The 72,089-nt window shown below is 44.0% G+C and overlaps 1 protein-coding gene and 1 pseudogene across 1 annotated transcript; both read left to right on the forward strand.

Annotated features, from left to right (window-relative positions):
* The first annotated feature begins 10,282 nt into the window (after positions 1-10,282).
* LOC123409582 lies at positions 10,283-17,307 on the forward strand (annotated as a pseudogene).
* An 11,836-nt stretch (positions 17,308-29,143) lies between these two features.
* LOC123411438 (heme oxygenase 1, chloroplastic-like) lies at positions 29,144-31,293 on the forward strand. Its single transcript, XM_045104379.1, has 4 exons — positions 29,144-29,591; positions 30,181-30,404; positions 30,815-30,922; positions 31,009-31,293. Exons 1-4 carry the CDS (start codon positions 29,192-29,194, stop codon positions 31,105-31,107), a joined length of 831 nt encoding a protein of 276 aa, XP_044960314.1. The 5' UTR covers positions 29,144-29,191; the 3' UTR covers positions 31,108-31,293.
* Positions 31,294-72,089: the final 40,796 nt, after the last annotated feature.

Genomic DNA, 72,089 nt, shown 5'->3' on the forward strand with positions numbered 1-72,089 from the left:
ACTCAGACCTTCCGTTGAGATTGTGGATGGAGGCGCTTAAAACCGCCATTCACATTCTCAATAGAGTTCCAAGCAAGCCGGTGCCCAAAACACCGCACGAGCTCTGGACAGGAAGAGTTCCATCCCTACAACACTTAAGAGTGTGGGTGTTGGGGAACGTCGCATGGGAAACAAAAAATTTCCTACGCGCACGAAGACCTATCATGGTGATGTCCATCTACGAGAGGGGATGAGTGATCTACGTACCCTTGTAGATCGTACAGCAGAAGCGTTTAGAGAACGCGGTTGATGTAGTGGAACGTCCTCACGTCCCTCGATCCGCCCCGCGAACAATCCCGCGATCAGTCCCACGATCTAGTACCGAACGGACGGCACCTCCGCGTTCAGCACACGTACAACTCGATGATGATCTCGGCCTTCTTGATCCAGCAAGAGAGACGGAGAGGTAGAAGAGTTCTCCGGCAGCGTGACGGCGCTCCGGAGGTTGGTGATGATCTTGTCTCAGCAGGGCTCCGCCCGAGCTCCGCAGAAACACGATCTAGAGGAAAAACAATGGAGGTATGTGGTCGGGCAGCCGTGAGAAAGTCGTCTCAAATCTGCCCTAAAAGCCCCATATATATAGGAGGAGGGAGGGGGACCTTGCCTTGGGATCCAAGGGAACCCCAAGGGGTCGGCCGAGCCAGGGGGGAGGACTCTCCCCCCCCCCCAAACCGAGTCCTACTTGGTTTGGTGGGAGGGAGTCCTTCCCCCTTCCCACTTCTTCCTCCTTTTTTTTTTCTTCCTTTGATTTTTCTTCCTTGGCGCATAGGATTTGGTGGGCTGTCCCACCAGCCCACTAAGGGCTGGTGTGACCCCCACAAATACCTATGGGCTTCCCCGGAGTGGGTTGCCCCCTTCCGGTGAACCCCCGGAACCCATTCGTCATTCCCGGTACATTCCCTAAGGGCTGGTATGTATGATCATTGTTTACTCTAAGGGCTGGTATGAGATGATCATTGTTTACTCTAACTCTTTTGGTCTCAATGTTATGTATATGCGTATCTCTATCAAGATTCAATATGAACAATCCTCTCACATTCGGTGCATGACCATAAAAGATGTTACTCATAGAAATAGAACAACCATTATTCTCAGATTTAAAAGAGTAACCGTCTCGCAATAAACAAGATCCAGATATAATGTTCATGCTCAACGCAGGCACTAAATAACAATGATTTAAGTTCATCACTAATCCCGATGGTAGTTGAAGTGACACTGTGCCGACGGCTATTGCATCAACCTTGGAACCGTTTCCTACGCGCATCGTCACTTCGTCTTTCGCCAGCCTTCGTCTATTCCGCAGTTCCTGCTTCGAGTTGCAAATGTGAGCAACAGAACCGGTATCGAATACCCAGGCACTACTACGAGAGCTGGTTAAGTACACATCAATAACATGTATATCAAATATACCTGATTTTTCTTTGCCCGCCTTCTTATCTGCCAGATACTTGGGGCAATTGCGCTTCCAGTGACCCATACCCTTGCAATAGAAGCACTCTGTTTCAGGCTTAGGTCCAGCCTTGGGTTTCTTCGGCGGATTGGCAACAGGCTTGCCGCTCTTCTTCGAATTGCCCTTCTTGCCTTTGACGTTTCTCTTGAAACTAGTGGTCTTGCTCACCATCAACACTTGATGCTCTTTACGGAGTTCAGACTCTGCGACTTTCAGCATCGCAAACAACTCGCCGGGAGACTTGTTCATCCCTTGCATGTTGTAGTTCAACACAAAGCCTTTGTAGCTTGGCGGCAGTGATTGAAGGATTCTGTCAGTGATAGCTTCTTGCGGGAGTTCAATCCCCAGTTCAGCCAGACGGTTTGAGTATCCAGACATTTTGAGCACATGTTCACTGACAGACGAGTTTTCCTCCATCTTGCAAGCATAGAATTTATCGGAGGTCTCATACCTCTCGATCCGGGCGTTCTTCTGAAAGATAAACTTCAACTCCTGGAACATCTCAAATGCTCCATGACGCTCAAAGCGACGTTGAAGTCCCGGTTCTAAGCCATACAAGACTGCACATTGAACTATTGAGTAGTCCTCCTTACGTGCTAACCAAGCGTTCTTAACATCCTGATCAGCCGTAGCGGGTGGTTCATCTCCTGGCGCAGCATTAAGGACATAATCCTTCTTTCCAGCTTGTAAGATTAGCTTAAGATTACGAGCCCAGTCTACAAAGTTGCTTCCATCATCTTTCAACTTAGCTTTCTCTAGGAACGTATTAAAATTGAGGATGACACTTGCGTGAGCCATGATCTACAACACAAATATATTCAAAGTGGACTTTAGACTATGTTCAAGATAATTAGAGTTCAACTTAATCAAATTATATGCTAAACTCCCACTCAAAAAGTACATCTCTCTAGTCATTTGAGTGGTTCATGATCCACTTACACTATCCCAAGTCCGATCATCACGTGAGTCGAGAGTAGTTTCAGTGGTAAGCATCCCTATGCTAATCATATCAACTATATGATTCATGATCGACCTTTCGGTCTCATGTGTTCCGAGGCCATGTCTGCACATGCTAGGCTCGTCAAGCTTAACCCGAGTGTTCCGCGTGCGCAACTGTTTTGCACCCGTTGTATGTGAACGTTGAGTCTATCACACCCGATCATCACGTGGTGTCTCGAAACGACGGACTGTAGCAACGGTGCACAGTCGGGGAGAACACAATTTCGTCTTGAAATTTTAGTGAGAGATCACCTCATAATGCTACCGCCGTTCTAAGCAAAATAAGGTGCATAAAAGGATTAACATCACATGCAATTCATAAGTGACATGATATGGCCATCATCACGTGCTTCTTGATCTCCATCACCAAAGCACCGGCACGATCTTCTTGTCACCGGCGCCACACCATGATCTCCATCATCATGATCTCCATCAACGTGTCGCCATCGGGGTTGTCATGCTACTTATGCTATCACTACTAAAGCTACATCCTAGCAAAATAGTAAACGCATCTGCAAGCACATATGTTAGTATAAAGACAACCCTATGGCTCCTGCCGGTTGCCGTACCATCGACATGCAAGTCGATATTTCTATTACAACATGATCATCTCATACATCCAATATATCACATCACATCGTTTGGCCATATCACATCACAATCATACCCTGCAAAAACAAGTTAGACGTCCTCTAATTTTGTTGTTGCATGTTTTACGTGGTGACCAAGGGTATCTAGTAGGATCGCATCTTACTTACGCAAACACCACAACGGAGATATATGAGTTGCTATTTAACCTCATCCAAGGACCTCCTCGGTCAAATCCGATTCAACTAAAGTTGGAGAAACCGTCACTTGCCAGTCATCTTTGAGCAAAGGGGGTTACTCGTAACGATGAAACCAGTCTCTCGTAAGCGTACGAGTAATGTCGGTCCAAGCCGCTTCAATCCAACAATACCGCGGAATCAAGAAAAGACTAAGGAGGGCAGCAAAACGCACATCACCGCCCACAAAACCTTTTGTGTTCTACTCGAGAAGACATCTACGCATGAACCTAGCTCATGATGCCACTGTTGGGGAACGTCGCATGGGAAACAAAAATTTTCCTACGCGCACGAAGACCTATCATGGTGATGTCCATCTACGAGAGGGGATGAGTGATCTACGTACCCTTGTAGATCGTACAGCAGAAGCGTTTAGAGAACGCGGTTGATGTAGTGGAACGTCCTCACGTCCCTCGATCCGCCCCGCGAACAATCCCGCGATCAGTCCCACGATCTAGTACCGAACGGACGGCACCTCCGCGTTCAGCACACGTACAGCTCGACGATGATCTCGGCCTTCTTGATCCAGCAAGAGAGACGGAGAGGTTGAAGAGTTCTCCGGCAGCGTGACGGCGCTCCGGAGGTTGGTGATGATCTTGTCTCAGCAGGGCTCCGCCCGAGCTCCGCAGAAACACGATCTAGAGGAAAAACTATGGAGGTATGTGGTCGGGCAGCCGTGAGAAAGTCGTCTCAAATCTGCCCTAAAAGCCCCATATATATAGGAGGAGGGAGGGGGACCTTGCCTTGGGGTCCAAGGGAACCCCAAGGGGTCGGCCGAGCCAGGGGGGAGGACTCTCCCCCCCAAACCGAGTCCTACTTGGTTTGGTGGGAGGGAGTCCTTCCCCCTTCCCACTTCTTCCTCCTTTTTTTTTCTTCCTTTGATTTTTCTTCCTTGGCGCATAGGATTTGGTGGGCTGTCCCACCAGCCCACTAAGGGCTGGTGTGACCCCCACAAATACCTATGGGCTTCCCCGGAGTGGGTTGCCCCCTTCCGGTGAACCCCCGGAACCCATTCGTCATTCCCGGTACATTCCCGGTAACTCCGAAAACCTTCCGGTAATCAAATGAGGTCATCCTATATATCAATCTTCGTTTCCGGACCATTCCGGAAACCCTCGTGACGTCCGTGATCTCATCCGGGACTCCGAACAACATTCGGTAACCAACCATATAACTCAAATACGCATAAAACAACGTCGAACCTTAAGTGTGCAGACCCTGCGGGTTCGAGAACTATGTAGACATGACCCGAGAGACTCCTCGGTCAATATCCAATAGCGGGACCTGGATGCCCATATTGGATCCTACATATTCTACGAAGATCTTATCGTTTGAACCTCAGTGCCAAGGATTCGTATAATCCCGTATGTCATTCCCTTTGTCCTTCGGTATGTTACTTGCCCGAGATTCGATCGTCAGTATCCGCATACCTATTTCAATCTCGTTTACCGGCAAGTCTCTTTACTCGTTCCGTAATACAAGATCCCGCAACTTACACTAAGTTACATTGCTTGCAAGGCTTGTGTGTGATGTTGTATTACCGAGTGGGCCCCGAGATACCTCTCCGTCACACGGAGTGACAAATCCCAGTCTTGATCCATACTAACTCAACTAACACCTTCGGAGATACCTGTAGAGCATCTTTATAGTCACCCAGTTACGTTGCGACGTTTGATACACACAAAGCATTCCTCCGGTGTCAGTGAGTTATATGATCTCATGGTCATAGGAATAAATACTTGACACGCAGAAAACAGTAGCAACAAAATGACATGATCAACATGCTACGTCTATTAGTTTGGGTCTAGTCCATCACGTGATTCTCCCAATGACGTGATCCAGTCATCAAGCAACAACACCTTGTTCATAATCAGAAGACACTGACTATCATCGATCAACTGGCTAGCCAACTAGAGGCATGCTAGGGACGGTGTTTCGTTTATGTATCCACACATGTAAATGAGTCTTCATTCAATACAATTATAGCATGGATAATAAACTATTATCTTGATACAGGAATTATAATAATAACTATACATTTATTATTGCCTCTAGGGCATAATTCCAACAGTGGGGATGCCCTGCGGAGGCCAAAATGTTTAATCCAAATCTTGGAAAGTTAGACCCGAAGACAGTGAGTTGCCATTTCATTGGCTACCCTGATAGGTCAAAAGGTTTTCGTTTCTACTGTCCAGAAAGATACACAAAGTTTGTGGAAACGAGACATGCTGTCTTCTTAGAGGACGAGATGATGAGGGGGAGCCGGGTAGCTCGGACAATTGATCTTGAGGAGAAAAGGGTGCATGCACCCATTCCGATGATTCAAGAGCCATTTTTCTCACTACCCGATGTAACTCCAACCATGACAACTGCGGGAGAAGACCCGGAACCTGTCCTTCAGGATCCGACTGAACCCGTTGTTGATCATGAATTGGAAGTGCAGCAAGAAATAGTAGAAAGTGTGCCCGACAATGAGGCACTTAGAAGGTCTAATAGAACAAGAAGACCCGCTATTTCTACTGATTATAAAGTATACAATATAGAAATGGCCCACATGAAAGGTGATCCCACCACATATGAGGAGGCCATTAAAAGCCCTCACTCATCAAAATGGATAGAGGCAATGGAAGATGAGATGAAATCGATGAGTTCCAATCATGTTTGGGACTTAGAGATTATTCCTAAAGGAGCAAAGACAGTAGGTTGCAAATGGGTCTACAAAACAAAGTATGACTCTAATGGGAATGTAGACAAGTATAAAGCCCGACTTGTGGCAAAAGGATTTACACAAAGAGAAGGGATAGATTACAACGAGACCTTTTCTCCGGTCTCTTGTAAGGATTCCTTCAGAATCATAATGGCACTAGTTTCTCATTTTGATTTAGAGCTGCATCAAATGGATGTAAAGACGGCGTTTCTAAACGGTGATTTAGAAGAAGATGTCTACATGAAACAACCCAAGGGTTTTATCATGGAAGGCAAGGAAGATCTAGGTTGCCGTCTAAAGAAATCCATTTATGGGCTAAGGCAAGCCTCTAGACAGTGGTACATCAAGTTCAATAATACCATTAAAAGATTTGGATTTCAAGAAAATGTTGAGGATAATTGCATTTATGCTAAGTTTAAACATGGGAAATATATTTTCCTAATCTTGTATGTGGATGATATCTTGCTTGCAAGCAATGGTATTGGTCTACTACAAGAGACAAAGAAGTTCTTATCCTCACATTTCGACATGAAATACCTTGGTGAAGCTTCATATGTTTTGGGCATTGAAATTCACCGAGACAGGAAGAATGGAGTCTTAGGACTCTCATAGAAAGCATATTTAAAGAAAGTTCTCCAAAAGTATAATATGCATAAGAGCAAAGCCACACCTGCTCCCATAGTCAAGGGCGATAGTTTTGGGAAATATCAATGTCCCAAGAACGAGTATGAGCTCAATTAAATGAAATCAGTACCGTATACTTCGGCTGTTGGAAGTTTACAGTACGCACAAGTGTGCACACGCCCTGACTTATCTTTTATCACCGGAGTACTCGGTAGATATCAAGCAAATCCAGGCCAAGAGCACTGGAGGATGGCAAAGAAAGCTTTGCGTTATGTGCAAGGCACAAAGGAAATCATGCTGACATATAGGCGATCTGATTCCCTAGAGATAAAAGGGTACTCCGACGTCGATTTTGCGGGAGATAGAGATGACAGAAAATCCACGTCTGGGTACATGTTCACTCTCGCAGGGGGAGCTATTTCATGGAAAAGCTCTAAACAGACCATAGTTGCATCGTCTACGATGCAAGCAGAGTTCATAGCATGTTTTGAAGCCACCGGGCAGGTGATATGGCTAAAGAAATTTATACCTGACTTGAAAGTGGTAGATTGTATCCACAAGCCACTAAAGATATACTGCGACAACCAGCCCGCAGTATTCTATGCTCACAACAACAAGTCCAGCAATGCTGCCAAGACAATAGATATAAAGTATTATGTTGTGAAAGATAAAATCCAGGATCAAACTATAAGTCTCGAGCATATAAGTACGAAGTATATGCTTGCGGATCCGCTAACGAAAGGCTTACCACCCAGTGTGTTCAAGGAACACTTAGCCGGCATGGGTTTGACGGAAAGCCTATGATCCCTGGATAATAAGAGGCCCAGAAGTAAATGAATTTGTTTCAAAACAAAAGGTGTGTTGTGGCTGTATGATTCTATCGGCAATCAAGCTGTGACAATGAGACATGCTCTACACGCCTATATGTGATGGAATAAATAAAAGTATAAAGTCAAAGTGAAAGTTGAGATCAAGGTGGAGAATGTTAGGTTGATCTCTTCCGAGTGGGCCCAACGGCCCACCGGGCCCTTGATCTATGCGCCCTGATCGGGGGCGCCCAACCCGTTATGGTTGGTGGGCCCCTGTGACCTGCGCTATATATAAAGTGATGGGGGCTGGGGCGCACGGTACGAGGTTCACCCCGCCGCCAGACTCCCCACCTAAATCCCCTTCCGATCTAGGGTTTGCGCAGTGCTCACGGGAAGCACCACCCACGACCACACCTCCCCCCTCACGCCACCAACGACTACACCGGCACCGATGGCCGGAGCAGGGAGTTCATCACGCTCGGGATTAGGTGAGTACATGGTAACTCCGGATCTATCTATGCCTAGTCGATCTATGGCTTCAACAGCAACAACTTGGGAAACTTTGGAGAGATTCAAACTCCATTGTAGTAACAACACTAATTATACTCCAAGTAAAATCATGGTAGTCAAGAGTCAGCTTGCAATGGGTCGGTCATATAGTAGCAACAACTTGGAAAACTTTGGAGAGACTTGATTCCATTGTAATAACAAGACTAATTATACTCCAAATAAAATCGTGGTAGTCAAGGGTCAACTCACAATGGGTCGGCCATATAGTAGCAACAACTCGGAAAACTTTGGAGAGACTCGATCGATTCCATTGTAGTAACAACACTAATTAAACTGCAAGTAAAATCATGGTAACGATGGAACGAAGCAGCTGCATGCTCACTTGCTCAGTCGCTAATCCAACTGCAGGAAGCATCAGACTGATTTTGGCCCCATTAGTTTTTCTACAGTTTCACTATAATACTAGTATCATTTTGCAGGTACGGATACGCACTACTAACGCACTAACCATTAGCAAAATCATGTAGATGTAAGCATTAGCCACCTACCACATTGCTAATTCGCATGCAGATAAAGCATGCATCTAGTAGGAGATGATGACAATGGATCGCCACGATAGTTGCAGTTTCTGACGAGATCATGCATGCAGTCTAAAACAAGATAAACTATCGAGATCGACATAGATATATATCTCACAGGAAACAAAAAGATAAAATTTGTCTTTGTACATGAATATATCTCCTTCATGCTCTTCATTCCAGATACTTTTAGTAAAACGATTTGATACCTCCCATTGTTAAAAAGCACGCCTAAAGCAAGGAGATCAAGATAAAATAGAGAGGGCGGGCGTACATTTGCATTGACAGGATACCAAAATTTTAGAACCTGGTCGATCCAGCTCACATGCATTATTGTTTAGTAAATACGCCTCAAAGTTGGAGGCTGCCACTGGAACCGGCCGTATCAATTCTATTTATTTTGTCGGCATGTACTATATACACACATGACTGCATTTGGTTAGTTGAGCTGTAATATCCTAAGAATGTATACAATCGATCTGTCACCTCAAAAATGAAATAAGATAAATAGAAGGCCGTGGTTATCCATCTCCACGGATCACAGAGTTGACAAGGAGGTTAACCCTAGACACGCAAGCACTCGATCGAATGAAGACATATGTAATAGTTAAGATGCTAACTAATTAAAGTGAAGTGATCGACGGTTAGCCATCGTCTGTGATGGATTGATCCAATATGAACGACATTTCCTTGGGAGGCACCAATCGCTCTCACTTTAAAAGGTGTAAAGTACTCCCTCCGTTCGTAAAGAAATATTCCCTCTGCCCTAAAATAAATGTCTCAAATATAACTTTATATTAGAACTATTATAAAATTCAGCCACTTATTTTAGAACGGAAGTAGTATAAGGGCATGTACAATGGTTGATAAGATAGTTTTATCTTAAATTTTGCATGTAATTTAGAGATGACAAAAATAAGAGTCTACAATGAGTCATCTCTTAGCCTTATCTTGTATAATTAGTTATTCCTAAAAACATGGTGAGACATATTGTGCTAAGAGATCACCTCTTGTCTTCTCTTAAATAAGAGAAGGCAAAGCCTTTTTTTTCTAGTTCTCTCTCCTCCACCTCATCATTTATCCTACGTGGCACTCTTAAGATAGCACCATTGTACATGTCCTAAGATATTTCGTTACAGAGAGAGTAGTCCGGATCCATTCGTATATATTGTACCTATACGACGGGAGACCCTAAACTTGCTACCTTTATGATTGGCTACCGGGTTGATCTGATCATATATGTCGATCAACCAAACATGCACAGTTGGTGGGCTTATTTAGGACAGTATAACCGCACCTAATCCGAGCTCTCTCAGGCGTTTGAGGATTTTGACCGTTAGATCTAAGATCTGGCTTGTCCTGGCCGTGTGATCTTAATCTTCTCGCTAACTGGGCCGCTGTCCTAAGGGGTTGCTACTCCCGAAGAAAAAACCGAGCACTCTGGTGACTTGGGCCGTTTCTCCAACCCATTTGGCCAATCTCCCAACCCGAAAGGAGACCAATCGATCGCTACCTCCCTCTACCTCTGGCTGCACATCCCTTCCATTTCGCCTTCTCCCTCGCCCCCTCCCGAACCGTAAGTTTGATCGAGCTACAACGATGCTGGTGATGTGGCCAGATCTGCTCTGCAGCTTCATCAGTTTTGCTCCCCTTTCCGTTTCCCTGCAACAAGTGATGGCAGATCCAAAACGTACAATTTGGCAGTGGCGACAAAGAGGGGGAGGCTGCTCCGGCGAAGACGTATGGTGGCTGTGGCGGTGGTGTGCGTGAGGAGAACGAGCCCACGAGTGACGAGTCTAGCACAAGGAGTTCCTTCAACGCTCTCCCTTCGCCGCTCGCACCGCCGCCGCCACACCATGCCATCCTCTGTTTGTCGGTTCCCCCTGCTTCTATTTGTTTTCTTTGATTGTTTTGGTTAGGTTCGGCTCTTTCTGTTGTTGCACGACTACGAAATGGCGCTTGCCGTTGGTGATATGTTGATTTGATTTTGTAGGGCCTGGTGATGGTGATGATATTTTGTTTGATTTAATTATAAGGCATGTGATGGCTGGATCAGCTAACCGCGTGATGATTTTGTTCCGATTATCGGTCCTTCTTTCACCCCCTTTTCCCTAATTCTTCCTCCATTTCTAGAATTTGTTTCTATTGATATTGTTCTTTGTGCTAAAAAAATGCAGGTTCTGTACGGACTTCAGCCTGATTCTGTTGGATTAGAAGGTGATGTCGGTTTGTGTGTGGGGAGCTGTATACTATGGTTGTGACGCCTTTTTTAGTTCCTGGTGATTTGGCTACCCAATTTATTTCTGTAGTCAGAATGACACAAATATAACCTTGGCTTAACCAAGGGATTATAGGTATACCACGAGCCAGTGTTCTTTGGTTCATAAGTTTTATTTTTGCTATGTTTGATGTCCCTTGTGATAGGATATGAGTGGAAAATAAATGACGACCCTGATCAAACAATACATCACATGTTTCTTAGTTGTTACTATCTTTGTTTACACAGGGAGTACATGCTTAGTCAACCGTATTAGAGAAAATTGTGACTTTCAGTGTTGCTGCTCCACAAATTTTCATATTCACAAGTAAATTTTTTTTTGCTTGCTTATAGTAGTCAAGTGTATGCTGCTCATGCTCCCTTCTTACTACTTGTATTTCTTGTAACTGGACATTTGGTGCTATATTTTTTCCTATCAGATATCAAATTCCTATGTGGTTTGAGTTATATAAATGATCAACATGTTGCAAACTCCACTCCACGTTGACTGCCAAATCAGGTGAAGGAAGAGGCAAGAAGGTCAGGATCCCCCATTGAAGCAAGTTCTGAAATTATTATCACTATATTAGTGGTCAAGAACTCAGAAGCTGGTGCAGGTTGGCTAAAAGTTCTAGAATCATACTAGCTCTCACTCACACTTATGGGTTCAGTCCTCACAGTAACATGTTCACGGTGCAGGTTAGCTACAGGCTCTAGAATCATACTAGGTCTCACTCACACTTATGGGCTCGGTCCTTCTACAGTAACATGTTCATGGTGCATGTTAGCTACAGGTTCTAGAATCATACTAGGTTTCACTCACACTTATGGGTTCAGTCCTTCAGCAGTAACATGCATATCTAATCAATGAATTGCGCCTCAAGGGGAAAACACTGAATGTGTTAATTGTAGTGCCATTTAGGACAGTATAACCACACTTAATGCCAGCCCTCTTAAGTCGTTGTTTGCATAGCAATGACAAGATCCCAGTTCCTAATTCCTAAATTGGATTTTTTTTACCCTGATGCCATGTTATACCATGTACCACTCTGTTATCTGTCTAATTTATAATTTGAAATGATCGCAGGTTCTCTACAAGGACGAATTTGAGCTACGTACTGTTGGATTTCTTTCTTTCTTCCAGTTTAATATGTGGGTCGGTGGCGTGCAACAAGTGGAGGAATTCACCCATCAATCATAACGATTGTTTATCTTCGCGTCCTCCTACTCGACGATGTTATGTGGTGGTATCTAGCTGCCACACCTTCACTCCAGCCTGCTGCCCTGTGCCTCCACCTCGAGTCATGCAATCACTCTGAGTCCATAACACATGAACTCAAGTTAATGTCGTGTTGATGTATTGTCAGTATTAAGGTGCATTGTTTACACACTTGGCTATTCTGAGCAAGGTAATTGGTACATGAGGTCACACCTTTCTAAGCATCCCACAAGTAGGGTGATTTCTTTAGGTTGCGACTAGGTCGGCGAAGCTGCATGTATCCATGTATGATAATCGCCATAGGTAGAGCTTTCGGCTCCTCCTAGCTGAAACAATGATGATCTCGCAAGCTATATTTACTACAGAAAGATAATGTATGCAGAGAACGAAAAGAGTACTGATTTGTGTATTTGTTGCCCTTTATTGCTCAGTTAAGTTAGTTCCTCCAATTACATGTAAAGTGGCACAACAAATTTTAAGCCGGACTGGAAAAAAATTGTAGTGCCATCGGAATTTGTATAAAGAATTATTTTTTTTGGCAAAATTACATTCTTGTGTTAGAAGATATTATTATCGATCTCTGTTAGCACGAAAGATATGATATGTAAGCATGTAGTGACTTCCTTTTGATGTGGTAATCAAGATTCTTAATTTCCTTAGATAATATACGATTATGTTTCTCATGTCCTCTGCTCTATCTCATGTATCCATAATTATATATAAGGTTTGGTGTTTCTGGTGCCTATTTGAGGTCTGCATCCCTCTCCAGTTCACTCTATGGCTCTATGCTGTCATAAAATATACTTCCCTCTCTAAAGAAATATAAGATCTTTTAGTTCACTTATTTTCGAAGTATTGTGTATATTGTCATGCTGCCATCTTCCATCATTTTTCATTGCCATTTTACATTGTGTTTAATTCCATGTTTGTTTGCAACTGCAAACAAGCTTGTATGCTTCAGCCAAACTATGCATAGCCATCCATTTTTTATCGTCTTGTCTTATGGTGCTTCCAACATTTATAAATAAGCTTATGTGCACATGAAAGTTGTAATGTTTCCCCAACTGAAGATGAGTTACATACTAAGAGATGTTGAAACAATCAACTTCCTCTCTTTAGTTACATAATACTATTATTTTGAAAAGTCAGAAAGCATAATATTTAAATCAATGGAAGAAAATGTATACAAAGTTACAAACTAAATTATATCCTGAATAAATAAGAGCCAAAATAGAAGGGTGCGGCAACGCGCGCCATCAATGATCTAGTAATACCATGTAGTCCCGCGATGCAAGTTGTTTAGGGAGATGCTTGTAAAAATAAATACATTTTCTCTTAAGTACTGTTGCTTGTTTATATAACAGAGATGCCTAATTGAACATATGTGCTATACAAATAAATATACCTGCAACATGACATCACCTTAATAGCATTAGTAGAGGACCAATTAGTTGTCATACACGCCTGTACTCTACTACTCTGTAGACAATTAAGCTGCAATTGCAGTAGACGAGAAATCCAAACTTTGTCGTGAGAGGCGTGATTCAGGACCATGGTTCAGCCGAACCTATACTCCACATCGTACAATTTAACATCTTTTTACATGTGGATTCTCGTCATGCATGTTAAATTCAGCCAACACTTCATGTCATGCATTGTTTAACACGTAAATATTTTCTGCCGTGCATTTTTAATCAACCATGCACCGACCCTTATGAACAGAGTTCAAAAATCAATGATGTCGAGCGTAGGTTCAGCTAAACCATGGTTCAATAAAATATTTTCGCTTTGTCACCACTCCTAAGTTTTATTTCCTTTTTTTCTTGTGTATAGCCAACAAGAAAGCACCTTTTCTTGGGAATAGTGCTCGGATCCATATGGGCCATGGCCCTAAGATACGTATTTCTTTGACAAATGACCATGCAAAAAATTTAGTGTGGCCATAGCATTTAGTTTTGGTATCGGCCCTTGCATGTTTGTAGAACTCAAAGCAAGAATGAAATCTAACTTGAAACATCAAGAACAGATGGGATTTGTCTTGAAGATAAAATTACTCCATAAAATTGACCAACGTGCATCATCACTTTCCCTTTCTTTGCACACATGATGACTGCAAAATTAAGTTCCCACGTCAATGGTCGTGCACTACAGGATAAATAATTCACTCCAAAAGTATGCAGGCCAGCAGATCGGTGAACATCATTATGAAATTATTAGCGGTCAAAACTTGCAATTAGTCGTTAAGTTTTCGAGCCGTCAGCATGCATGGTTTTCACTTGCTCTGCACGTGATACGTGTAGACGGATGTGACCAGTCAAAAAAATTAAACCGCGTGGCGACATGCAACGCACACATGTGGAGTATGAAACGGGGTACTTACTAGCTGCTCAGTTGCATGAATCATGGGATTAAATTGCCACAGAAGATAATCATGGCAGTATCACATTTTATTACTTATCTTTTACCAACTTAACCACATATCCATACGATAGTAGTGCTTAGGCTGGACATAATGGGAGTAACTTAGATAGTATAATATACTTGGGACTAGCAAACATGCTGATGTGGCAAACAATTAATGAAGAAAGAGAGGGTTAGAGCAACATAGGATCTATGATACGGAGGTAGTATATAAATGAGGTCATCTATGATACGGAGATAGTATCATACAATAATATCATATACATCATATTACTATATGATACTCCCTACTATGGCCAGCCTTATGAGTAGTAGTGCTCAGCGATGCACTAACCCACTACTTAAACTCATGAGAAATCTTCTTTTCTGATAAATGGTAGATTTCTTGGGTCAAAACAGGCATTAAGAAGATACAAACCTAATGAACAGGCACCCGACCTCTACACTCTAGGATGCACACTGACACGGCCAATGAGACACCCACTGCATTTTTCTTTTAGCCCATGCATAAAGCAAGGAGAGCAAGATAAGATGGAGATGTGGACATATAGACTAACAATTTGTTTAAACTTGTTACTAATATACTCCACGCCGATCAATCCAGCCCTGCATTATCCTCTTTTTTGTACATATCTACACCTCAAAAGGTGGAGGCTGCCGCTGAAACCGTATGATCATTTTGTATAGTTCGAGCTCTCGGCTGCTAGCTCTACAATGATACTGTACTATACACACATGATGGCGTGTACATGTTAGTTGTGCTGTACCGTCCTAAGAATGTATAGAGTCGACCTGTCATCCGGAACGAAACAACAAACACTAGAACGTGTGGTCATCATCTCCTCCCCCATAAAACGTATAAAGGAAAATGTATACCCACCTCATATTGTACACTATAGACCGTCATACGTATGCTATACGAGGTGAATATACGTACGGCGGCTTATAGTGTACAATACGAGATGGATATATATTCTCCTTTATACGTTTTGTGGGGAAGGGGTTGTACCGAAGCAAAAGTGTTCTTGAGAGTATACAAGAAGATCTCGACGGAAGATATCGGTGGTGCCGGCGATGTTCGTGCTGGGGGATTCGACGCTGGATGTGGGCAACAACAACCACCTCCCGGGAAAGGACGTGCCCAGGGCCAACGAGCCCTTCTACGGCATCGACTTCCCAGGCGGCGCAAGGGCCAACGGGCGGTTCAGCAACGGCTACAACATCGCTGATTTCGTCGGTATGTATTACACAAATTCACAACTATATTTACCATGCATGTGTTCGTGTGTTAACCTGATGGATGGGTGGTGCAGCGATGCATCTGGGGTTCGAGAGGAGCCCTCTGGCTTACCTGGTGCTGAAATCACGCAACTATCTCATCCCAAGCGCTCCGACAAGAGGAGTGAGCTATGCTTCCGCGGGCGCCGGTATCCTCGACTCCACTGTAAGTCACTTTAATTTGATTACATTAGCTACAAATATGGTTGGTTTGTTTTTGTTCTTCATAGAATTGTTTGGTTAGTTACATATGTACTAGATCAGCCATGCACCAGTCCGTGTACGTTTAGCATCCATTTATTTTAGAGGATTTGTTGTGTACTCCCTCCGTAAACTAATATAAAAACGTTTAGATTACTAAACTAGTGTTTTAAATGCTCTTATATTAGTTTACGGAGGGAGTATAATATATTTGTAGTAGTACAATATAATGTTTTGGTATATATGGCATTGCATGAGGAACGGAGGCACATCGATCGATCATGTCGGCACGTTACCTAGCTACAGAAACTAGTAAGAATAATCTAATAACTAAGTTGTCTTATGGTTACGCAGTCATGACATGCTCACAACAGTAATCATCAAAATGCACCATCAGTAATTAATCTTCTCCACTTCTAGTACGAGAGCCACGTTTGTCTGTCAATTAACTGCAAGTGTTGCTCTGAAGTGTCCTTGTGGTTTGTAATTCAAACTGAGTTTAATAATTTTAAATAAAAAATTAACGGCGGTAACTCCATGTCACAAGAGTTGCAGGTTATGTAGAGTTGCAGGTTATATAGAGCAAATATATTGTTACTACTAATGAACCGAGCGCAGCTGTTTGAACTCTAATAACTAGCCCAACCTACTAATTGTATCGTATGTGTTGTGCGTGCAGAACGCGGGAAAGAACATCCCGCTGTCAAAGCAGGTGAGCTACATGGAGTCGACGAAGGCCGAGATGGAGGCCGTGGGGGCAGCCACAAAGTCTCCAAGCACCTCGCCAGCTCCTTCTTCCTCCTGGGCTTCGGCAGCAACGACCTCTTCCAGAGCATACCAACGTCCCAAGCCGATGTGGCCGCACTCTATGCCACGCTCGTCTCGAACTACTCCGCCGCCATCACTGACCTGTATGGGATGGGCGCGAGGAAGTTCGGGATCATCAGCCCTGGACCAGTGGGGTGCGTGCCCCGGGTGCGTCTGTTGAACGCGACGGGCGCCTGCAGCGATGGCATGAACCGCCTTGGCGCCGGGCTCGCCGCGGCGTTCAAGTCTGGCCTCGCCACCGCCCTCGCTCCGACGAGGCTCCCGGGCCTCACGTACTTCCTCGCCGACTCCTTCGCCGGCACGCGGGCCAACTTCGACGACCCCCAAGCGGCCGGGTTCGTGAACGCCGATAGCGCGTGCTGCGGGAGCGGTAGGCTGGGCGCGGAGGGTGAGTGCTTGCGGAACGCGACGCTGTGCGGTGACCGCGATGCGTATGCTTTTTCTTTGACAGCGTGCATCCCAGCCAGCGGGCTGCCGAGCTTGGTGCGCAGGCGCTCTTCGTCGACGGCCCGACACAGGTCACCGCACCCATCAGCTTCAAGGAGCTGGCTCACAAGAGATGATTGATTGATTCCTTGAAAATTAATACAATACGTCGTAATTGATTGTGTTGAGTTTTAGTGATCTTGTATGTTATTGTATTTCTTTTGAAAACTCCATATATTGCCAAATAATGTTCATGCAACCTGCAGGGTAAACATTAGGCGTCATGCAGGATGGCAGGCCTCCCACAACACAGCGTCAGACTTAATACTAAGTTAATACAAAGTCAGTACAAAGTTAACACTAAATTTAGGATGAGTTACTGTGTTTGCCTCCCTTTTATATTCTACTCGTATAAAGTTAGTACAAAGTCGATTCATTTATTTTAAAGCAGAGGGAGTATTAACTTTAGACCATGGGATCTTTTGCAGCAGTTTCATTTGGATCGAGTGATCATGTGATTTGCGAAATTAACCAAAGTCATCTCCCATGGAAAAGCGACACGCCTAATTTGTGAATTAACCTGTTGTCTTATATGCAAGTAAACAAAATCACTAGACTACTGGATTGAAATCGACCAACATAATACAAACTAGTACTACCTCTGTGAACTAATATAAAAGCTTTTAGATCTTTATTCTATCAATTTAAATGCTCTTATATTAATTTACGGAGGAAGTACTTAATACATACCTTTAGATACAAGAAAAGATACGCCGATATAGTACAGCGTTCCACGGACTGAAATACTCTATGTGGCACCGCACTGCTGTCAACGTAGGATCAATAGAGACATTGTAAGTTAATAGAATCGATCTGAGCGGCAATGGATTGACGCTAAGTCTTCAAACATACAAAAGAAACTGACAATTTATCATGGTGGCCTAAATACATGAAATCGCTAATTAAGAATTACTCCTTTCAAAGATCACTCTCATCTTTTTATTTTGAGAAAAATGACGCACTGCATGTGTGCCACTTATAGTAACATGAGAGTTTTTTTTTCATAGATCAGTATTTTCAAAATGTTTTATCTCTTAAACCATGTGTCTAAATCTCAAACCGTTTTTACCATTGGGTTCCTCACATCGAGATCTTCAAAACTAGATCTCTTGTTGATAAGTTTTGATGAACTTTTTTCACGAAAATACCGGACAGAAAAACCATGCCTCTTGCGAAAGGAAAAAATAAAAAACATATTTTTTTTCGTTTCCGAGAGGCATGGCCGTGCCTCTCCCGAAATCAAAAGTTTGCCTCTCGCGAAAGCAAAACCTTGCCTCAAGCGAAACCAAAAAACAAAAAATGCATTTTTTTTTCATTTCCGAGACGCACGGCCGTTGCTCTCGCGGAAGCAACACCGTGTCTGTCAGGAAAGTAAAACAGTGTCTCTCGCAAAAAACACAAAAAACACGTTTTTTTCGTTTCCGAAAGGAACGGCCGTGCCTCTCGCGGAAGCAAAATCGTGTCCCTCCTGAAAAAAATTTAGAAAACCTTTACTTCATTTCCGAGAGGCACGGTTTTTGAAAAAAAAAACAGAAAATGCATTCTATCATGAAAAAAACATTTTTTTAATCATTGGAAAGCTAGGAAAGACAGATGTAAAACTGAAACAATAAAAAGATCAGAAAAAATCAATATAAAAAGCCGAAAACACGTGTAAAAATAATAAAATAATAAAATTCAAAGGAAACACAGGGGACACGACATGTGGCGAAAGGAAACACAGGGGACACGACATGTGGCGATCGCTGGAGGCTCCTGGAGAAGTGTTCTTTAACTATTTGCTCTCCTAAATAGAGGATAATGGACGTGGGCTCTTTTGGGCTTCAGTACACAACACATCAAGGTAATTGTGGCTGGGCCTAAACTAATTATATCTCCACGTAGAGTACACCACAACCGTATCCTGAAATCACTAATTAAGGAATCTAATATCGAAGCAGATATTCTCGCTAAGCATACTTTAGAGCTTTCTTTTGCGCGCTATGTGTGCTCCTTAAAACTCCCATCCTAAATTGTATCCCAATGTATTTCGACTATGATAAATAAATAAAGTATGTTTAGACTAAAAATAAACAAAATTAGTAGTACTCTTTGAGAGATCACTCCCAGCTTTCAGGTCGGCACACTGCATGTGTGCCATTTGTCGTATTCTAGATGTTTTTCTTTTTTTTCTTGTTTTGTATTTTCAACAACAAATTATCTCTTAAAACGTATGTACAAATCTGAACCGTTTTCATCGTTGGATTCCTTGCGACGATAACTTCAAAAGTAAATCCCATGTTGATAGGTTTTTACGAACTTTTCTTTCACGGAAAAACCGGACGAAAAGACCGTACTTCTCTTGAAAGAAACAAAATAAGAAATGTGTTTTAATGTTCCCGAGAGGCCTCTCGCGGAAGCCAAAAAATGTGTTTTTTCGTTTTCACCGTGCCTCTCACGGAAGAAATACCGTGCCTTTCGCGAAAAAACAGAATTTTTTTTCTATCCGAATGCCTCTCACGAAAGCAAAGTCGTGCCTCTCACGAAACAAAAGAGAATAGAAAATGCGTTGTTTTTCCGATTCCGAGAGGCACGGCCATGCCTCTTGCGAAAGCAATTCTTTGCCTCTCGGGGAAGCAAAACCATGCCTCTTGAGGAAGGAAAAATACGTTTTTTTCGTTTTCGAGAGGAGCAGACGTGTGTCTCACGGAAGCAAATCGGTGCCTCTCGTGCAAAAAAAAGTGCTTTTCTGGGTAAAAAATTGTGTTTCCTTGCGAAAGAAAATAATTTTTTCTTCAAAAGCTAAGAAAGATTGGTGGAGAACAGGAACACTGAAAAAGCCCTAGAAAAAGCCCATCTAAAAACCGAAAACATGTGCGGAAAAATTAAAAAAATAAATTCCAAAGGTAACGCTCAGGGTACGATATGAGGCGGCGACTGAGAACGCGTCGAGTAATCATTGGGAGGCTTTCGGAAGAGCGCTCGCCAACTAGTTACTCCCACCGTATCCTAGCGCTACCTGAATCAAATCTTAGCACCCTGAATCTTTTGAGGGTGGCGATCGTTGGCCGGCTCGAAATACCCTATTTGACACATTTTGCGTTAAACTGTCGAGCTTTCCCATAGTCTGGCGATGCAGCGAGGAAGTTGGGTCGGCCTGTTAATGTGTAGCAGCGTTTTCGGTTTTAGGAACGTTCCAAAGATTAGAACCGGGTTTTCTTTTTCTTTCTTTGTTATTTTTTTGTCCATCTTTTTCCATTTAATTTTATTTTTACTTTCTGGTTTTGATTTCTTTTTTATTTTGTTATTTTCTGTTTTTTGATTTGTAAATTTCAAATATTTTTCAAAAGTTTAAAATATATTCTCGTCTTAAATTATTGTTTACTATTTAGAAATATATTCATACCTGAAGAAATCTTCAGTAATTTCAAAGACAATTCTCCTAATCAAAATTTATTCAAATTTTGAAAAATGTTCTCGTGTTTGTTCACTTTTGAGAAAAATATTCATGTTTAAAATATATTCGCGGTTTCATCAATTTGTTTGCAGTTCAAAAAGTATTCCCTTGTTTCAGTTTTTGTTAGCATTTCCACAAAAGCATATAATACAAGTTTTGTTTGCAATGGAAAATGTTATATTTTAACTTATGTGTTCTGAATTAAAAAAAATCATGTTTCCCTTTTTTATTCAGAACTTAAAATATGTTCATGATCTTAGAAAATATTCAGAAAACTTTTTGAAAAATTTCAACAATTACAAAATATGTTCGAGAACTTCAGATATGTTCCTACTTTGAAAATTTTAAAAGAAACCATGTTTTTAAATTTCTCCAGAAATTCAAACAATGTTGGAAAAGTTTAGTAAATGTTCCCACTTTCAAATAAAAATCACAAATTTAGAAGTATTCATTTTGAAATTTTGTTCCTAAGTTCAAATAATGTTTTGTGAATTAACAAAGATTTGCATGCAAAAAATGTTTGGGCAATTTAAAAGTTCAAAAAATATTATGTTTCCAAATTTTGTTCGTGAATGCAAAAAATGTTTGGGCAATTAAAAATTGTGCATACTTTGAAAATTGTGCTTTTATTTTTGAATAAAATTGTCTTTTCAAATTTTGTTCCTGTTTTTCGGAAAACTCTTTCTAAAAATTGGTCGTGATTTAAAAATTGATATTGTTTTCAGTTTTCTTCCTTTTTTTTAGAAAAATGGTGGGGAATACCCAAAAATAGTCACATTTTCGGGAAATGTTCAAGGTTTTAGACAAAGATTCCTAGGAACTAAGGTCACCCTTACTTGTACTTTAGTTTGTGGGTTTTTTTTTTTTGCGAATGTTTAACATTTTACCATTTTAGTTTAGTTCTTTTAACTTTGCATTGCAAGTTTAGCACAAATGCTAAACTGTCGCAACGGCTAGCGCATCATGCCTGCGTGGACGTGGCTTATGCCCATCGAAAACTGCTGCATCCATGGAATTACTAGCTTCATGTATATACGTTGATTTAATATTTAATTGAATGATAGGTTCATGCACGCAAGTTTACTTGTCGAGTACTAGTATAATCTTGCACTCACGACTTCGACGTGAGTTTAGTAGTCATGTACACAACAAGGATAAAAATTTTCTACATGAAGATCTGCATCTTAGGTAGGACTTTTCATGGGTTGACGCAGCCATGGGCGCTACCAATATACTTCATCCGTTCTTTAATACAGTATAAGTTTTTTTTAGAGATTTTACTAAAAGAGTACATACAGATGTATATAGGCATATTTTGAAGTGTATATTCACTCACTTTGCTCCATATGTAGTTCCTAGTGGAATATCTAAAAAAAACTTATATTGAGGAACCGAGGGAGTATAAGACTGGTGCTGGAGGACTACAACAAAACTAACATTGATGTTTTATTGTTAAATACGGCTTTGTTATTAACAAGAAACGATTCACCATGTCATCATGTTTGGCCACCGTTTCTCCGTACGCCTGCAAAATCAGAGGCTCTAGGACATTTTTTTCTACATGATGATACTGGACATTAGGTAGGACTTTTGATGGGTTGATGCACAAGTTCTTGACGGCTGCCGTGAGCACTACCAATATATAAAACAGGTGCTGGAGGACTACAACAAAACCTACATCTTGTCGTTTTCTTGTTAAACACGGCTTCGTTATTCACAAAATATGATCCGTCGCCATCACAAGGTCACCATCTTGTTTCTGCCTGAGCCTGCAAAATCAGCGACTATAGGACATTTTTTAGAAGTTCTTGTTGACAGCCATAGCCACTACCAATATATAAAACTGGTGCTGGAGAACTACAACAAAACCAACATTGACCGGTTTTGTTGTCAAACATGGCGCTGTTATTAACAATAAACGATCCATCTCCATCACAAGATCACCATATTTGGCCACATATTTTGTATGCGACATGACATTTTTTTCTACATGATGATATTGGACATTAGGTATGACTTTTGATGGATTAATGCACAAGTTCTTGATGGCAACCGGACCAATACCATTATATAAAAGAGATGCTAGAGGATTACAACAAAACCAACATCGACGGTGGTTTTCTTGTTAAAAATAGCTGTGTTATTAGCAATAAACGATCCATCGCCATCACAAGGTCATAATTTTTGGCCACCCCTTTTGCATGAGCCTGCAAAATCAAAGGCTATATGACATTTTTAGAAGTTCTGGCTTGCACCCATGGCTATTACCAATATATAAATCATGTGTTAGAAGACTACAACAAAAACAAAATTGACAGTTGTTTTCTTTTTAAACACGGCTCTATTATTAGCAATAAACGATTCATCGCCATCACAGGGTCACCATGTTTGGGCACCATTTCTGTATGAACCTGCAAAATTATAGGCTATAGGGCATTTTTTTCTACATGATGATACCAGACGTTAGGTAGGAATTTTGATGGATTAATGCACAAGTGCTTGATGACATCCCTGGCCACTGCCACAATATAATACAAGTGGTGGAGGACTACAACAAAACAAACATTGACTATGGTTTTCTTGCTAAACATGGCTCTGTTATTAACAATAGACAATCCATCGCCATCACAAGGTTACCATATTGGGCCACCGTGTTTTGTGTGCGCCTGCAAAATCAGAGGCTATAGGTATATGATTGTGTTAGACATTAGGGATTTTGATAGGTTGATGCAGAAATTCTTGACGGCAGTTGTGGCCACTATCAATAACACATGTGCCGGAGGACTACAAAAAATCATCATTGCCAATGCTTTCCTCGTTAAATACGTCTCTGTTATTAAGAGTAAACGATCCATCGCCATCACAAGGTCATCATGTTTGGCCACTATCCCTACATGTGCCTGCAAAATCAGATGCTATAGGACATTTATTTCTACATCATGATATTAGACATTGTGAATTTTGGTGGGTTGATGCACAAATTTCTGATGACAGCCGTGGCCACTTCCAATAAAAGAGGTGTTGGAGGACTACGACAAAATAAACATTTGCCCGTGTTTTCCTTGTTAAACACGACTCTATTACTAACAATAAACGATGCATCTATAGGAGATATGCCCAAGAGGCAATAATAACAGTTGTGATTTATCTCCAACTTTGTAATTAAAGTTTCTGTTCTATGCTATAACTGCAATGGTCCTTGAGCCCGTATATCCATAAGGATCCGATAAAATCCCATGGGCTTGTTTGGAATAATAAACGGTAAAATATATTCCTAGTGATGCCTCTAAGACAAGGTCAATTGTTGCATGATGGGCACGTTTTCTAGATCATAGGCATGACTATGTGACAAATTCGAGGACACAATGATAAAAGAACACTAATGTTGTACCGACCCAAATTGACGTTATGCTATGAGATACATTCATCACAAGTGAATTGTACATTACACAGGGAAGGTTAACGTTTCACATAATTCTATAGACCATGTGAGTATCGAGATCCTTCATGCAAGCTTCATGAACTTCAGGGTTTGTTAAACATCATCTGTAATAGGGCGGCTATTACAGCATCATACTGGTTCATGGATAACTATGACAAGGGACTTGGTAGCTCAAGATTGGAAATTGCTCCTCCATCGTTGGAAATAAATTATCAGGGCCCTCTCTGTATTACGTTATCCATCATCTTTTGACCAGACATAGTGTGTGATTTGATCACAGGGATGCCAGAACGTGCGAACGCGAAAAGAGAACAAAACCAGAAACGAGGTAACCGGCATACTGAACAAGTTGTTAATTCATTAGTATGCCATTAAATCTCATCTTGGGTATTTGTAACATATCGTGAAGCAGCAGAAATAGTATTCAGTAACTACATATGCACTAGAGTATTCATTTATGTGCATATGGGGATCAATATGGATGTCCATGGTTCAGTTGTTTATTATTGATCAAAAAAGAGTTTGGGTCATGTCTATACTTCACCGAACCTACAAGATCACACACTTAAGGATCATCTATCTGCTGAGTAATAGACAGGAAGTTCAAGAAAAACACTACTTGGAAAATTCTTATAGGTGAACTCAAATAAGTGAAGGGAGCGAATAGGGAAAGTAGCAGTGGCGGGTGACATATTACAACCACGAGAGTTATAGACAGAACAGTGGAGCGGGCGAAGTCTCATACCCGCCACAATAAGCACTTTTGAGTATGTTGATGTGAGGAATGCTAATGATATCGGGTGGTAAATCGGACCCTTCACTGGTCTGCAAGGCAATATTGGTCGGCATGTCACAAGCCCCGTCACTGATAAGTGGCTACAACCGGTGCCCAAAAAAACTATCCAGATATTAGCTATGGCGAGAACAAGTTTGTTTCCTCCACACATAAGTTAGATGTGATCTTTCGAATTCAACTCTAAGATTTCCGCCTGCCACCCCAAAGTAGCACGCGCGGGTTGTCCGGCATGCACGTCGCAGTAGAAGAAGTCTATCTGCACGCGCATGCCCCCTCCCCTAAGGAGGCCGGTAGTGTAGTGCCCTATTGGTATTTTCCCGTCAGCAAGTTCGACGAGATTAAGGAGATTTGGATGGACTCCGCAGCAAGGCGCAAGCCACATGGAAAGATGGAGAATTAGGCACGGTGTCAAGCTCCACAACCCTTTCGCTGATGAGGTTGAGGATTGGGCATGTGAGATGACGCTGGTGTAATCCGGCGCACGCTATGGATCGAGACTTTATTTCAATTTCAAATTGCCCATTACTAGCGGATGTTAGCTTTGGATGACCGGCTTCATATGTCTGCGGGCTGGTCCCTCTGTCCGCAAAAGGATGCGGGCGAAATTTTGCATGTTAGTTTTGGATGATCGGCTTCATATGTCTGCGGACTGGTCCCTCTGTCCGCAAACAGATGCGGAAGAAATTTTGCATGTTAGTGATGGAGATGACTTAATATTAGATATGATCATGTCGTAGATTGAAGTTGTCTCAAAAAAATAACGTGGTACATTGAAGAGTTCTATTCTTTCTGTTCTTCTTTTTTTATTCGTTTGCAATCCAACTGTTACAGTTTCTGTCGAGTTGATCGATGGAATTGATCTAGCTAGGTTCTACGGGGCTCATTTATGTACGCGAGTGTTTGGCTGGACACGCAAGCAGTGTTGGTTGTAAAAGAATCAGTCAAGCTCTGCTTGCTTTGCTAGGTTTAGGTTTGCATTTACGTATACAACTTCACCTGAATTAGTTCTATAGTACTCTCTTCGTTCCAAAATAAACGACTTAAAAATGATTTAATTTTACACTATTTTTAGTGCAAAGTTAAATCATTTTTAAATCACTTATTTTAGAACGTATGAAGTACTATAAAACCAACCAATGAGATATAGTGAAAAAAATCTGTAAAATGCTGGGTACACCCTCTAGGTCCGCCAATGGCAGCACGTACACAAGTGGGGATGCAAATGGGCCAAAGGGGATCAGCCCAAGTGGGTAAGAGAATCTGTCGTGCTCACGTTCCATCGTCGACTCGCCTTCCCTGCCACGATATCCAAGCGCGCGCTATAAGAGAAGCCGCTCCTCCCATGGCAGTGGCACACACGGCAGTACCTCGCCACCACCCCCCGCACTTCCATTTCGCCATTGTCGACTCCATCTCCATGGCGCTCCCAGCAGCAGCAACCCTCGGCTCCTCCCCGCTCGTACCTAATATTTCCGATCTGCTTATCAAAGGCTTACCGCCCAGTGTGTTCAGAGAACACACAGTCGACATGGATTTTATGGTATAGTACAATATTTCCGGACAATAAAGGGCCCAAGGTTAAAGAATCTGTCTCAAAATAGAGAGGTACATTGTGGCTGTCTGATTCCATCGGCAATTGAGCTGTGACGATGAAACATGCCCTATGTATTGATTTGTTGCGAAACGAGTAAAGTTAAAAGCATATGATGAGATCAAGGGAGAGAATGTTAGGTTGATCTCTCGTTCAATGGGCCCAACGGCCCATTGGAACCTTGACCCACGCCCTGATCGGGGGCGTCCAGCCCAAGCAAGGCTGGTGGACCCCTGTCGCGCAGTTCTATAAAGAGGAGGTGGGGACCATGGCACAAGATACGAGGTTCATCGCCGTCACTGGTTCCCCACTCTCAACCCTAATCCGATCCAGAGGGTAGCACTGAAGCGATGAGAAGTCCATCACCGCCGCTACCGCATCTCTCTCTCCTTCCCCACCGTCGTCACCACCTCACTACGGTCGCTGGAGGGAGGTCATCGAGTGCACAACAAGGTAATAAATCACTATCTCATCCCGAACACATCTAGCCTAAGATCCACGGGATCTATCAAATATCACAAATTATTTGAAAACCCATCATTCTGTCACATGAGCAATAATATGATACGTTTGTCCAAAGAAAACATGTGTGAAATCATAAACATTAGAGGATTCTTTAATTGTATCGAAGGAATACACATCACTATAGCACCCTTGGAATAAATCACATAGATTGTAAACCGTCAATATCAGTGCCGGAGCTATGTTGGGGCCATCCGTGCTGCCCACTTATAATTAAGTGGGCCGGCCAATCAGCACACACAATACAACGTGCATGTTCTTTTTTTATCCGGTTTAACCAACCATACAAGTCCCATTTAATTAGAGTGAAGCACAGCATGCATCTCCTCCTTTATAGGTTCTTTCTCTCTAATTATCACGTGTAGGGCTTGTATATATATCCACACCTTTAGAGCTAATTATTGTTAGTTCAAGCTAACAACTGACGTATATAAATTAATGAGACTCAATAACAAAGAGCGATGTGGGACTATTTAATAAAGTACAAATCCAAATAGTAAAACATAGATATTAGTTAGCTCGGTTGGTTGTTGAATTTGCAAAACACTACACTGATCGTGAGTTCGATTCCAACTTGGTTGCAATATTTTTTCTACTTTGAAAGAAGCCTAAGGCAGGCCCAGAAAGCGCAGCAGAGAGGTAACTGGGCCACAGGTTCGCTTACGTCGCTTGGCCCATAATTTTGAAAACGTTTCCTTTTTAGCTTCTTATTGGGCTGCGGGTTAATTGTGATAAAACAGAAGGTTTTTTCTGTAAAACATGCATGACGGACTAAGAATATCTATTTCTTTTATTAGTAGGTACAGAGATATAGATCTTTAGAACTTTATTTATTATTAGCACAAATCCACGTGCGTTGCAACGGAGAAAACAATCCTTCCTCTCCACCTCCTTCACACACACAAGACAATATTACAAATTATTTGAAAACCCATCATTCTGTCACATGAGCAATAATATGATACGTTTGTTCAAAGAAAACATGTGTGAAATCATAAACATTAGAGGATTCTTTAATTGTATCGAAGGAATACACATCACTATAGCATCCTTGGAATAAATCACATGGATTGTAAACCGTCAGTATCAGTGGCGGAGCTATGTTGGGGCCATCCGTGCTGCCCACTTATAATTAACAAGCCGGCCAATCAGCACACACAATACAATCGTGCATACTCTTTTTTTTATCCGGTTTGACCAACCATACAAGTCCCATTTAATTAGAGTGAAGCACAAAATGCATCTCCTCCTTTATAGGTTATTTCTCTCTAATTATCACCTGTGTAGGGCTTGTATATCCACACCTTTAGAGCTAATTATTGTTAGTTCAGGCTGACAACTGACGTATATAAATTAGTGAGACTCAATAACAAAAAGCGATGTGGGGCTATTTAATAAAGTACAAATCCAAATAGTAAAACATAGACATTAGTTAGCTCAGTTGGTTGTTGAATTTGAAAAACACTACACTGATCGTGAATTCGATTCCAACTTGGTTGCAATATTTTTTCTACTTTGAAAGAAGCCTAAGGCAGGCCCAGAAAGCGCAGCAGAGAGGTAACTGGGCCACAAGTTCGCTTACGTCGCTTGGTCCATAATTTTGAAAACCTTTCCTTTTTAGCTTCTTATTGGGCTGCGGGTTAATTGTGAAAAAATAGAAGGTTTTATCTGTAAAACATGCATGACGGATTAAGAATACCTATTTCTTTTATTGATAGGTATAGATTAAAGAATACTCCATCCGTCTTAAAATAACTGTCTCAAGCTTAGTACTCCATCCGTTCCATAATATTAGTCTTTTTAGAGATTTCATTAGAGGACTACATACGGATGTATATAGACATACTTTCGAGTGTAGATTCACTCATTTTGCTCTGTATGTAGTTCCTTAATGAAATCTCTTAAAAGACTTATATTTAGAAACGGAGAGAGTATAATTTTGTACTAGAGCTAGTACAAAGTTAAGACACTTATTTTGGAATGGAGAAAGTATGCAGCACACAAGTGGGGATGCAAATGGGCCAAAGGGGGGCAGCCCAAGTGGGTAACAGAATCTATCGTGCTCCTCCAAGCGCGCGCTATAAGAGAAGCAGCTCCTCCCGTGGCACCCGCGACAGTATCTCGATCGCCACCACCCCAAGCACTTCCATTTCGCCATCGTCGACTCCATCTCCATGGCGCTCACAGCAGCAGCAACCCTCGGCTCCTCCCCGCTCGTACCTATCTTCGTCACCGCCGCCGGGATGAACAGCAGCGGCATGTCCGTGTCGTTCGGGGCGCGCAGCGTGCCGGGGATTTCTCTGGCTATTCATTCCCGGCGGAGGAGGATTGTCGCGGTGGGGGCGGCGGCGAGAGGGGAGGAAGCGGCGGAGAAGACCTTCGTGGAGGAGATGCGGGCTGTGGCGATGCGGATGCACACCAAGGACCAGTCCAGCGAAGGGGAGAAGGAGCAACGAGGACCGTCGCTCAGCGAGCTGGAGCCTAACCTTGAGGCCTACCTGCGCTTCCTCGTCGATAGCAAGCTTATCTTCCAGACGCTCGAGAATATCGTCGACCGCGCCGCCGTCCCATGGTGTGAGTCACTGCAAACCCCCTGTCCTTTCTTGAAGTTTTGCGAAAACATATTCTGTTTTGTCCGTCATAGTACACTTCAGTTTTACGTTGATGTTGTTAACTTGTTATAATGTTTCCACTGGTTGTTGGTTATGGACTGGTTTGGCTGGCTTGGTGTGATAAACTTTGTTCTGGTTAATTATTCTGTTTTTTGGAACGAAAAGAATAGCTGGCCATATCTAGATTGTCTATATTAATCTGGTTTGACGAATAGATGTTATACTTATCTGTTTTAGTTGAACTTGTGAAATTAATCCATGGTTGTTTACTTTGAAGAAACAAAGGGACCTTTAGCTGCATAGTAATATTATTAACAGTAACATTGTATGGTCACTAGGTTGGAACTGGAATGTTAGCTCAATGAATGTACTTTGTTTATTCTGCTTAGAACAATAAATGCCGTAATTACTGAAATATCAGCAGATTCTGTACTGTACTGTAACCTTTTTCTGCCGTAAATTACAGTTCCCTAAGAAGGAGCTGGCACAATTCTTTAATCATTGTTGGCTAGATGCTGCTCATTGACATTTCAGTTATCTATCGCTATCAGATGGGGAGTTTCGGAATACTGGGTTAGAGAGATCGGAGGCACTGAAGAAAGATCTGAAATGGTTAAGTGAAACGGGTCACACAATTCCAGAACCATCTGCTGATGACACTAGATATGCTTCATATCTGGAAAAGTTGTCTGAGAAGGACCAGCATGCATTTTTCTGTCACTACTATAATATGTACTTTGGGCAATCTGCTGGAGGTCGAATGATCGGCAAGAAGGTACCACTTTTCAGCACACAACCTTATACCAAAACTTTCATGTGAGGTCAAATAGTGTGTGTATTTGAATGGCTTCACATATTGTTGTTAACAATGTGTTGTTGGCACCGGTTCTTCTGATTGAAATTCCAAAAGAAGGTAGTAATATGCTATTATTGTATGCACTCCGTTGAGGGTCACTTTATATACAGATATGTTTCATATATCCTTCTTCTGCTATATGCAAATACTTCTACATTCGTTCTATTGCTGGCCATTTCGTTGTCGAGCATGAATCCTTATCTTTGCTTATCCAAAACAATTCAGGGCATCATCGCTGACTGTAATCTGTCAGTGTGTTGCGAGAGGTTCTTGTTCCTCCGTTGATAAATATCGTTTAACCTAGTAATCATGCCCTCTATTCTTTTCAGATTGCTGACAAGATTCTGAACAAGAAAGAGCTGGAATTCTACAAGTGGGAAGGTACCCTGTCCGAGTTGCTGCAGAATGTCCGTGAAAAACTTAACCAAGTTGCTTCTGTAAGTCCAAAAGCGTTGATTTCGTGTTCCATATTTTTCTGCCCGTGTGTCTCTCAGTGTCTTACCCCGATCGCATCTATGCTCAGAGCTGGACCCGGGAAGAGAAGAACCGCTGCCTGGAGGAGACTGAGACGTCGTTCGCCTATTCAGGAGAGCGTCTGCGCAAGATATTCACCAGAGCCTAAGGTTTTACGTTGTATCAATTTCTTGTCAGTTGTATCAGATCGTCCGATGGTATCGTAGTACCACGATACTATGTGATCTTCATTTTTATTGTTCTCAGTCTTGGGGAGCTCACATGAGCTGGTGTGCTAGGCAGCCCAAGTTCAAGCGTCAGCACTCTCTTAATAAAATACCATTGTGGTTCCTCCACCGTTAGTCTTGTTTTTCATATTGAAAAATAGGGATTTTTTCACTGTTTTGATCTATTGTTTGAAGTTGTGCATAAAATGAACCCAATTTGAAAAGATTTGACGATCTAACCCTTTTTGAAACGCCATAAGCCGTGGCGTTTCTGCCCCACTATGAAACGTCAGTCTACCGAGGCGTTTTCTGGCACCACCATAACGCCAGTCCACCGTGGCGTTGCAGCCCACCGCAGAAACGCCAGCCGTCTTGGCGTTGCAGCCCACCTCAGAAACGCCAGAGGCCTCGGCGTTTCTTTAAACCAGAAACTGTCAACACTTTTCCAACTTACACACAATATGAAGTTAGTACATGTTCCAACTTGCTAGTTTGTTCCAGTACAGATTTTGATTCAAACTAGCACTTCCCATACCATAGCATTCAACCATCCGCATATCAAAAGTATAAGTAGCATGACATGACAAGTTCACTAGTTCATAAAACTTGAAACATCATAAAACTCCATAAGACAAATTCACTAGTTCACAATTCATACTTCAAAGTATTTAAGCCAAATTCATACTTCAAACTTGAAACTACATAAAACTCCATAAGACAAGTTCATACTTGAAACTACGTAAAACTCCATAACCCAAGTTCATACTTCAAACTTGAAACTACATAAAACTCCATAAGACAAGTTCATACTAGCATGACATGACACTAGTTCATACTTCATTTCCTCCCTCTCTTCGCAACCATCTTGCCCTTAGTGACGTAGCCCTCTGGAGTATTCTGCCAGCCAGGACGTCGGATGTTCCTTGAGCTAGCTCGACGTGTTTCTTCCATCGCCTGAGTGGGTTGACTTGGCTGCGGAGCATCTTCCATCTGCGAAGCCCCAAACTCAATGAAGTCCGGATCCGCGGCCTCGTTGTCTGACTCCTCTTCTTCTTCAATCTCCTCAACATGTGCTCGGCTAGAAGAAGCATGTGCTCGACTCGAAGACGGACGAGCGGAAGAGGACCGTGGACGGCTGGCAGACGGACGAGCGGAAGACTGCACATCCATCGTGTACTGCGCACGTGCCCTCACATCGGTGGACAAAACACCGTGGCAAGAAAGTAAAGCCGCTAGTGTGCGGCAACGATTGACGACCTTCTGCGCAAGGAAAAGATAATGACATGTTAATATGCTAACAAAGGTAAGACAAAACAAAGGTTAACAAGACATCAAACCTGCAGAGTAGTTCTAACAAGCCCGTCCGTTTATGGACATGGGGCACGACCAAGGACCACGTTACTACCGTTGATACATCTCCATAGCTCCGTGCCCTGGATAAAACACATGTGACATACCACCCACGAATAAATGATACTTGTTCATATTTTAAAGGAGGGACGTACCACTCGGCCATGGAGAGGACCATAGTCAAGATGCGCTCCAACTGTCTCCCCAATTGAATTATTGAATGCAGCATCAGCAGCCTCACTGGGCAGTAAGTCCAAGCAATCGGAACGAGTCCAGGAAGCCTTATGGATAACACTGTACTCTGTACGCATCCACTCCAAATGACTTAAGTATGCCGCCTCGTCAGTGTCGGGTGTTTGATCATTTTCAACTCGATGTTGTCTCTGAGCATTCCACATGTCCACCCAACTCATGTGGTGCTCCTCCCAATTGATAATTGATGACGGTCTTATTGCTTTGCCGGTTTGTCCTACAAAGCATTAGAATACTACATCAGTTTCATTTTTTCGTGTTAGACATTGATGAACAGGAGAAACACGTGATACAAAATACTCACTTATGTAGCTTCACACTTGTCTCGACGTAATCCGGCGGGGTGCGTTGTTGTACCGCGAACTGCTTTGAAACACGATAAGGAAGATGCCACTCCACCGCATACTCAGAGGGAACTGCCTAAGTACCATGTACGACCTCCAATTGACCTACATAACAACAAGTCACTCGACCATCCACGAAAAAAATCAGCAAATTTGATAAAGCATTTACCTGTTCGTAAGTTAGCATGTCAAGCTCGCTTATGTATGCCTTATACCGCCCCATAGCCGCGATACTCGTCCATTGGACATTAGCCCATGTGTGTGCGATAGTGGGGTATCGCTCCTCATCCCCGTCAAGCGGGTACTTCTAGGGTTTTTTCGGAGAAAGGCTGAAGTTCCGGCCAACAGGGATACGCTCCCACATACAAACCTGTAGGGCCCAGACGAGACCTCCAAGACTGGACGTCGGCTTACTTCTCATACATGCTCCATCCAACTACAGATTTAATAAAATGAAAATGCAACATATACCCATTTAATATAATGAAAATGCATCATATCCCATTGAATAAAAATAAAATGCATGATATTAAGCCATACCTGACGGTACAAGAAGGCTAGTGTTGGAAATATGCCCTAGAGGCAATAATAAAATGGTTATTATCATATTTCCTTGTTCATGATAATCATCTATCGTTCATGCTATAATTGTATTAACAGGAAACAGTAATACATGTGTGAATGAATAGATCACAATGTGTCTCTAGCAAGCCTCTAGTTAGCTAGCTCGTTAGTCAATAGATGATCATGGTTTCCTGATCATGGACATTGTATGTCATTGATAACGGGGTCACATCATTGGGAGAATGGTGTGGTGGACAAGACCCAATCCTAAGCCTAGCACTAGATCGTATTGTTCGTATGCTAATGCTTTTCTAATGTCAAGTATCTTTTCCTTCGACCGTGAGATTGTGCAACTCCCGGATACCGTAGGAGTGCTTTGGGTGTATCAAACGTCACAACGTAACTGGGTGACTATAAAGGTGCACTACGGGTACCTCCGAAAGTGTCTGTTGGGTTGGCACGAATCGAGATCGGGATTTGTCACTCCGTGTGACGGAGAGGTATCTCTGGGCCCACTCGGTAGAACATCATCATGAGCTCAATGTGACTAAGGAGTTAGTCACACGATGACGTGCTACGGAACGAGTAAAGAGACTTACCGATAACGAGATTGAGCAAGGTATAGGTATACCGACGATCGAATCTCGGGCAAGTTCTATACCGACAGACAAAGGGAATCGTATACGGGATTGATTGAATCCTTGACATCGTGGTTCATCCGATGAGATCATCGTGGAACTAGTGGGAGCCACCATGGGTATCCAGACCCCGCTGATGGTTATTGGCCAGAGAGGTGTCTCGGTCATGTCTGCCTGTCTCCCGAACCCGTAGGGTCTACACACTTAAGGTTCGATGACGCTAGGGTTATAGGGAATTGTTATACGAGATTACCGAAAGTTGTTCGGAGTCCCGGATGAGATCCCGGACGTCACGAGGAGCTCCGGAATGGTCCGGAGGTAAAGATTGATATATAGGACGGATGGTTTCGGACACCGGAAGTGTTTCGGGCATCACCGGTAACGTACCGGGACCACCGGGACCACCGGAGGTGGTCCCGGGGGACCACCGAAAGGGGGCTGCGACCCCAAGAGGTAAGATGGGCTAAGTGGGGGTGGGAACCAGCCCCTAGTTGGGCTGGTGTGCCTCCCCAATCAGCCCATGGCGCAGGGGAAAGAAAAAGAAGGGGGGAACCCTAACTTAGGTGGGCCTTAGGCCCACCAGAGGGGTGCGCCACCCCTCCCCCTTGCCCTGGCCGCCACCCCTCTCCCATCTAAGGGCTGCCGCACCCCTTAGGGGTGGAAACCCTAAGGGCTGCGCCCCCTCCCTCTCCCCCTATATATAGATGAGGTTCGGGGCTGTTTGAGACACGGTTGAATCTCTCTCTCTCGACGCAGCCCTGCTCCTGTCCCTCCTCCTCTCTGCCGGCGCTTGGCGAAGCCCTGCCGGGAGACCTCGTCTCTCCACCAACACCACGCCGTCGTGTTGCTGGTCTTCTTCCCCAACCTCTCCCTCCTCTTTGCTGGATCAAGGTGCGGGAGACGTCACCGGGCTGCACGTGTGTTGAACGCGGAGGTGCCGTTGTTCGGCACTAGATCGGAATCGCTGCGAGTACGACTCCATCAACCACGTTCTAGCAACGCTTCCGCTTAGCGATCTTCAAAGGTACGAAGATGCTCTTACCCCTCTCTCGTTGCTGGTCTCTCCATAGGAAGATCTGAACATGCGTAGGAATTTTTTTGAATTTATGCTACGTTACCCAACAGTGGTATCAGAGCCAGGTTTTCTATGCGTAGATTCCATGCACGAGTAGAACACAAAAGTTGTGAGCGATGGTTTGTCAATTTGCTTGCCGTTACTAGTCTTATTCTTTTCCGGCGGTATTGTGGGATGAAGCGGCCCGGACCGAACTTACACGTACGCTTACGTGAGACTGGTTCCACCGACAAACATGCACATCGTGCATAAAGGTGGCTAGCGGGTGTTTGTCTCTCCTACTCTAGTCGGATTGGATTTGATGAAAAGGGTCCTTATGAAGGGTAAATAGCTTTGGCATATCATCGTTGTGGCTGTCACGTAGGTAAGAAGGCGTTCTTGCTAGAAACCCAAATCAGCCACGTAAAACTTGCAACAACAATTAGAGGACGTCTAACTTGTTTTTGCAGGGTTTGACATGTGATGTGATATGGCCAAAGTTGTGATGTTGCATGTATGATGTATGAGATGATCATGTTATTGTAATAGGTTTCACGACTTGCATGTCGATGAGTATGACAACCGGCAGGAGCCATAGGAGTTGTCTTAATTTATTGTATGAGATGCAACGCCATGTGCTTACTACTTTTACTTCATTGCTAACGGTTAGCTATAGTAGTAGTGATAGTAGTAGTTGGCGTGACGACTTCACGGAGACACGATGATGGAGATCATGATGATGGAGATCATGGTGTCACGCCGGTGACGATGATGATCATGCGATGCCTGAAGATGGAGATCGAATGAGCAAAGATGATAATGGCCATATCATGTCACTATATGATTGCATTGTGATGTTTATCATGTTTTACATCTTATTGCTTAGAACGACGGTAGCATAATAAGATGACCCCTCTTAAAATTTCGAGAACGTATTCCCCTAAGTGTGCACCGTTGCGAAGGTTCGTTGTCTCGAAGCACCACGTGATGATCGGGTGTGATAGATTCTAACGTTCGCATACAACGGGTGTAAGCCAGATTTACACACGCAAAACACTTAGGTTGACTCGACGAGCTTAGCATGTACAGACATGACCTCGAATACAAGAGAGCGAAAGGTCGAACATGAGTCGTATGGTTGAATACGATCAACATGAAGTTGCTCACCATGGTGACTAGTCCGTCTCACGTGATGATCGGACACGGGTTAGTCAACATGGATCATGTATCACTTAGATGACTAGAGGGATGTCGATTTAAGTGGGAGTTCATACTTAATTTGATTAAATGAACTTAATTGTCATGAACTTAGTCTAAAAGTTGTCTTTATAAATATTGTAGATGTCCAACGTCAACCTCAACTTCAACGCATTCCTAGAGAAAAACAAGCTGAAAGATGATGGTAGCAACTATGCGGACTGGGTTCGCAACATGAAGCTCATCCTTGAAGCAAGTAAAAAGGCTTATGTCCTTAATGCGCCGCTAGGTGACCCTCCCGCTCCCGCAGCAGCCCAGGACATTCTAAACGTCTGGCAAGCGCGGAGTGATGACTACTCTCTGGTCAGGTGTGGCATGTTATACAGTTTAGAAACGGGGCTCCAAAGACGTTTTGAGCAACACGGGGCATATGAGATGTTCCAAGAGCTGAAGCTAGTTTTTCAAGCTCATGCCCGTGTCGAGAGATATGAAGTCTCCGACAAGTTCTTCAGCTGTAAGATGGAGGAGAACAGTTCTGTCAGTGAGCACATACTCAAAATGTCTGGGTTACACGGTCGTCTGACTTCACTTGGAGTCGAACTTCCGGATGATGCTATCATTGACAGAATCCTCCAGTCTCTCCCACCAAGCTACAAAGGCTTTGTGCTTAACTACAACATGCAAGGGATGGAGAAAACCATTCCCGAGTTGTACTCGATGCTCAAGTCTGCAGAAGTAGAAATAAAGAAGGAGCATCAAGTGTTGATGGTCAACAAGACCACTAGTTTCAAGAAAGGCAAGGGTAAGAAGAACTTCAAGAAAGACGGCAAAGCTGTTGCCACGCCCGGTAAGCCAGATGCCGGGAAGAAGAAAAAGAACGGACCCAAGCCAGAGACTGAGTGCTTCTACTGCAAGGGAAAAGGTCACTGGAAGCGGAACTGCCCCAAATACTTAGCGGACAAGAAGGCCGGCAACGTTAAAGGTATATGTGATATACATGTTATTGATGTGTACCTTACCAGCGCTCGTAGTAGCTCCTGGGTATTTGATACCGGTGCTGTTGCTCACATTTGCAACTCAAAGCAGGAACTGCGGAATAAGCGGAGACTGGCCAAGGACGAGGTGACGATGCGCGTCGGGAATGGTTCAAAAGTCGATGTGATCGCCGTCGGCACGCTACCTCTACACCTACCGTCGGGATTAGTTTTGAACCTCAATAATTGTTATTTAGTACCAGCTTTAAGCATGAACATTGTATCAGGGTCTTGCTTAATGCGAGACGGCTACTCATTTAAGTCAGAGAATAATGGTTGTTCTATTTATATGAGTGATATGTTTTATGGTCATGCTCCGCTGGTGAATGGTTTATTCTTGATGAATCTCAATCGTGATGTTACACATATTCATAGTGTGAGTACCAAAAGATGCAAAGTTGATAATGATAGTCCCACATACTTGTGGCACCGCCGCCTTGGTCATATCGGCGTTAAGCGCATGAAGAAGCTCCATACTGATGGACTGCTAGAGTCTCTTGACTTTGAATCATTTGACACATGCGAACCGTGCCTCATGGGCAAGATGACTAAGACTCCATTCTCAGGAATAATGGAGAGAGCCACCGACTTATTGGAAATAATACATACTGATGTGTGTGGTCCAATGAACGTTGAAGCTCGCGGTGGTTATCGTTATGTTCTCACTCTCACCGATGATTTGAGTAGGTATGGGTATATCTACTTGATGAAGCACAAATCTGAGACGTTTGAAAAGTTCAAGGAATTTCAGAGTGAGGTTGAGAATCAACGTGACAGAAAAATTAAATGTCTACGATCTGATCATGGAGGAGAATATTTGAGTCACGAGTTTGGCACACACCTAAGGAAGTATGGAATCGTTTCACAACTAACACCGCCTGGCACACCGCAGCGCAACGGAGTGTCTGAGCGTCGTAATCGCACTTTATTAGATATGGTACGATCTATGATGTCTCTCACCGACTTACCGCTATCATTTTGGGGATACGCATTAGAAACTGCAGCATTCACTTTAAATAGGGCACCGTCTAAATCCGTTGAGACGACACCGTATGAACTGTGGTTTGGCAAGAAACCTAAGTTGTCGTTTCTTAAAGTTTGGGGCTGCGATGCTTATGTGAAGAAACTTCAACCAGAAAAGCTCGAACCCAAAGCGGAGAAATGCGTATTCATAGGATACCCTAAGGAAACTATTGGGTATACCTTCTATCTTAGATCCGAAGGTAAAACCTTTGTTGCCAAGAACGGATCCTTTCTAGAGAAAGAGTTTCTCTCGAAAGAAGTAAGTGGGAGGAAGGTAGAACTTGATGAGGTAATTACACCCCTCTCGAACAGGAAAGTAGCGCAGCGCAAGAAGTTGTTCCTGTGGTGCCTACACCGACTGAAGAGGAAGTAAATGATGATGATCATGAAGCTTCGGATCAAGTTACTACTGAACCACGAAGGTCCACAAGGGTACGCTCCGCACTAGAGTGGTACGGCAACCCTGTGATGGAGATCATGTTGTTAGACAACGGTGAACCTTCGAACTATGAAGAAGCGATGGCGGGCCCGGATTCCAACAAATGGCTTGAGGCCATGAAATCCGAGATAGGATCCATGTATGAGAACAAAGTATGGACTTTGGTGGACTTGCCCGATGAACGGCGAGCCATAGAAAATAAATGGATCTTCAAGAAGAAGACTGATGCAAACGGTAATGTAACCGTTTACAAAGCTCGACTTGTCGCAAAGGTTTTTCGACAAATTCAAGGAGTTGACTACGAAGAGACTTTCTCTCCCGTAGCGAAGCTGAAATCAGTCCGAATCATGTTAGCAATTGCCGCCTTTTATGATTATGAAATTTGGCAAATGGACGTCAAAACAGCGTTCCTTAACGGGAATCTTAAGGAAGAGTTGTATATGATGCAACCAGAAGTTTTTGTCGATCCTAAAGGTGCTAACAAAGTATGCAAGCTCCAGCGCTCCATCTATGGGCTGGTGCAAGCATCTCGGAGTTGGAACATTCGCTTTAATGAGGTGATTAAGGCGTTTGGGTTCATACAGGTTTACGGAGAAGCCTGTCTGTACAAGAAAGTGAGTGGGAGCTCTGTAGCTTTCCTCGTACTATATGTGGATGACATATTATTGATGGGGAATGATATAGAGATGTTGGAGAGCATAAAGGCCTTTTTGAACAAGAGTTTTTCAATGAAGGACCTTGGAGAAGCTGCATACATATTAGGCATCAAGATCTATAGAGATAGATCGAGACGCCTCATAGGTCTTTCGCAAAGTACATACCTTGACAAGATACTGAAAAAGTTCAATATGGAAAACTCAAAGAAAGGGTTCTTGCCAGTTTTGCAAGGTATGAGATTGAGTAAGACTCAGTCGCCGACCACGGCAGCAGATAGAGAGAAGATGAGTTATGTCCCCTACGCTTCAGCCGTGGGCTCTCTAATGTATGCCATGCTGTGTACCAGACCTGATATAAACCTTGCGATAAGCTTGGTAGGGAGGTACCAAAGTAATCCCGGTGCAGAACACTGGACAGCGGTCAAGAATATCCTTAAGTACCTGAAAAGGACTAAGGAAATGTTTCTCGTTTATGGAGGTGACGAAGAGCTCGTCGTAAAGGGTTACGTCGACGCTAGCTTCGACACAGATCCGGATGACTCTAAGTCACAAACCGGATACGTATATGTGTTGAATGGTGGGGCAGTGAGCTGGTGCAGCAGCAAGCAAGAAGTCGTGGCAGCATCTACATGTGAAGCGGAGTACATAGCTGCTTCAGAAGCGGCTCATGAAGGAATTTGGATGAAGGAGCTCATCACCGACCTTGGAGTGGTTCCAAGCGCGTCGGGTCCTATGACACTCTTCTGTGACAACACTGGAGCCATTGCCATAGCCAAGGAGCCCAGGTTTCACCGGAAGACGAAGCACATCAAGCGCCGCTACAACTCCATCCAGGACCATGTCCAAACTGGAGTGATAGATATTTGTAAAGTACACACGGATCTGAATATTGCAGACCCGTTGACTAAACCTCTTCCACGAGCAAAACATGATCAACACCATGATGCTATGGGTGTTCGATACATCACAATGTAACTAGATTATTGACTCTAGTGCAAGTGGGAGACTGTTGGAAATATGCCCTAGAGGCAATAATAAAATGGTTATTATCATATTTCCTTGTTCATGATAATCATCTATCGTTCATGCTATAATTGTATTAACAGGAAACAGTAATACATGTGTGAATGAATAGATCACAATGTGTCTCTAGCAAGCCTCTAGTTAGCTAGCTCGTTAGTCAATAGATGATCATGGTTTCCTGATCATGGACATTGTATGTCATTGATAACGGGGTCACATCATTGGGAGAATGGTGTGGTGGACAAGACCCAATCCTAAGCCTAGCACTAGATCGTATTGTTCGTATGCTAATGCTTTTCTAATGTCAAGTATCTTTTCCTTCGACCGTGAGATTGTGCAACTCCCGGATACCGTAGGAGTGCTTTGGGTGTATCAAACGTCACAACGTAACTGGGTGACTATAAAGGTGCACTACGGGTACCTCCGAAAGTGTCTGTTGGGTTGGCACGAATCGAGATCGGGATTTGTCACTCCGTGTGACGGAGAGGTATCTCTGGGCCCACTCGGTAGAACATCATCATGAGCTCAATGTGACTAAGGAGTTAGTCACACGATGACGTGCTACGGAACGAGTAAAGAGACTTACCGATAACGAGATTGAGCAAGGTATAGGTATACCGACGATCGAATCTCGGGCAAGTTCTATACCGACAGACAAAGGGAATCGTATACGGGTTTGATTGAATCCTTGACATCGTGGTTCATCCGATGAGATCATCGTGGAACTAGTGGGAGCCACCATGGGTATCCAGACCCCGCTGATGGTTATTGGCCAGAGAGGTGTCTCGGTCATGTCTGCCTGTCTCCCGAACCCGTAGGGTCTACACACTTAAGGTTCGATGACGCTAGGGTTATAGGGAATTGTTATACGAGATTACCGAAAGTTGTTCGGAGTCCCGGATGAGATCCCGGACGTCACGAGGAGCTCCGGAATGGTCCGGAGGTAAAGATTGATATATAGGACGGATGGTTTCGGACACCGGAAGTGTTTCGGGCATCACCGGTAACGTACCGGGACCACCGGGACCACCGGAGGTGGTCCCGGGGGACCACCGAAAGGGGGCTGCGACCCCAAGAGGTAAGATGGGCTAAGTGGGGGTGGGAACCAGCCCCTAGTTGGGCTGGTGTGCCTCCCCAATCAGCCCATGGCGCAGGGGAAAGAAAAAGAAGGGGGGAACCCTAACTTAGGTGGGCCTTAGGCCCACCAGAGGGGTGCGCCACCCCTCCCCCTTGCCCTGGCCGCCACCCCTCTCCCATCTAAGGGCTGCCGCACCCCTTAGGGGTGGAAACCCTAAGGGCTGCACCCCCTCCCTCTCCCCCTATATATAGATGAGGTTCGGGGCTGTTTGAGACACGGTTGAATCTCTCTCTCTCGGCGCAGCCCTGCTCCTCTCCCTCCTCCTCTCTGCCGGCGCTTGGCGAAGCCCTGCCGGGAGACCTCGTCTCTCCACCAACACCACGCCGTCGTGTTGCTGGTCTTCTTCCCCAACCTCTCCCTCCTCCTTGCTGGATCAAGGTGCGGGAGACGTCACCGGGCTGCACGTGTGTTGAACGCGGAGGTGCCGTTGTTCGGCACTAGATCGGAATCGCTGCGAGTACGACTCCATCAACCGCGTTCTAGCAACGCTTCCGCTTAGCGATCTTCAAAGGTACGAAGATGCTCTTACCCCTCTCTCGTTGCTGGTCTCTCCATAGGAAGATCTGAACATGCGTAGGAAATTTTTTGAATTTATGCTACGTTACCCAACAGCTAGTGCCGCCGAACCCCAACTCCACTTAACATCCCAGTCACGAAGAGGATCCAAGAACATCCATGAGGATGTGTCCCCAGTGCCATCCGGAAACACCACTTGGGTCAAAAGATTCCAGAGATAAGCTCTCGCGAACCTCTCCACAACAACCGGACTAGCATCCTTTGGGCACCTGCGAAAATGTCTCTGTATCCAAGAGAACAACACACCGGATGGCCTAGGATCCTTCCTAGTTTCATCAGTCCATGGCTTGGGTTCAACACCAACCAATGCTGCAACCCATTGTCGCCACCCATCTGACCTAACCTTCCCTGTGAGAGCCCTGCCCTCGATAGGAAGCCCGGTGATCATAGCAATATCCTCCAAGGTTATGCTCATCTCACCAAAAGGAAGGTGAAAAGAGTGCGTCTCCGGCCTCCAACGGTCCGTAAGTGCGGTTAGGGCCATGGCGTTCAACCATGATGGTGTGCCTTTAAAGTTGAGCACAAATTGAAGAAGATCCATTCTTCTAAAATAAGGCTCGTAATGAGGGTCATATAAAAGAGTTTCATTCGGGTTGTGCTCCCTCAAACGAAGTAGTGGAGGAACCTAAACAAACAAACGCATAATTTTTTCGTTGACTCAATTGTCATAATATAAAAATCATGGAATATAGAAAAATAATCATCAACGCCATCATAATTACCTCTCCTCTTTCAACTAGCACCGCACGATGCTTCTGCTCGTAGTACTCATCAAGACCCAGATATTTATCCGGCTGAAACATCCTACATAATATGAACAAAATTCTTACCGGCCTCTTCGAATAATATGAACTAAACCTAGGCATAAACCTAATGCGAATAATATGAACAAAACCTAGGTTATACCTATAACCACCAAAAACTACACCTAGAGACACCATAAACTACACCTATTAACAATCACAAAATAAATTTTACTTCAAAACATACGTACACCTAGTGCAAGAAAAAGCTACACACATACAAAGTCATTGCAAAAACTAATTGGAGGGATTGGAGGAGCTTACCGGCCTCTTCGATTTGCCCCAAAGAACCAACAAAACGGTTGGGGGAGGAGGGAGATCGAAGGGGGGGATCTGGAGGAGGAGGGAGAGCTTTTTCGTGGAGAGGAAGAGGGAAAGAAGAGGAGGTGGACGAAGGGGCGGGCGCTGGGCAGTTTCATAGCCCCCGAGAAACGCCAGCGTCCTTGGCGTTTCACATAAGGCCTGCAACATCGAGTAGACTCGCGTTTCACATAATGCCTGCAACGTCCAGTGGACTGGTGTTTCCTTATTCGTCTGCAACGCCACGGTTTCTGGCGTTTTTAAAAGGGTCAGATCGTGAAAAACTTTCAGATCGAGTTCATTGTGTGCATTTTTTTCGTCTCGTGGGTCAAAACAGTGAAAAAATCCGAAAAATAGAGCAAGTGTATTTATATCTAATTGTAAAATTGAATTATGAGCATATTGTATCTCCTTCATAAAGGTGATCAATGTTGCTTTCATATATTGAATATAAATATAAACCCGTAAAAGAAGTGATACCGTAGCATCAATATAGTACATACAACCATTGACACAAAAAATCCCCAACATAAATGTGTGTTGGTCAGCGGATAATATAGAACCACACCATCAAATCATGGGCAGTTTTTTTTTCTTCAAGTTCCTACGCCTACAGCTTCAAGAAACTAGCAGCACGTCATGCTGTCTGCGGATGACCAACCAGTTGAAATGTTACAACCCTATATCCCAACCTAAAAGTTGTTGGAACTCGCCTATAGGATTGATCACATCATCACACGATGAACACGCGTACATAAAAACTTGATAGCCAAGGTACTTTGTCGTGTCCATTTTTCCCTCTTTTTATTTTCTTATTTTCTTCACGATGTTACAAACGACTCGCGGCCTGCTGATAGTATATAGAACATGTGGGGTAACTACCCATAGGTGGTAGGATGTATTTTCATAGAAAAAATACATTGTACCACCTAGTGATAGTTACCCCACATGTCTCATAGACTATCATGTGGTAGTATATATACTACTTATATATAATATATATAAGATATTTTAAAATAAGTTACATGAAAAAAATTAAATAGGCCCGTGATTTTTACTATATTTATGAAATACGTATATATTTCTACGTAAAAAAGAAGTATACACAAAATACGAGACATACTACCAAAAGTATTATATATACTCTCTAAACAATCTTATATACTGCATACTACGCGTACATACTCTCTGATTTGATAGATACTATATAGAACATACAAAACACGAGTGATGGTAACTACGAACGCTGGTAGATAAAATTTGTCTTATGTCCCGTACGAAATCGACCCACCACGATCCAATGCTCTGATCCTCCGCATACCAAGCAGCACCTCCAGGAAGGAATGCGATGCCGATGACGCTGCTACCGAGACGTATCCTAGGGTTTCCCCCGGCACGTGGAGGGGAGTGGGGGATGGAGACCACCGGCACCCTCCACGAAGGAATGGTGGCACCCGCAGGCGTCACCGCATTGGGGTCGGAAGAACCGGCAAGGATTTCTCCCGCACTCCTAACACCACCGCCCAACCGGACCGGAGCCAACCAACCAACTCACCGCCCACCAGCATGCGCCACCGCGGTCGCGACGCCACCCGCGCTGCCTCACTGAGATCACCAGCACGAGGCCAAGAGTATGAAGAGAGGAACGTTGGGCGACGGGAGCAACAGCACCGCAGCCGCGTGGGAGCGAACGACCTCCACCGCCGTTGTGCTGGAGGCCCGTGCCTCCAGCACCGTCGCGGTCGCCGTATGGATGCAGTAGCAGGACATACCAGGCCACCCCTGACCCAGCTAGGCCCGAATCGGACCCGCTAAGCCTCGTTGTGTTGGAAATATGCCATAGGGGCAATAATAAAGTAGTTATTATTATATTTCCTTGCTCAAGATAATCGTTTATTATCCATGTTAAAATTGTACTGACTGGAAACTCAAATACATATGTGGATACATAGACAACACACCGTACCTAGTAAGCCTCTCATGGACTAGCCCGTTGATCAAAGATGGTCAAGGTTTCCTAGCCATAGACAAGAGTTGTCATTTGATAACGGGATCACATCATTAGGAGAATGATGTGATGGATAAGACCCAAACTATTAACGTAGCATGTGATTGTGTTAGTTTATTGCTACTGTTTTCTGCATGTCAAATATTTGCTTCTATGACCATGAGATCATGTAGCTCACTAACACCGGAGGAGTACCTTGTGTGTATCAAACATCGCAACGTAACTGGGTGGCTATAAAGGTGCTCTATAGGTATCTCTGAGGGTGTCTGTTGAGTTGGCATGGCTCAAGACTGGGATTTGTCACTCCGTGGGACGGAGAGGTATCTCAGGGCCCACTCGGTACTACAACATCACAATAAACTTGCAAGCATGTGACTAAAGGGTTAGTCACGGGATTTTGTATTACGTAACGAGTAAAGAGACTTGCCGGTAACGAGATTGAACTAGGTATGGAGATACCGACAATCGAATCTCAGGCAAGTAACATACCGATGGACAAAGGGAACAACATACGGGATTAACTGAATCCTTGACATAGAGGTTGAACCGATTAATGATCTTCGTAGAATATGTAGGATCCAATATGAATATCCAGGTCCCGCTATTGAATATTGACCGGAGAGTGTCGCGGTCATGTCAACATAGTTCTCGAACCCGCTGGGTCTGCACACTTAAGGTTCGGTGACGTTTTGGTATAGTTGAATTATTGATCTTGGTAACTGAATGTTTTTCGGAGTGCCGGATGAGATCCCGGATGTCATGAGAGTTTCCAGAATGGTCCGAAGACAAAGATTGATATATAGGAAGTTTCCATTTGGCTGACGGAAGGATTACGGGCATTACCAGTGAAGTACCGGGAGTGACGAATGAGTTCCGAAATTCTACCGGGAGGAGCCACCCACCCGGGAGGGGACCAAACAAGCCCAAGGGTGGCGCACCAGCCCGGCCAGCCCAAGAGGGCCTACCTAAGTGGAGAAGGAAAGGAGAGGTGGGGCCAAACCAAATTGGAGAGGAGTCATCCTCCTCCAAACCGTATTGAAGGAGGACTCCTCCTCCTCCTCCTTGGCGCGCCGGCCAACCCTAGGGATTTTTACCTCGGGCGCCACCCCTCCCTCACACCTATATATAGTGGAGGTGAGAGAGGATTTTGGCACCTCAAGCCATGCCGCAGCTCTCTCCCCCTCCACCACCTCGTGACACCCCGTAGCTAGTTCGGTATGGTACGGCAAATCCCTGCTGGAGTAGCTCCACCACCATCACCGTCACGCCGTCGTGCTGCCGAAGAATTCGCCTATCTCTTCTCTCCTCTTGCTGGACCAAGAAGGCGGAGATCATCATCAAGATGTACATGTGTTGAACGCGGAGGTGTCGTGCATTCGGCGCTAAATCAGGACGGAGTTCGTGGGACGAATCATGATTGGATCGCGAAGACGTTCGACTACATCAACCACGTCTATTAATGCTTCCCACTTAGAGATCTACAAGGGTATGTGGATCCAATCTCTCATCTCGTAGATGGTCATTACCATGGATAGATCTTATGTGTGTGTAGGAATTTTTTTGTTTCCCATGCAATATTCTCCAACAGTGGCATCATGAGATAGGTCTATGCGTAGATGATATCTCGAGTAGAACACGAAGAAATTTGTGAGCGTTGATATTCAGATTTCTGCCCTCCTTAGTCTTTTCTTGATTCGGCGGTATTGTTGGATGAAGTGGCCCGGACCAACATTACTCGTACGCTTACGAGAGACCGGTTTCATCGACTAACATGCAACTTGTTGCATAAAGATGACTTGCGGGTGTCTGTTTCTCCAACTTTAGTTGAATCAGATTTGATCGAGGCGATCCTTGGAGAAAGTTAAATAGCAATTTGCATATCACAGTTGTGGTTTTGCGTAAGTAAGATGCGATCATACTAGATACCCATAGCAGCCACGTAAAACATGCAACAACAAATTAGAGGACGTCTAATTTGTTTATGCAGGGTATGTTGTGATGTGATTGTTGGAAATATGCCCTAGAGGCAATAATAATTAGTTATTATTATATTTCTTTGTTCATGATAATCGTTTATTATCCACGCTATAATTGTATTGATTGGAAACACAATACTTGTGTGGATACATAGACAACACACTCTCCCTAGTAAGCCTCTAGTTGACTAGCTCGTTGATCAAAGATGGTCAAGGTTTCCTGGCCATAGGCAAGTGTTGTTACTTGATAACGGGATCACATCATTAGGAGAATCATGTGATTGGCTAGACCCAAACTAATAGACGTAGCATGTTGATCGTGTCATTTTGTTGCTACAGTTTTCTGTGTGTCAAGTATTTGTTCCTATGACCATGAGATCATATAACTCACTGACACCGGAGTAATGCTTTGTGTGTATCAAATGTCACAACGTAACTGGATGACTATAAAGATGCTCTACAGGTATCTCCGAAGGTGTTCGTTGAGTTAGTATGGATCAAGACTGGGATTTGTCACTCCGTATGACGGAGAGGTAATACAACATCACACACAAGCCTTGCAAGCAATGTGACTTAGTGTAAGTTGCGGGATCTTGTATTACGGAACGAGTCAAGAGACTTGCTGGTAAATGAGATTGAAATAGGTATGCGGATACTGACGATCGAATCTCAGGCAAGTAACATACCGAAGGACAAAGGGAATGACATACGGGATTATATGAATCCTTGGCACTGAGGTTCAAACGATAAGATCTTCGTAGAATATGTAGGATCCAATATGGGCATCCAGGTCCCGCTATTGGATATTGACCGAGGAGTCTCTCGGGTCATGTCTACATAGTTCTCGCACCCGCAGGGTCTACACACTTAAGGTTCGACGTTGTTTTATGCGTATTTGAGTTATATGGTTGGTTACCGAATGTTGTTCGGAGTCCCGGATGAGATCACGGACGTCACGAGGGTTTCCAGAATGGTCCAGAAACGAAGATTGATATATAGGATGACCTCATTTGGTTACCGGAAGGTTTTCGTGCATTACCGGAAAAATTTCGGGCTCATCGGTAGTGTACTAGGAGTGCCGGGAGGGATGCCGGGGACCATCAGGAGGGGTGTCACGCCCCAAGGGGTCTCATGGGCTATGGGAAGACATAAACCAGCCCCTAGTGGGCTGGAATAAGTTCCCACTAAGGCCCATAAGGTTTGAGAAGGAAAAACACAAGGTGGAAAGAGTTTCCAAGTGGGAAGATGGAATCCTACTCCAAGTAGGATTGCAGTAGGACTCCTCCACCTCCAATTTCGGCCAAACCTTTAGGTTTTGAGGCTGCCTCCTCCCCTCCCTCCCTCCTATATATAGTGGGGGTTTTAGGGCTGATTTGAGATAACTTTTGCCACGGCAGCCCGACCACATACCTCCACGGTTTTACCTCTAGATCGCGTTTCTGCGAAGCTCGGGCGGAGCCCTGCTGAGGTTAGATCACCACCAACCTCCGGAGCGCCGTAACGCTGCCGGAGAACTCATCTACCTCTCCGTCTCTCTTGCTGGATCAAGAAGGCCGAGATCATCGTCGAGCTGTACGTGTGCTGAACGTGGAGGTGCCGTCCGATTAGCACTAGATCGGAGCGGATCGCGGGACGGATCGCGAGACGGTTCGCGGGGCGGATCGAGGGACGTGAGGACGTTCCACTACATCAACCGTGTTTCTTAACGCTTCTGCTGTGCGATCTACAAGGGTACGTAGATCAGAAATCCCCTCTCGTAGATGGACATCACCATGATAGGTCTTCGTGCGCGTAGGAAATTTTTTGTTTCCCATGCGACATTCCCCAACAGTGGCATCATGAGCTAGGTTCATGCGTAGATGTAATCTCGAGTAGAACACAAAAGTTTTTGTGGGCGGTGATGTGCGTTTTCTGCCCTCCTTGATTCTGCGGTATTGTTGGATCGAAGCGGCTCGAACCGACATTACTCGTACGCTTACGAGAGACTGGTTTCATCGCTACGAGTAACTCCGTTGCTCAAAGATGACCGGCGAGTGTCGGTTTCTCCAACTTGAGTTGAATCTGATTTGACCGAGGAGGTCCTTGGATGAGGTTAAATAGCAATTCATATATCTCTGTTGTGGTGTTTGCGTAAGTAAGATGCGATCCTACTAAATACCCATGGTCACCACGTAAAACATGCAACAACAATTAGAGGACGTCTAACTTGTTTTTGCAGGGTATGCTTGTGATGTGATATGGCCAACGATGTGATGTGATATATTGGATGTATGAGATGATCATGTTGTAATAGTTAATATCGACTTGCACGTCGATGGTACGGCAACCGGCAGGAGCCATAGGGTTGTCTTTAAACTAACGTTTGTGCTTGTAGATGCGTTTACAATATTGCTAGGACGTAGCTTTAGTAGTAATAGCATGAGTATCACGACAACCACGATGGCGACACGTTGATGGAGATCATGATGATGGAGATCATGGTGTGACTCCGGTGACAAGAAGATCGTGCCGGTGCTTTGGTGATGGAGATCAAGAAGCACATGATGATGGCATATCATGTCACTTATGAATTGCATGTGATGTTAATCCTTTATGCACCTTATCTTGCTTAGAACGACGGTAGCATTATGAGGTGATCTCTCACTAAAATTTCAAGACAAAATTGTGTTCTCCCCGACTGTGCACCGTTGCGACAGTTCTTCGTTTTGAGACACCACGTGATGGTCGGGTGTGATAGACTCAACGTTCCCATACAACGGGTGCAAAACAGTTGCACACGCGGAACACTCGGGTTAAGCTTGACGAGCCTAGCATGTGCAGACATGGCCTCGGAACAAATGAGACCGAAAGGTCGAGCATGAAGCGTATAGTTGATATGATTAGCATAGAGATGCTTACCACTAAAACTATTCTCAACTCACGTGATGATCGGACTTGAGATAGTGGATTTGGATCATGTACCACTCAAATGACTAGAGAGATGTACTTTTTGAGTGGGAGTTCTTAAGTAATATGATTAATTGAACTAATTGTCATGAACATAGTCTAATGGTCTTTGCGAATTACGATGTAGCTTGCGCTATAGCTCTACTGTTTTTAATATGTTCCTAGAGAAAATTTAGTTGAAAGTTGATAGTAGCAAACTTTGCGGACTGAGTCTGTAAAACTAAGGATTGTCCTCGTTGGTGCGCAGAAGGCTTATGTCCTTAATGCACCACTCAGTGTGCTGCACCTCGAGCGTCGTCTGTGGATGTTGTGAACATCCGACATACACGTTTCTGATGACTACGCGATAGTTCGGTGCAAAATACTTAATGGCTTAGAAGCGTGGCGCCGAAGACGTTTTGAAACGTCACGGAACATGAGTGATGTTCTAAAGAGATGAAATTGTGATTTCATGCTTGTGCCCTTGTTAAGAGGTATGAGACCTCCGACAAGATTCTTTGTCCATGAAGTAAAGGAGCAAAACTCAATCGTTGAGCGTGTACTCAGATTGTCCGAGTACGACAATCACTTGAATCAAGTGGGAGTTAATCTTCCAGATGAGATAGTGATGGTTCTCCAAAGTCACTGCCACCAAGTTGTGAGAGCTTCGTGATGAACTATAACATATCAAGGATGGATACAATGATCCTTGAGAGATTCGTGATGTATGACACTACGAAAGTAGAAATCAAGAAGGAGCATCAATGGTTGATGGTTAGTAAAACCATTAAGTTTTATGAAAGGCAAGGGCTAGAAGGGATACTTCGTGAAACAGCAAAACAGTTGCTGCACTAATGAAGAGACCCAAGTCTAAACCCAAATCCGAGACTAAGTGCTTCTGTTATGAGGGGAACGGTCACTGAGGCGGAGCTACCCTAGATGCTTGGTAGATAAGTAGGCTGGCAAAGTCGAAAGTAGTATATTTGATATACATGATGTTGATGTGTGCTTTACTAGTACTCCTAGTAGCGCGAGGGTATTGGATACCGGTTCAGTTGCTAAGTGATTGGTAACATGAAATGAAAGCTACGGAATAAATGGAGGCTAGCTAAAGGCGAGGTGACGATACATGTTGGAAGTGTTTCCAAGGTTGATATGATCATCGCACACTCCCTCTATCATCGGGATTGGTGGTGAAACCCAAATAATTGTTATTTGGTGTTTGCGTTGAGCATGAACATGATTGTATCGTGTTTGTTGCAATACGATTATTCATTTAAAAGAATAATAGTTATTCTATTTGCTTGAATAATTACCCTCAATGGTTTATTGAATCTCGATCGTAGTGTTACACATGTTCATGATATTAGTGCCAAAAGATAAAAAGTAATAATGATAGTACCACTTAGTTGTGGCACTGCCACTTGAGTCATGTTGGTGTAAAATGCATGAAGAAGCTCCATGCTGATGGATCGTTTGGACTCACTTGATTTTGAATCACTTGAGACATGCAAAACATGCCACATGAAACAAGTAGAGTAACTTGTTGGGAGTAATGCATTTTTGATGTGTGCAGTCCAATAAGTGCTAAGGCACGCAGTGGATATCATTATGTTCTTACTTCACTGACGATTTGAGTAGATACAGGAGTATTTACTTGATGAATCACAAGTCTGAAATGTTGAAAAGTTCAAAGCTATTTTAGAGTGAAGATCGTCGTGACAAGAGGATAATCAGTCTACGATATGATCATAGAGATGAATATCTGAATTACGAGTTTTGGTACGTAGTTAAGACAATGTGGAAATTGTTCCGCAGTTCATGCCACCTGGAACACCAAAGTGTGATGATGTGTCTGAACGTCTTAGCCATGCCCTATTTGATATGGTGCATACTATGATGTCTCTTATCGAATTACCACTATTGTTTATGGGTTATGCATTAGAGACAACCGCATTCACTTTAAATAGGGCACCGCGTATTTCCGTTGAGATGACATAGTATAGACTAAGGTTTAGAGAAATCTAAGCGGTCGTTTCTTGAAAGTTTGGAGCTGCGATGCTTATGTGAAAAAATTTCAGTCTGATAAGCTCGAACCCAAAGCGGATAAATGCATCTTCATAAGATATCCAAAACAGTTGGATACATCTCCTATCTCAGATCCGGAAGCAAAGTGTTTGTTTCTAGAAACGGGTTCTTTCTTGAGGAAAGGTTTTTCTCGAAAAAATTGAGTGGGAGGGTGATAGAACTTGATGAGGTTACTGAACCATCACTTCGACTAGTGTGTAGCAGGGCACAGGAAGTTGTTCCTGTGGCGCCTACACCAGTTGTTCATGTGGCGCCTATACCAATTGAAGTGGAAGCTGATGATGGTGATCATTGAGCTTCGGATCAAGTTACTACAAACCTCGTAGGTCGACAAGGTCGCGTACTACTACAGAGTGGTATGGTAACCCTGTCTTGGAGGTCATGTTGTTGAACAATAATGAACCTACGAGCTGTGGAGAAGCCATGGTGAGCCCGGATTCCGACAAATGGCTGGAGGCCATGAAATCCGAGAGAGGATCCATGTATGAAAACAAAGTGTAGACTTTGGAAGAACTATTTGATGGTCGTAGGACTATTGAGTAAAGATGGATCTTTAAAAGGAAGACAGACGACGATGGTGATAAGTCACTATTAAGAAAAGCTCGACTTGTCGCAAAGATGTTTCCGACATGATCAAACAGTTGACTATGGTGAGACTTTCTCACTCGTAGCGATGCTAAAAGTCTGTTAGAATTATGTTAGTAGTTGTTGCATTATTTTTGAAATATTGCACATAGGATGTCAAAACATTGTTTCCTCGACGGTTTCCTTGAGCAACCATTGTATGTGATACAACCAGAAGGTTTTGTCGATCCTAAAGATACTAACAAGTATGCAAGCTCCAGCGATCCTTCAATGGACTGGTGCAAGCATCTCGGAGTTGGAATATACACTTTGATGAGATGATCAAAGATTTTGGGTTTGTACAAGGTTTATGAGAAACTTGTATTTCCAAAGAAGTGAGTGGGAGCACTATAGAACTTCTGATAAGTATATGTGGTTGACATATTGTTGATCAGAAATAATGTAGAATTTCTGTGGAGCATAAAAGGTTGTTTGAAAGGAGTTTTTCAATGGAATACCTGGATTGAGCTACTTGAACGTTGAGCATCAAGATCTATGGAGATAGATCAAACGCTTAATAGAAGTTTCAACAAGATGCATGCCTTGACAAGTTTTTGAAGGAATTCGAAATAGATCAGCAAAGAAGGAGTTCTTGACTGTGTTGTAAGGTGTGAATTTGAGTAAGACTCAAAACCCGACCACGACAGAATAAAGAGAATAGACGAAGGTCGTCTTCTATGCCTTAGTTGTACACTCTAAAGTATGCCATGCTGAGTACCGCACCTGATGTGTGCCTTGCAGCAAGTCTGTTAAGAGGTACACAGAGTGATCCAGGATTGAATCACTGATCAGCGGTCAAAGTTATCCTTAGTAACTAAATAGACTAAGGATTTTTTCTCGATTATGGAGGTGGTTAAAGAGTTTGTCGTAAAGGGTTACGTCGATGCAAGCTTTGACACTAATCCGAATAACTATGAGTAGTGAAACGGATTCGTATAGTAGAGTAGATATTTGGAGCATTTCCGAATAGCACGTAGTAGCAGCATCTATAAGATGACATAAAGATTTGTAAAGAACGCACGGATCTGAAAGTTTCAGAACCGTTGACTAAAACCTCTCTCACGAGCAAGACGTGATTAGACCCCATAACTATATGGGTGTTGGATTTGTTGAAATCACATGGTGATGTGAACTAGATTATGGACTCTAGTGCAAGTGGGAGGCTGTTGGAAATATGCCCTAGAGGCAATAATAATTAGTTATTATTATATTTCTTTGTTCACGATAATCGTTCATTATCCATGCTATAATTGTATTGATTGGAAACACAATACTTGTGTGGATACATAGACAAAACACTGTCCCTAGTAAGCCTCTTGTTGACCAGCTCGTTGATCAAAGATGGTCAAGGTTTCCTGGCCATAGGCAAGTGTTGTTACTTGATAACGGGATCACATCATTAGGAGAATCATGTTTTGGACTAGACCCAAACTAATAGACGTAGCATGTTGATCGTGTCATTTTGTTGCTACTGTTTTCTGCTTGTCAAGTATTTGTTCCTATGACCAGGAGATCATATAACTCACTGACACCGGAGGAATGCTTTGTGTGTATCAAACGTCGCAACGTAACTGGGTGACTATAAAGATGCTCTACAGGTATCTCCGAAGGTGTTCATTGAGTTAGTATGGATCAAGACTGGGATTTGTCATTCCGTATGACGGAGAGGTATCTCGGAGCCCACTCGGTAATACAACATCACACACAAGCCTTGCAAGCAATGTGACATAGTGTAAGTTGCAGGATCTTGTATTACGGACCGAGTAAAGAGACTTGCCGGTAAACGAGATTGAAATAGGTATGCGGATACTGATGATCGAATCTCAGGCAAGTAACATACCGAAGGACAAAGGGAATGACATACGGGATTATATGAATCCTTGGCACTGAGGTTCAAACGATAAGGTCTTCATAGAATATATAGGTTCCAATTTGGGCATCCAGGTCCCGCTATTGGATATTGACCGAGGAGTCTCTCGGGTCATGTCTACATAGTTCTCGAACCCGCAGGGTCTGCACACTTAAGGTTCGACGTTGTTTTATGCGTATTTGAGTTATATGGTTGGTTACCGAATGTTTTTCGGAGTCCCGGATGAGATCACGGACGTCACGGCGGTTTCCGGAATGGTCCGGAAACGAAGATTGATATATAGGATGACCTCATTTGGTTAGCGGAAGGTTTTCGTGCATTACCGGAAAAGTTTCGGGCTCATCGGTAGTGTACTGGGAGTGCCAGGAGGGGTGCCGGGGACCATTAGGAGGGGTGTCACGCCCCAAGGGGTCTCATGGGCTATGGGAAGACATAAAGCTGGCCCAAGTGGGCTGGAATAAGTTCCCACTAAGGCCCATAAGGTTTGAGAAGGAAAAAACACAAGGTGGAAAGAGTTTCCAAATGGGAAGGTGGAATCCTACTCCAAGTAGGATTGGAGTAGCACTCCTCCACCTCCAATTTCGGCCTAACCTTTAGGTTTTGAGGCTGCCTCCTCCCCTCCCTCCCTCCTATATATAGTGGGGTTTTAGGGCTGATTTGAGATAACTTTTGCCACGGCAGCCCATCCACATACCTTCACGGTTTTACCTCTAGATCGCGTTTCCGCGAAGCTCGGGCGGAGCCCTGCTGAGATTAGATCACCACCAACCTCCGGAGCGCCGTCATGCTGCCGGAGAACTCATCTACCTCTCTGTCTCTCTTGCTGGATCAAGAAGTCCGAGATCATCGTCGAGCTGTACGTGTGCTGAACGTGGAGGTGCTGTTCGTTCGGCACTAGATCGGAGCGGATCGTGGGACGGATCGCGGGACGGTTCGCGGGACGGTTCGCGGGGCGGATCGAGGGACGTGAGGACGTTCCACTACATCAACCGCGTTTCTTAACGCTTCTGCTGTGCGATCTACAAGGGTACGTAGATCGGAAATCCCCTTTCGTAGATGGACATCACCACGATAGGTCTTCGTGCGCGTAGGAAATTTTTTGTTTCCCATGCGACATTCCCCAACAGTGATATGGCCAAAGACATGATATGATATATTTGATGTATGAGATGATCGTGTTATAATAGGAAAATATTGACTTGCACGTCGATGTTACGGCATCCGGAAGGAGCCATAGGGTTGTATTTAATAATTTTGCGCTTGATGATGCTTTGCTTTATTGCTAGTCAGTAGCTTTAGTAGTAGCAACATAGTTAGCGCGACAACCACGATGGCAGCACAATGATGGAGATCATGGTTTGACGCCGGTGACGATGGAGATCATGCCGGTGCTTTCGTGATGGAGATCAAGAAGCACAAGTTCATGGCCATATCATGTCACTTATGATTTGCATGTGATGTTAATCCTTTTTATGCACCTTATTTTGCTTAGGACGACGGTAGCATTATAAGGTGATCCCTCACTAGAATTTCAAGATAAAATTGTGTTCTCCCCGAGTGTGCAATGTTGTGACAGTTCATCATTTCGAGAGACCACGTGATGATCGGGTGTGATAGACTCTACGTTCACATACAACGAGTGCAAAACAGTGCACAGGCGGAACACTCGGGTTAAACTTGACGAGCCTAGCATGTACATACATGGCCTCGGAACACAAGATACCGAAAGGTTGAACATGAGTCATATAGTAGATATGATCAACACAGAGACGTTCTGTGACAGCCCGATGCCGACGTTCCAGAAGATTCCCCTTTTCTTTCCGATTTCATCGTGTGTCTATTTTCTTTTGTCGCATCATCATCGCATCATGCGCATCATCTGCATTGCATCGGCATCTCCGTCGCCGCCAGTTTTCAAAAGTTGCATCCGTTGTTAGTTGCCGGTTCTCGTCGTTGTCCGTTCTGAGCCCGACCGCACACGCACGCGCCCGCGGCATCGTCAAAACCCTGTTTTAAAAGTGTGTTGAAAACTTTCTCTGATCGGGGTGAAACTTGGCATGCGGTCGTGATTAAATATAGGTAGGCCGCCTGTCAAGTTTCATCGCAATCGGAGTACATCTGGTACCCGAATGGTCGATCGTAGAGGCACCGTATTCGGTCTACCGTCGGACGTTTTTCGTTGTTTTAAAATCGCGTTGCCGCGCCGCACCGTTTCCCTCTCTTCCCCTCCTAGCCTACTCTACATGTTCACTTGGCCTACCCTGCGTTCGAGTTCGTACGATTCCGATCGCGTGGGCGAAAACGGGGCCGAATTCGGATAAGCCTAGCCCCCCCCCCCCGTTTGTCTATATATAGATCCCCCTATTATTTAGACAGCAAACCCTAGGTCTTCCTCGTTTTCCGCGCCCGAAACCCTAGCCCCCACTCGCTCTCTCTCCTCTCCAGCCCCCCTCTCTCCCTCAGCCGCCGTCGGGGCCCGCTCGGGCCCGAGGCAGGCCCGCCAAGCCCATCTGGCCGGCCGCCGCCGAGCAGCAGTAGCCCGAGCCGCCTTCAGCGCCCGAGGTGCCTCCAGCCGCCTTCGCCGCCGCCTGCCCACCTCGCCGCCGCCGCCTCCCTCCGGGCGCCGGCCGGAGCCCACCGGAGGAACTCGCCGGATCGAGCAGGCCCTCGCCGGCGTCCTTGTTCCCCTCACAGTTGCGGATCCCGCGGGGCCTCACCGCCTGCAGCCGCCGGTCCCTGTCGGATCCGGACGGCCCGGCCGTTCCTCGGGCTCCTTGTGCCCCGCGCCGGCCACGGGAGACACCGGTCTGAAGCACCGCCTCACCGTCGTGCAAGGTGCGCCGCCGCTGGTCCCTACTCCTCGATCCAGGCGGGATCGGGAGAGCGCCGACCGACCCAGCGACCACCCCGCCTGGGCCCCCTCGCCCGGGTGGGCCTGCCTCTCCGCCCAAGCCAGGCCGAGGCCTCCGCTCCACCAGGCCGGCCCAAGAGGCCTCAGCTGAGCAGTCCCCAGCCCTTTTATTTACGCCCTAGGCGTTGTTAGTTAATTTGCGCCCCAACTCGGCACGTTAGTGTATTAGGTTATTTTCGGATTTTTATTTAAATCCAGAAAAATAGACGATTTTCAAACGACCGTATCTTTTATTCCGTTATTCGGATCGAGACGTGTAATATATGGTTTTCATGTAGAATTCCGCGTAGATTTTGAATTTCTAACTTGCATAATTATTTGAGGCAGTTTGAAGTGCCTAATGCATCGTTTTGCGAGCTGTTTCAATAGGATCCGTTCCGTAGTTATTTCTCGTGCGTGTCCGGACAGCCCGTATACCGTAGATTAAATGTCCATGTTTTAGGAACCATTTTTTCCATGTAATTTAGAGCGGTCATTGGTATTTTTGCGCGTAGGGATTGCCGGTAGTTTATTTTTCCCGTGTATAGGTTATTTTTCCCGCATTTTCGTGTGGCATTATTTTGTTGCGCAACCCCACATATTTTTCTGTGAAGTTAGTTTTAGCTTTTGAGTAAGTTAGTTCGCGCGATATTTTGCCGTGATGCCCTTTTGTTTAATTCGTAGGATTTATTCCGTGCTCCGTTTGATTAAGTTGTCAACTAGGGAGTTGTTCTTGGGTGTTTTGTCTAGCCCCTAGTATTTGTGGTTGCAATAGAAATGCATGTTTAGGTGTGGTTTTTCTTGCCCTCAAGTTGCTACAAATAGTGCTGATTTGGAGGTGCTGAAATATTTCTAAGTCTGGAATCTGTTATATTTTGTTGCTTTCTTGTCGTGCTTCTATCTTTTGATCTGTAGCTCTTTTGAGGTTGGTCCAATGGAGTAAGTTGTAGCCCTTGTATTTCTCTAGAAAGCTGTAAATTTTCATGCCATTTGGAGTCCTCTAGATATTGGTTTTACTTCTGTCAATATGGCTTCAGATCAAAAACTGCACTTTCATGAGGTGTAATTTTCACTAAGTCTGAAATAGTGTGAGAAATGCCATTTTGTGACTTCTTTTCCTAGTGATCCATGATGCCATGCTAGTTGTTGTTAGTTGCTTGTAGTAGTGCTTCTTGCCCTCTTTAGTGTCATGCCTTTCTTGAGCCAATTGGGATTTTGTAGCTCATAGTTGTGAGGGGTAGAAAATGCTATGTGGCTGATTTTTGCAGATTGTAGTGATTTCTTGTTTTGCTCGTATCTTCTGAACCGTAGCTCCATTTTGATCGAGTCCTACGTGAAACTTGCTTAGAATCTCATGTAGTTTCATTTTCTCTTGCTGGTTGTATGTTTTGAAGTGCTCGTGACCGCCGTTGCACACATGTTGCATTCATGCCATCATATCTTGCGGTGTCCGTATCTTTTGATCCGTAGCTCCGTTGGAGATGTTCTTTATGTGTAGATTGCTTGAAATGACGCGTAGAATCACGTGAATCTATTTTTTTGCTGTTTAACAACTCATTAAATGTCATAATTCAGATCTGGACAGAATTGTAAATTAACATATGAGGTCGTCTCGGCGATGCTATATGTCATTTCCGACCTCATTTAAAATGTCTAGATAGGTAGATTATGTTGGAAATATGCCCTAGAGGCAATAATAATTAGTTATTATTATATTTCTTTGTTCATGATAATCGTTTATTATCCATGCTATAATTGTATTGATTGGAAACACAATACTTGTGTGGATACATAGACAAAACACTGTCCCTAGTAAGCCTCTAGTTGACTAGCTCGTTGATCAAAGATGGTCAAGGTTTCCTGGCCATAGGCAAGTGTTGTTACTTGATAACGGGATCACATCATTAGGAGAATCATGTGATGGACTAGACCCAAACTAATAGACGTAGCATGTTGATCGTGTCATTTTGTTGCTACTGTTTACTGCGTGTCAAGTATTTGTTCCTATGACCATGAGATCATATAACACACTGACACCGGAGGAATGCTTTGTGTGTATCAAATGTCACAACGTAACTGGGTGACTATAAAGATGCTCTACAGGTATCTCCGAAGGTGTTCGTTGAGTTAGTATGGATCAAGACTGGGATTTGTCACTCCGTATGACGGAGAGGTATCTCGGGGCCCACTCGGTAATACAACATCACACACAAGCCTTGCAAGCAATGTGACTTAGTGTAAGTTGCGGGATCTTGTATTACGGAACGAGTAAAGAGACTTGTCGGTAAACGAGATTGAAATAGGTATGCGGATACTGACGATCGAATCTCAGGCAAGTAACATACCGAAGGACAAAGGGAATGACATACGGGATTATATGAATCCTTGGCACTGAGGTTCAAACGATAAGATCTTCGTAGAATATGTAGGATCCAATATGGGCATCCAGGTCCCGCTATTGGATATTGACCGAGGAGTCTCTCGGGTCATGTCTACATAGTTCTCGAACCCGCAGGGTCAGCACACTTAAGGTTCGACGTTGTTTTATGCGTATTTGAGTTATATGGTTGGTTACCGAATGTTGTTCGGAGTCCCGGATGAGATCACGGACGTCACGAGGGTTTCCGGAGTGGTCCGTAAACGAAGATTGATATATAGGATGACCTCATTTGGTTACCGGAAGGTTTTCGTGCATTACCGAAAAAGTTTCGGGCTCATCGGTAGTGTAGTGGGAGTGTCGGGAGGGGTGCCGGGGACGATCAGGAGGGGTGTCACGCCCCAAGGGGTCTCATGGGCTATGGGAAGAGATAAACCAGCCCCTAGTGGGCTGGAATAAGTTCCCACTAAGGCCCATAAGGTTTGAGAAGGAAAAAACACAAGGTGGAAAGAGTTTCCAAGTGGGAAGGTGGAATCCTACTCCAAGTAGGATTGGAGTTGGACTCCTCCACCTCCAATTTCAGCCAAACCTTTAGGTTTTGAGGCTGCCTCCTCCCCTCCCTCTCTCCTATATATAGTGGGGTTTTAGGGCTGATTTGAGACAACTTTTGCCACGCCAGCCCGACCACATACCTCCACGGTTTTACCTCCAGATCGCGTTTGTGCGGAGCTCGGGCGGAGCCCGGGCGGAGCCCTGCTGAGATTAGATCACCACCAACCTCCGGGGCGCCGTCACGCTGCCAGAGAACTCATCTACCTCTCCGTCTCTCTTGCTAGATCAAGAAGGCCGAGATCATCGTCGAGCTGTACGTGTGCTGAACGCGGAGGTGTAGTCCGTTCGGCACTAGATCGGAGCGGATCGTGGGACGGATCGCGGGACGGTTCATGGGACGGTTCGCGGGGCGGATCGAGGGACGTGAGGATGTTCCACTACATCAACCGCGTTTCTTAATGCTTCTGCTGTGCGATCTACAAGGGTACGTAGATCAGAAATCCCCTCTCGTAGATGGACATCGCCATGATAGGTCTTCGTGCGCGTAGGAAAGTTTTTGTTTCCCATGCGACGTTCCCCAACAGTGGCATGATGAGCTAGGTTCATGCGTAGATGTCTTCTCGAGTAGAACACAAAAGTTTTTGTGGGCGGTGATGTGCGTTTTGCTGCCCTCCTTAGTCTTTTCTTGATTCCGCGGTATTGTTTGCGCGAAGCGGCTCGGACCGACATTACTCGTACGCTTACGAGAGACTGGTTTCATCGCTACGAGTAACTCCGTTGCTCAAAGATGACCGGTGAGTGTCGGTTTCTCCAACTTTAGTTGAATCGGATTTGACCGAGGAGGTCCTTGGATGAGGTTAAATAGCAATTCATATATCTCCGTTGTGGTGTTTGCGTAAGTAAGATGCGACCCTACTAGATACCCATGGTCACCACGAAAAAACATGTAACAACAATTAGAGGACGTCTAACTTGTTTTTGCAGGGTATGCTTGTGATGTGATATGGCCAACGATGTGATGTGATATATTGGATGTATGAGATGATCATGTTGTAATAGTTAATATCGACTTGCACGTCGATGGTACGACAACCGGCAGGAGCCATAGGGTTGTCTTTAAACTAACGTTTGTGCTTGCAGATGCGTTTACTATATTGCTAGGACGTAGCTTTAGTAGTAATAGCATGAGTAGCACGACAACCCCGATGGCGACACGTTGATGGAGATCATGATGATGGAGATCATGGTGTGACACCGGTAACAAGAAGATCGTGCCGGTGCTTTGGTGATGGAGATCAAGAAGCACATGATGATGGCCATATCATGTCACTTATGAATTGCATGTGATGTTAATCCTTTATGCACCTTATCTTGCTTAGAACGACGGTAGCATTATGAGGTGATCTCTCACTAAAATTCCAAGGCGAAATTGTGTTCTCCCCGACTGTGCACCGTTGCGACAGTTCTTCGTTTCGAGACACCACGTGATGATCGGGTGTGGTAGACTCAACGTTCACATACAACGGGTGCAAAACAGTTGCACACGCGGAACACTCGGGTTAAGCTTGACGAGCCTAGCATGTGCAGACATGGCCTCGGAACACATGAGGCCGAAAGGTCGATCATGAATCGTATAGTTGATATGATTAGCATAGAGATGCTTACCACTAAAACTATTCTCGACTCACGTGATGATCGGACTTGAGATAGTGGATTTGGATCATGTACCACTCAAATGACTAGAGAGATGTACTTTTTGAGTGGGAGTTCTTAAGTAATATGATTAATTGAACTAATTGTCATGAACATAGTCTAATGGTCTTTGCGAATTACGATGTAGCTTGCGCTATAGCTCTACTGTTTTTATATGTTCCTAGAGAAAATTTAGTTGAAAGTTGATAGTAGCAAACTTTGTAGACTGAGTCTGTAAAACCGAGGATTGTCCTCGTTGCTGCGCAGAAGGCTTATGTCCTTAATGCGCCACTCGGTGTGCTGCATCTCGAGCATCGTCTATAGATGTTGTGAACATCCAACATACACGTTTATGATGACTACACGATAGTTCAGTACAAAATACTTAATGGCTTAGAAGCAAGGTGCCGAAGACGTTTTCAAACATCACGGAACATAAGAGATGTTCTAAAGAGATAAAATTGTGATTTCATGCTTGTGCCCTTGTTAAGAGGTATGAGACCTCCGACAAGATTCTTTGTCCACGAAGTAAAGGAGAAAAGCTCAATCGTTGAGCGTGTGCTTAGATTATCTGAGTACGACAATCGCTATAATCAAGTGGGAGTTGATCTTTCAGATAAGATAGTGATGGTTCTCCAAAGTCATGCCACCAAGATGTGAGAGCTTCGTGATGAACTATAACATATCAAGGATAGATACAATGATCCTTGAGCGATTCGCGATGTTTGACACTGCGAAAGTAGAAATCAAGAAGGATCATCAATAGTTGATGGTTAGTAAAACCACTAAGTTTCGAGAAAGGCAAGGGCTAGAAGGGATACTTCGTGAAATGGCAAAGCAGTTGCTGCACTAATGAAGAGACCCCAGATTAAACCCAAGCCCAGGACTAAGTGCTTCTGTTATGAGGGGAATGGTCACTGAGGCGGAGCAACTCAAGATACTTGGTACATAAGAAGGCTGGCAAAAGTCGAAAGAAGTATATTTAATATACATGATGTTGATGTGTACTTTACTAGTACTCCTAGTAGCACCAGGGTATTGGATACCGGTTCGGTTGCTAAGTGATTAGTAACACGAAGTGAAAGCTATGGCATAAACGGAGACTAGTTAAAGGCGAGGTGACGATACGTGTTGGAAGTGTTTCCAAGGTTGATATGATCAAACGTCGCACGCTCCCTCTACCATCGGGATTGGTGTTAAACCTAAATAATTGTTATTTGGTGCTTGCGTGAAGCATGAACATGATTGGATCATGTTTATTGCAATACGATTATTCATTTGAAGAGAATAATGCTTACTCTATTTGCTTGAATAATCACCTTCAATGGTTTATTGAATCTCGATCGTAGTGTTACACATGTTCATGATATTGGTGCCAAAAGATACGAGGTAATGATGATAGTACCACTTACTTGTGGCACTGCCGCTTGAGTCATGTTGCTATAAATTGCATGAAGAGGCTCCATGCTGATGGATCTTTATACTCACTTGATTTTGAATCACTAGTGACATGCAAATCATACCACATGAGCAAGGCCTTGTTTTCATTGAGATGAAACAAGATAATAACTTGTTGGAAGTGATACATTTTGATGTATGCAGTCCAATGGGTGCTGAGGCACGCAGTGGATATCATTATGTTCTTACTTCAATGACGATTTGAGTAGATACAAGAGTATTTACTTAATGAATCACAAGTCTGAAATATTGAAAAGTTCAATTCTGTTTCGGAGTGAAGTTTGTCGTAACAAGAGGATAAACTGTCTACGATATGATCATAGAAATGAATATCTGAGTTACGAGTTTTCGTATGTAGTTAAGACAATGTGGAAATTGTTTCGCAGTTCATGCCACCTGGAACATCATAGTGTGATGATGTGTCTGAACGTCATAGCCACAGACTATTTGGTATGGTGCATGCTATGATGTCTCTTATCGAATTACCACTATCGTTTATGGTTTATGCATTAGAGACAACCGCATTCACTTTAAATAGGGCACCGCGTATTTCCGTTGAGATGACACAGTATAGACTGAGGTTTAGAGAAATCTAAATTGTCGTTTCTTGAAAGTTTGGGGCTTCGACACTTATGTTAAAAAGTTTCACTCTGATAAGCTCGAACCCAAAACAGATAAATGCATCTTCATAGGATATCCAAAACGTTGTTGGGTACATCTCCTATCTCAGATCCGGAAGCAAAGTGTTTGTTTCCAGAAACGGGTTCTTTCTTGAGGAAAGGTTTCTCTCGAAAGAATTGAGTGGGAGGGTGATAGAACTTGATGAGGTTATTGAACCATCACTTCGACTAGTGTGTAGCAGGGCACAGGAAGTTGTTCCTGTGGCGCCTACACCAATTGAAGTGGAAGCTGATGATGGTGATCATTGAGCTTCGGATCAAGTTACTACAAACCTCGTAGGTCGACAAGGTCGCGTACTACTACAGAGTGGTATGGTAACCCTGTGTTGGAGGTCATGTTGTTGAACAATAATGAACCTACAAGCTATGGAGAAGCAATGGTGGGCCCGGATTCCGACAAATGGCTGGAGGCCATGAAATCCGAGAGAGGATCCATGTATGAAAACAAAGTGTAGACTTTGGAAGAACTACTTGATGGTCGTAGGACTATTGAGTAAAGATGGATCTTTAAAAGGAAGACAGACGACGATGGTGATAAGTCACTATTAAGAAAAGCTCGACTTGTTGCAAAGGTGTTTCCGACATGATCAAACAGTTGACTATGGTGAGACTTTCTCACTCGTAGCGATGCCAAAAGTATGTTAGAATTATGTTAGTAGTTGTTGCATTATTTTTAAAAATTGTACATAGTATGTCAAAACATTGTTTTCTCGACGGTTTCCTTGAGCAAACATTGTATGTGATACAACCAGAAGGTTTTGTCGATCCTAAAGATACTAAAAAGTATGCAAGCTCCAGCGATCCTTCAATGGACTGGTGCAAGCATCTTGGAGTTGGAATATACACTTTGATGAGATGATCAAAGTTTTTGGGTCTGTACAAGGTTTATGAGAAACTTGTATTTCCAAAGAAGTGAGTGGGAGCACTATAGAATTTATGATAAGTATATGTGGTTGACATATTGTTGATCAGAAGTAATGTAGAATTTTTGTGAAGCATAAAAGGTTGTTTGAAAGGAGTTTTTCAAAGGAATACCTGGATTGAGCTACTTGAACGTTGAGCATCAAGATCTATGGAGATAGATCAAAACGCTTAATGGAAGTTTCAACTAGATGCATGCCTTGACAAGTTTTTGAAGGAATTCGAAATAGATCAGCAAAGAAGGAGTTCTTGATTGTGTTGTAAGGTGTGAATTTGAGTAAGACCCAAACTAATAGACGTAGCATGTTGATCGTGTCAATTTGTTGCTACTGTTTTCTGCGTGTCAAGTATTTGTTCCTATGACCATGAGATCATATAACACACTGACATCGGAGGAATGCTTTGTGTGTATCAACTGTCGCAACGTAACTGGGTGACTATAAAGATGCTCTACAGGTATCTCCGAAGGTGTTTGTTGAGTTAGTATGGATCAAGACTGGGATTTGTCACTCCGTATAACGGAGAGGTATCTCGGGGCCCAGTCGGTAATACAACATCACACACAAGCCTTGCAAGCAATGTGACTTAGTGTAAGTTGCGGGATCTTGTATTACGGAACGAGTAAAGAGACTTGCTGGTAAACGAGATTGAAATAGGTATGCGGATACTGACGATCGAATCTCAGGCAAGTAATATACCGAAGGACAAAGGGAATGACATACGGGATTATATGAATCCTTGGCACTGAGGTTCAAACGATAAGATCTTCGTAGAATATGTAGGATCCAATATGGGCATCCAGGTCCCGCTATTGGATATTGACCGAGGAGTCTCTCGGGTCATGTATACATAGTTCTCGAACCCGCAGGGTCAGCACACTTAAGGTTCGACGTTGTTTTATGCGTATTTGAGTTATATGGTTGGTTACCGAATGTTGTTCGGAGTCCCGGATGAGATCACGGACGTCACGAGGGTTTCCGGAGTGGTCCGGAAACGAATATTGATATATAGGATGACCTCATTTGGTTACCAGAAGGTTTTCGTGCATTACCGGAAAAGTTTCGGGCTCATCGGTAGTGTAGTGGGAGTGTCGGGAGGGGTGCCGGGGACCATCAGGAGGGGTGTCACGCCCCAAGGGGTCTCATGGGCTATGGGAAGAGATAAACCAGCCCCTAGTGGGCTGGAATAAGTTCCCCTAAGGCCCATAAGGTTTGAGAAGGAAAAAACACAAGGTGGAAAGAGTTTCCAAGTGGGAAGGTGGAATCCTACTCCAAGTACGATTGGAGTAGGACTCCTCCCACTCCAATTTTGGCCAAACCTTTAGGTTTTGAGGCTGCCTCCTGCCCTCCCTCCCTCCTATATATAGTGGGGTTTTAGGGCTGATTTGAGACAACTTTTGCCACGGCAGCCCGACCACATACCTCCACGGTTTTACCTCTAGATCGCGTTTCTGCGGAGCTCGGGAGGAGCCCTGCTGAGATTAGATCACCACCAACCTCCGGAGCGCCATCACGCTGCCGGAGAACTCATCTACCTCTCGGTCTCTCTTGCTGGATCAAGAAGGCCGAGATCATCGTCGAGCTGTACGTGTGCTGAACGCGGAGGTGCCGTCCGTTCGGCACTAGATCGGAGCGGAACGTGGGACGGATCGCGGGACGGTTCGTGGGACGGTTCACGGGGTGGATCGAGGGACGTGAGGACGTTCCACTACATCAACCGCGTTTCTTAACGCTTCTGCTGTGCGATCTACAAGGGTACGTAGATCGGAAATCCCCTCTCGTAGATGGACATCACCATGATAGGTCTTCGTGCGCGTAGGAAATTTTTTGTTTCCCATGCGACGTTCCCCAACAGTTTAATTTCCGCTTCACCTCTTGCATGTTTAACCACAATTAATATTGCCGTGTATCTAATCGGGACAGAACTAAATAATTAACGTGTAGTTTCGTCAATAGGCAACTCGTTGCATATCGAGCTTCATTTAATGTGTAGTGTTTGCGTGGGGTGAATTGCCATGCCATCACTTGCATCATTGATCTGCTCATGCATCATTTGTGTTGTGCATCGTGTGGTGAATTCCGTGTGTTGATTCGTGTTTCCGGTTTGCTTCGTCTCGACAGAGTTCCGCAGCGTGCCGGATTGTGAGGACCCGTTCGACTACCTCGGTTCGTCTGCTTCACGGAGGCGTTCTTCTTCCAAGCGGGATCTCAGGCAAGATGACCATTTCCCCATATACCATTAGTATCAGTGCCATGCTAGTTTTATCCCTTCTATCGATTATGTCTCATTGCCTACCACATGTTAAATATCAGCCTATCAACAATGCCATGAAACCTTCAACCTGTTCAACCTAGCAAACCACTGATTGGCTATGTTACTGCTTGCTTATCCTTGTGTTAGCGTTGCTAGTTGAAGGTGCAGTTGCTTCCATTTGAAAACATGGGTTCCTTGTCATATCACCATATTAATGCTATTTAATTTAATGCACCTATATACTTGGTAAAAGGTGGAAGGCTTGGCCTTTCTAGCCAGGTGTTTTGTTCCACCCTTGCCCCCTTAGTTTCGGCTACCGGTGTTATGTTCCATAATTGAGCGCTCCTAACACGATCGGGGTTGTTATGGGGACCCCCTTGATAATTCGTTTTAGATTAAAGCTGGTCTGGCAAGGCCCAACATTGGTACTACATTTGCATAACATAATAATTCTGTTAAATTGAAATGCATAGGGAGTTAGCGCTACCCGAGGAGTAATTCTACATAATACAGGGGGGGCAGTGCTATTGGTGCTGGTCCAAAACTAGAGCCGTTTGCGGGGCCAACCCAGGGCAACTTGGGAGATTTCTATCAGGCCACCGTACGCTCTGCTTATCCGTCGTGTCCTGAGAACGAGATACGCGGCTCCTATCGGGATCGTCGACACGCCGGGCGGCCTTGGTGGATTAGTTTTACCTTCGACGAGATATCTTGTGCATCGGGATTCCGGTGATGCTTTGGGTAATCTCAGAGTTGAGGTTTTCCACTAGGGAATCCGACGAGATTGCGAGCTTCGCGGTTGAGGATTTCTATGCGGCTTGTGGTAATTTGTGATGGACTAGTTGGAGCAACCCTGCAAGGTTAAATCTTTTCGGATAGCCGTGCCCGCAGTTATGTGGCAACGTGGAAACTTTGTTTAACACTGGTTCTAGATAACTTGAAGTAATTTAATGAAAAACATGCCAACTGTGTGCGTAACCGTGACTGTCTCTTTCGTGAGTTCTTTCTCCGATCGAGGACACAGTGGGGTTATGTCTGACGTAGGTAGGTGTTCAGGATCATTCATTTGATCATCAATAGTCATGTCCGTTATGCGTAGATCTTCCCCCTCTTATTCTTGTACTCGTAAGTTAGCCACCAAATATATGCTTAGCCGCTTCTGCAACCTCACCACTTAACCATACCTCACCCATTAAGCTTTGCTAGTCTTGATACCTTTGGAAATGAGATTGCTGAGTCCCCTGTGGCTCACAGATTACTACAACACCAGTTGCAGGTACAGGTAAAGGTTAGTTGACGCGAGCGCGTTGATTGTTCATTTGGAGTTGCTTCTTCTTCTTCTTCATCGATCTAGGATGGGTTCCAGGCCGGCAGCCTGGGATAGCAAGGATGGACGTCGTTCTTCTTTTCTCGTTTGTTTTCGTCCGTAGTCGGACCCTGCTCTTACTCTTGATGATTATGTAATGTACTGACGTGACTCGGATGTAGCTTGTGGCGAGTGTAAGCCAATCTATATATATATCTCATCTTTTCAGTACATGTACTTGTGACGATATCCATTCTTGCGACACGACGAGATGCGCTTCTATCCCTGACGAGGCCTTCGTGCCAAATTGAGGATAGGGTTGCATCTTGGGCATGACACGTTCATCATTAAAGCTAACTCAACTCACGTGATGATCAGACTTGAGTTAGTGAATTTTGGATCATGTGTCACTCGAATGACTAGAGGGATGCCAATTTGAGTGGGAGTTTATGAGTAATATTATTAACTAAACTCAATTATCTTGAACATAGTCTAATTAATCTTTGCAAATTTATGTTGTACATCAATGGCTCGCACAGTAGCAACCCTGAATTTTAATGTGTTCCTAGAGAAAACTAAGCTGAAAGATGATGGAAACAATTTTGTTGACTGGGCCCATAATCTGAGGCTTATCCTCATGGCTGCCCAAAAGAAATATGTCCTTGATGCGCCGCTAGGTGAAGCACCAGCACAACCGGCGACCCAAGACGTTATGAACGCCTGGTAGTCGTGTCAGGATGACTACTCATTAATTCAATGTGCAGTTTGTATGCCTTAGAACCACGACTTCAAAGACGTTTTGAATGTCATGGAACATATGTGATGTTCCAGGAGTTGAAGTTTATCTTTGAGAAGAAAGCCCGGATCGAGAGGTATGAAACCTCTGATAAATTCTATGCTTGGAAAATGGAGGAGAACGGGTCTATCAGTGAACATTTGATCAGAATGTCAGGGTACTCTAATTGTCTAGCTGAGCTGGGAATTGCTCTCCCGCAAGAAGCTATCACTGACAGAGTTCTTCAATCATAGCCACCTAGCTATAATAGCTTTGTGTTGAACTACAACATGCAAGGGATGAATAAGTCACTCGTCGAGCTGTTTGTGATGCTAAAAATGGCTGAGTCAAAAACCTAGAAAGAACATCAAGTGTTGATGGTCAATAAGACCACCAATTTCAAGAAAAAGAGCAAGGGCAAGAAGGGTAACTCCAAGAAGAGTGGCAAAGTTGTTGCCCCTCCGACGAAGAAACTGAGTGTTATCATTGGAAGGGTACTAGTCACTCAAAGAGGAACTGCCCCAAGTATCTGGCCGATAAGAAGGCGTCCAATACCAAACAAGGTATATTTGATATACATTTTATTGATGTGTACCTCAGCAGCTCTCGTAGTAGTGCCTGGGTATTTGATACCGGTTCTGTTGCTTAAATTTGCAACTTGAAACAGGAACTACGGAATAAACGAAGCTTGGCGAAGGATGAAGTGACGGTGCGCGTGGGAAATGGTTCCAAGGTTGATGCGATCACCATCGACACGCTTTCACTTCATTTACCATCAGGATTAGTGATGAACCTAAATAATTGTTATTTAGTGCCTGCGTTAAGCATGAACATTATATTTGAATCTTGTTTATTGTGAGACGGTTACTCATTTAAGTTAGAGAATAATGGTTGTTCTATTTATATGAGTAATATCTTTTATGGTCATGCACCCAATGTGAGGGGTTTGTTCATTTTGAATCTTGATAGTAATGATACACGTATACATAACACTGAAATCAAAAGATGTAGATTTGATAACGATAGCACCACTTTCTTGTGACACTGCCGCTTAAGTCATATTGGTATAAAACGCATGAAGAAACTCCATGTTGATGGACTTTTGGAGTCACTTGATTTTGAATCACTTGACACATGTGAACCATGCCTCGTGGGCAAGATGACTAAGACTCCATTCTTCGGGACAATGGAGCATGCAAGTGACTTGTTGGATATCATACATACTGATGTGTGTGGACCAACGAGCATAGAGGCGCGCAGTGGTTATTATTATTTTCTCACCGTCACAAATAATTTGAGTAGATATGGTTATATTTACTTGGTGAAACACAAGTCTGAAACGTTTGAAAAGTTCAAGCAATTTCAGAGTGAAGTTGAGAATCATTATAACAAGAAGATCAAGTTCCTGCGATGTGATCGAGGCCGTGAGTATCTGAGTTATAAGTTTGGCACTCACTTAAGACAATGTGGAATTGTTTCACAATTGACGCCGCTTGGAACACCATAGCGTAATGGTGTGTCTGAACGTCATAATATCACTTTATTAGATATGGTGCGTTCTATGATGTCTCTTACCGATTTGTCGTTATCATTTTGGGGTTATATGTGCATTAGAGACAGCTGCATTCACTTTAAATAGGGCACCATAAAAATCCGTCGAGACGACGCCATATGAGATGTGGTTTTGCAAGAAGCCAAAGTTGTCGTTTCTTATAGTTTGGGGATGTGATGCTTATGTCAAAAGGCATCAGCCTGAAAAGCTGGAACCCAAAGCGGAAAAGTGTGTCTTCATAGAATACCCAAAAGAGACAGTTGGGTATATCTTTTATCTCATATCCGAGGGCAAAGTGTTTCTCACTAAGAAAGGAGCTTTTCTTGAGAAAGAGTTTCTCTCGAATGCATTGAGTGGGAGAAAGATAGAACTTGATGAGGTTATTGAACCTTTGCGTCAACTAGATGGTGGCATAGGATAGAAAAATGTTTGTGTCGAAGCTACACCAGTTGAAGAGGAAGCTAATGATGATGATCATGAAACTTCCGATCAAGTTGCTATCGAACCTCGTAGGTCGACACGGGACCGCACCGCTCCTGAGTGGTACGGTAACCCTATCTTAACAGTCATGTTGTGATCGAAAATG

This window comes from Hordeum vulgare, chromosome 7H, assembly GCF_904849725.1.
Source record: "Hordeum vulgare subsp. vulgare chromosome 7H, MorexV3_pseudomolecules_assembly, whole genome shotgun sequence".
Taxonomy (NCBI): Eukaryota; Viridiplantae; Streptophyta; class Magnoliopsida; order Poales; family Poaceae; genus Hordeum; species Hordeum vulgare.

What these genes read in the sequence shown, in the direction of transcription:
- LOC123411438 (XM_045104379.1), top strand. Translation starts at nt 29,192, where the DNA reads ATGGCGCTCACAGCAGCAGCAACCCTCGGCTCCTCCCCGCTCGTACCT. An exon ending in CCGCGCCGCCGTCCCATGGT is followed by an intron (nt 29,592 to 30,180) that starts GTGAGTCACTGC and finishes TATCGCTATCAG; the next exon opens with ATGGGGAGTTTCGGAATACT. An exon ending in AACTTAACCAAGTTGCTTCT is followed by an intron (nt 30,923 to 31,008) that starts GTAAGTCCAAAA and finishes ATCTATGCTCAG; the next exon opens with AGCTGGACCCGGGAAGAGAA.